General features: G+C 37.0%; 1 pseudogene; it reads right to left on the minus strand.

Moving 5' to 3' along the window:
- Positions 1-13712: 13712 nt before the first annotated feature.
- On the minus strand, positions 13713-36700 carry LOC110206719 (dCTP pyrophosphatase 1-like; annotated as a pseudogene).
- Between the last annotated feature and the right edge of the window lie 35389 nt (positions 36701-72089).

Raw genomic sequence — 72089 nt, forward strand, 5'->3', positions numbered from 1 at the left:
ACTACTCCTATGTATCAAATGGTCAAATTCTTTTCTGGCAAAATATGTCTTAAAATGAAGAAGTTGAAAAATATCACTGTCTCAAAATAATTCATAAGCAATAATATGATAAACCACTGCAACAATCACTTAAGATTTTTGGCCATGGTTAATTCACAAAGACCTAAGTGTCTAAAAATTTGAAGTGTTTGGTATTTATTTCAGTATTTCTCCCTTCACACCAGGGAAATCCTGGATCATTGAAACTTGATGATTAGACTATAAGTTCAAGGAAGGCTTTATCTGTCATACATCTCTAGGTCTCCCACAAAGCCTAGCATGGGGTCCTATATATAGAATATACTTAGCAAATATTTGATGAATGTATGAGTGAATGAATGGGTGCATGAGTGAATGAATGGATGAACATCAAAGCAGTCTGTAGAACACAAGGCCATGTTTCTTTTATGTAAACATGATCAATAATTATTTCCCTACATTATTGATGCATGCTGAACTTGAGATATTTTTTCCCTTTCTCTCTCTACCTTCTATTAGGAAACAGGAAATTACATTCCTTTTATTCCCTGCTTCTCTCCATGAGTTTAATTTTACTTCTCTGTGATTGGATAAGAATTTTTCACTCCAAGTTGTACCTAGACTACCAGCACTCATATTTTCTGATTGTGTTCAACATTTTGAACTGACTAAAGGAAGAGCCAACAGTTCTATGTTTTTTGATTAGTCTGTGTTACATGCATTTTGCTACTGGTGTATGTAATCTCTCTCATCCTATGCTTTGAGCTATTTTTCGTAAGTTCACTATCTATAAGCTGCCCTCAGTTCTTTCCATTCTGCGCTATTCCCTCACAAGGCACAACCATGGAGAGAGATAGAGAGACAAGGGAAGAAGAAAAGAAGTTAAGGGCATTTGTCATTACTTATTTCTCTCTTTCCCTTTGGTGATTCCTTTCCTTCTCCTGCCCCCCTTCCACTACCTGATCCACATTTATTCTGAAATTGTACTTGATTGATGGATAGTAATTGGCCACTCACCAGTCTTTGGAAAAGGACCACAGGCTGTCCTTGATTTGATTCTGTTTTGATATCCCATTGATGTCCTCAGGAGCCCACATAGGTAGAGGAAATAGAATAGTTGCTGAAGAGGGACTGCTCAGAGAATCATTGTCAGGGAGATCAAAAGAGATCAAGGGAAAGTCTAGGTCCCCAGGAAGGAAAGAGATGTGAATTAGACCAAAGGCTGTTGTGCTCTGGCAAAAAAATCAGGAAGCAAATCCACACATGATGGGAAATGTAGATGAAGAACTAAAAAAGATGAAATAGAGTATTTGGAGGTTGGATTTTGGTGAAGTTAGGAAAAATGGAGAGTTGAAAAAAACTCTTAAGAGATCATTACAAATAAATAGGATGTCAAATTGATTCCCTGATTTAAATGGAGATGCAGTAGATAATACATAAGTTAAATTTATACTTATTTTGGCAGTTCAAGGCAGTGGTATCCCCTTACTCAGAAATAACTGGGATGAGACAACTGGAACTTAGCCTAAGGTCACAAATTTAGAAGGCATCAAATTTAGAGACCTGAGCAACTACTTAGCAGTAGCAATTAATTAAAGTTCCTTTGTGGGGTTATCCCTCTTATCACCATACTCTGAAGTGACAGGAGCCTAGTTCTCTGTGATTCTATGCTCTGTCCTCTCAACTGATGTGCCCTAGGCAGGTTTGTGATGGTTGCCCCCAACATAAAAATTTCTACTTACAGATTTGCCCTCCTAAGAAAGTACTTTGCACCTAGCATAAGCAGATAGACATTTGACTCCTATATTTAGAAACTTTCACTGGCTCTTTTGCTATAATTTGAAAAAGAAAATTCCCTAGCCTGCCACTTACAGCTTTCTACAACTTGACTACAAACTACCATTTCAGTCCTATTTAATTCTTGTCCTCTGTTTTCCAGCCAAAAATGGACTAATGTAGTAAGTGTTCCCAAGTCTTGGATCTTGCCCAGTTTTCTTGTTCTTCCATACATTTCCATAGATTATCCTCCCTGATCACTCTCCATGTCTTGTCCTGTTGAAATTTTTCTTTCCTTTTCAAGACCCAGCTCTGGTGCCTTCTCATCCATGAAGCCTTCCCCAAGCCTTTCCCATTTTTTAAAAAGGCAGTGGACGCTCTCTTGTATAGAACACTGCGTTGGATTCAGAAAGACTTGGTTTCAAATCTAGCCTTGTAGTCTTACCAGCTGTAGAACTTGACATCTCTGAGCCTCAGTTTCCTGTTCTATATAATGAAGGGGAGAGGGAGGTTGGAGTTGAAGGCTCTGAGGTCCCACTTCATTTTATATCTGTAATCCTGTGTTCCTCATATTCTGTCCAACCTCATTATTCATATGGCTCATTTGCTCCCATGCCACTCTACTTTGCTGCATGTTTATTTCCATATTTAGCCCCTTCTGAATTGAGACAGGAAAACTCTAATGACAAAGGCCACTGCACCTTCCAAATACCTAGTAAGTAAAAAATGTGAAAACTGAAATAACTCAATATTTAATAAATACTTAAAACTTAAGTGGCAGCTAGGTGATATAGTAGATAGAGCCCTGGTCCTGGAGTCAGGAAGGCCCAAATTTGAAATTTAACTCCAGACATTTGCTAGCTTTGTGACTCTGAGCAAGTCATTTAAATGTTGTCTGCCCCAGTTTCCTCAAATGTAACATGAAGATAGTAATAGCACCTACCTCCCAGGGTCGTTGTGAGGATCAGATGAAATAATTTTTTCTAAAGTGTTTAGCACAAGGCTTGGAATATAGTAAGTAGGCACTTATAAATAAATAAATATTTTTTCCATCCTTTCTTCCTTCCTTAATAAAAGTGATGTGAAGAAAAATTAGCCAAGCTGAACAGAGCTGAGTGTGCGTTATGGTAAGTCAACAATATCTGGCGTGCCCCATGGGGTGCTGTACCTTATGGATAGGGTATAATTGGATCCAGGGTTTGGTATCTGTTCTTCAGGGCTAAAAACTCAGGGTAATCAAATCCCGGAGAAAAAAAATAATTCACACGACCCAGGCCCACAGGGGAATCATTGAAATGAAAATAGCAGTTGAATAATTTTCAAAAAGCAACATAGCAGCCAAAAGGACAGTATTTCCATTTCAGCCACTCAATACATTATCTTTACAGGACTGAAACCCACTTAAGGTACTGAGCTGAGATCAAAAGGTCACTCGGCATATATGGAATTAGAGAAAAGGGAATTGACTTGTATTAAAGAATATTTTAATTAAGCTTTTGTTGCCTTAAAAAAAACCCCTCATTTCCATTGAAGGGATACAGTCTTAAAGAGACAGAATGAATATTTGTAACCAGTCAGGGATCCCTCTTCCTAGATAAAACTGGAGAAATACATTCTGGCCTTCAGAGGCCCAGAAGTAACTTAGAAGAAACTTGAATTTATCTAAGACTTTATCAAGTCTGTGGAGTTTCTTCTAAAATCCAAGGAGAATGAGTTTGATGGAACTGCATCACCTAAGTCCCTGCTATAAGCTAGCATCAGACCACAGGACATTATATTTATTATTCAGTGTTATACTCATTATTCTTCCCTTATTCTTCTCCATATGTCTCTCGATCTCCATGCCCTGCCTTAGTAGTTGTTTATCCTCATTATACAGTAATTAACATGCATCAGCATAGTCCTTACCCCTGTCTCAGACAAAGTTAGCTTCACACAGGTGCTGTTCATCTTTGCCTTCTTATCAAGTTCTGGCTGCCCTTTATCTCTTAGCAATACCTATAATTTTTCTTCATTATCATCTTCTTTCCCCCTCTTCTCCTCTCTAGTTTATCCCATTTCCTAGATAAGCAGCCATTAATCCGTAGATTTTAGCCACATCTCCTACAGAGCAAGGTTTAGGGACAGTTCAAATAACTTCCTTTAGGATGCCAGGTGTGTTATCAGGCTTTGTGTCCCTGGCTCTGAGCCAGTTCTTGGCCAGTCCTTGACCACTGTAGCCCCTAGCTATTTTAACCCTTTGACCATAGTAACTAATGAATAAAATAATACTCTCCTGTTTCATAGGATCAGTACCCTTCTATTTGCATTTGCATAATCATTTTAAAACTGCTATATTTTTTGACATATTACAACACTGAAAATTAAGATTTTCCCCAATTGATAACTTCTTAATCCATCTGTTTCCTAAAGTTATGCAGGAAGTCATCACCTTATCAATAAGCTCTTTCCAAGTCACATTGGATTGTGGCTCTTTTCCAGAAAAAGACCATGTAATACTAGACAAGTTTCATCACAGATTTAGAGATTATTAGATTTCAGAGTTTTAGGGTTCTTGTAAGAAGCTTTAAAGGACATCTTGCCCAACCCCCTAACTTCTCCTGTGTATTTTTCGAGTTTCCTCAAAGAGAAAGTTAGATCCTTATAATCAATGAAGCTTATTCATCTCTTCTAAGAAGAGATCAATGAAAGGAACTGAAGATTTAGCATCAGAGGACATGGATTCAAATCCTGCATTTGCCATTTACCATTTGTGTATCCTGGGACAGCTCACCTATTCTTTTCAGGCCTCAGATTTCTTTCTGTAAGGTGAGGGAGCTGTACTGTGTGACTCTATGATCCCTTCTTCCTCTGAACTTATGATTTTGGGAACCTTTTGTGGGCCCTTGCTAATTTGTCTCCATGATCATCTCTCTCTCTCTCCTTCCAGTTGAATATAACTTTCTTGAGGTCAGCTATTTGTCCCTTTTTGTGTTTGTATCCACTGTATCTTGCATATGGTATTAGGTGCTTCATAAATAAGAGTTGCATTGAATTAGATTTCATACACAGATCTAGAGGTAGAAGGGACCTTAGAGGTTTCTAATCTAACTCCTTAACTTTAAAGATGAGGAAACTGAGGCTCCAGGAATTTAGAAGATTTTCCTAGGGCCATTCAGGGAATAAGTAATAAAGTTGGAATCTGAACCCACTTTTTTGTATTACCTTCAGTACCTAATTTAGACAGCAATATGTTAGAGTGGGAAGAATTGTTATTACCTATCAGAAAACCCAAGTTCAAGTTATAACTCTTCCAATAACCTTTTTTTTTGGCTTATTTGTTTCTCTTTCCCTTTGACTTTGAATAAAGTTATTTGATCTTTTGTTTAACTTCCATTTCCTCCTCAGTAAAATGAGAATGTGATATGATCACCAAAGTTACTTCTACCTGTAAAAAATTTTGATTATAATATGGTACTGGATACATGTACAGCACCCAATAAGTATAGGATGTCCCAAAAGTATTAGTGCAGCTTTATGTTTTTTGTAGTTTCAAACTGCATTAAAATTTATGGAACAGGTGACATTTATTAAATAAATCTGGGAGTAAAGCCAAAATGGTAGACTAGAGAAAGCACTCAGCTAAGCTCTTCAAACATTCCCTTCCAAACAACTTTAAAATAATGCCTCAAATTGGAAATTGGAGTGAAGAGCCAACAAAAGGTCAGAGTTAGACATTCTTCTAGCCTGAGACAATATATCAGGTTGGAAAGATAGATCTGTGATATGGAGGAGGAGGCTGTCCCAGAGCCCACATGGATGGAATGCAATACACAGTTGTAATTGAACATAATAGTCCTGTGTTTCATAAACCCAAAGATCCAAGCTTTGGGGGTAAGAACTCAACATTTGATAAAAACTGCTGGGAAAACTGGAAAGCTGTTTGGCAGAAACTAGGCATAGACAACATCTCACACAGTACACCAAGATATAGTCAAAATAGACAAATTATTTAAAGATAAAAGGCGATATTGTAAGTAATTTAGGGAAATATGGGAAAATATACCTGTTAGATCTGTGGATAAGGAAAGAGTTTATGACCAAACAAGAAATAAAGGAGACTGTAGGAAGAAAAGATCGTTTTGGTTACATGAAATTAAAAAGCTTTTGCCCAAAGCTAATGCAGCCAAAACTAGAAGGAAAACTAGAAAACTTTTTACAATACCTTTCTCTGATAATTGCCTTTAAAGAACTGAGCTAAATTTGTAAAAAATAAGAACCATTCCACAGTTAATAAATGGTCAAAGTATAGGAATGGGCAGTTTTTAAAAGAAGAAATCAAAGCTATCAATAGGCGCATGAAAAAATGTTCTAAATCACTTTTAATTAGAGAAATGCAAATTAAAACAGCTCTGAGATACCACCTCACACCTATCAGATTGGTTAATATGACAAAAACATAAAATGACAAATGTTGGAAGGTATGTACGAAAATTGGGACACTAATGCACTGTTGGTGGAATTCTGAACAACCATTCTGAAGAACAGTTTAGAACTGCTCCCAAAGAGTTATAAAATCATGCATACCCTTTCACCCAGCAATAACACTACTAGTTCTGTATCCCAAAGAAATAATAAAAAAGGGAAAGAACCTACATATGCAAAAAATATTTATAGCAGCCCTCCTTGTGATGGGAAAATATTGGAAACTGAGGGAATCCATCAATTGAAGAATGGCTGAACAAGTTGTGGTATACGATGGTGATAGAATACTATTATGATGGAAATGATGAGTAGGGTAGATTCAAAAAAAAACTGGAAAGAATTATATGAACTCATGCAAAGAAAAGTGAGCAGAACCAGAACATTTGACAACCACATTTTTAATTATTTTATTAGTATTTTATTTTTGCCAATTATATATAAAGACAATTTTTAGTATTCATTTTCATAAGATTTTGAGTTCCACATTTTTCTACCCCCTTCCTTCTTTCCCTCTCCGCTTCCTAAAATGGTAAGCAATTTGATATGGATTATATATTACAATCATGTAAACCATTTCCATATTAGTCATACTTGTGAAAGAAGAAACGGGCCAAAAAGAAAAAAAAATGAAAACAATAAAATAAATGAAAAAGTATGCTTTGATCTGTATTCAGATTTGATTGTTCTTTATTTGGATGTGGTTAGAATTTTCCATCATGAGTCCTTTGTAATTGTCTTGGATCATTGTTTTGTGGAGAAGAACTAAATCTTCCATAGGTGACCATCATACAATGTTGCTGATATCGTGTACCATGTTTTCATGGCTCTGCTCATTTCACTATGCATCAGTTTGTACAAATCTTTCCAGGTTTTTCTGGAATCTGCCCCCTTATCATTTCTTATTGCACAATTGGATTACGTTATATTCATATACCACTACTTGTTCAGCCATTCCCCAATTGATGGGCACCCCTCAGTTTCCAATGTTTTGCCACCATGAAAAGGGGGCTGCTATGAATATTTTTGCACACATAGGTTCTTCCCCCCTTTTTAATGATCTCTTTTGGATACAGACATGGCAATGATATTGCTGGTTCAAAGGATATGCACAGTTTGGTTGCCCTTTAAGCATAGTTCCAAATTGCTCTCCACAATGGTTGGATCAGTTCACAACTCCACCAAAAAAAAATGCATTAGTGTTGGGGGCAACTAGGTGGAACAGTGGACTCCAGCCTTGGAGTCAGGAGGACCTGAGCTCAAATCCAGCCTCAGACACTTGACACTTACTAGCTGTGTGACCTTGGGCAAGTCACTTAACCCCATTGCCTAGCCAAAAACAAAACAAAAACAAACAAAAAACCCCGATGCATTAGTGTCTCTATCTTCCCAATCCTCTCCAACATTTATCATTTTCCTTTTTTGCTATATTAGCCAATCTAATAGGTATGAGGTAGTATCTCAGAGTTGTTTTAATTTGAATTTCTCTGATCAAAAGTGGTTAAAAATAACTTCTTCATGCACCTATAGATAGCTTTGATGTCTTCCTTTAAAAACTGCCTGTTCATATCCTTTGACCATTTATCACTTGGGGAATGGCTTATATTCTTATAAACTTAACTCTGTTCTCTATATGTTTGAGAAATTGGGCTTTTTATAAGAAACACTGACTGTAAAAATTGTTTTCTAACTTTTTGGTTTTTTTTCTAATCTTGGTTGCATTGGTTTTGTTTGTGCAAAAGTGTTTTATTTTTTAATTTAATGTATTCAAAATGATCTTTTTACATTTCATAATGCTTTTTTTCTCTTTTTTGATCATGAATTCTTCCCTTCTCCATAGATCTGACAGGTAGACTCTCCCTTGCTCTTCTTATTTGTTTATGGCATCACCTTTTATGTCTAAATCATGTACCCATTTTAATCTTGTCTTGGTATAGAGTGTGAGATGTTGGTCTATGTCTTGTTTATGCCCTGTGTTTTTCCAGATTAACCAGCAGTATTTTCCAAATCGTGAGTTCTTGTCCCAGAGGCTGGGATCTTTGGGTTTAAGAAACCCTAGGTCACTACTACAATCATTTAATATTATGTTTTGTGTATCAAATCTATTCCACTGATCCACCACTCTATTTCTTAGTCAGTTCTGGCTGTTTTGATAATTACTGTTTTATAATATAGTTTGATATCTGCTATTGCTAAGCCATACTTTTTTGTATTTTTTTCATAAATTGCCTTGATATTCTTGACCTTTTATTATTCCAGATGAATTTTGTTGTTACTTTTTCTAGCCCTATAAGATAATTTTTGGTGGTTTGATTGGTATGGCACTGAATAAGTAAATTAATTTAAGCAGAATTGTCATTTTTATTATGTTGGCTCCATCTATATATGAGCAATTAATATTTTCCCAATTGTTTAGATATGATGGTATTTGTGTGAAAAAGTGTTTTGCAATTATGTTCATATAGTGCCTGCATTTGCCTTGGCAAGTATATCCTCTAATATTTTATATTGTTTACAATTATTTTAAATGGAATTTCTATCTCTTGCTGCTCGGCATTGTTGGTCATATAAAGAAATGCTGATGATTTATGTGGGATTATCTGACATCCTGCAACTTTGCTAAAGTAGTTAATTATTTCAAGTAGTTTCCTTAGTTGATTCTCTAAGTATACCATCATATCATCTGCAAAGAATGATAGTTCTGTTTCCTCATCACCTATGGGTATAGCAATACTGTAATAATGACCAACTGTAAAAGACTTGGTTACTCTGATCAAGACAATGATCCAACACATTTCCAAAGGCCCTATGATTAAGCACACTATCCTCTTCCAGAGACAGAACTGATGAACTCTGAATTCAGATTGAAGCATCTTTTTTTTAAACTTTATTTTTATTTTTTTTATTTTGTGTGTGTTTTCTTTTGTAACATGGCTAATAAGGAAATATGTTTCTCATGACTACACATGTATAGTTGACATCACATTTCTTTCCTACTCAAAGAAGGGATAGGGAGAGGAGGGAAGGGAACAGTTTGGAACTCAAAATTTAAAAGAAAATGTTAATTTTTTAAAATGTGTTTTGGAAATATTTAGTGAAATAAATAAAGATAAATCCAAAGTGTGTGTGTGTATGTGTGTGTGTGTGTGTGTGTGTGTGTGTGTGTGTGTGTGTGTGTTCAGAAATGAAAGAGACCTCTATAGCCACTTCTCTGGCCCATTTCAAAATAGAATCCTCTCTACAACACACATGAAAATTGTCCTTTAGCCTTTTCTTGAAGATTTATAAAAATAAGGAACCCATTATCTCCTGAGATCTCATATTGCTATTTTGTGTAGTTTTAGTTCATGGGTTATGAATCTGAGGTCCATGAAATTCTTCAAGGATTTTCTAGATAGATTTCAAAGGGCCCATGAACTTGGATAGGGGGAAAAATCTTCATTTTCAACATCTAATTGAAATCAAAATTTCTTTCAATTACAATAAAGGTAATTCACATTATTCTGAGATGGGCTCCATAGGCTTTATCAGACTGCCAGAAGAATCTAAGACCCACAAAAAAATTAAGAACCTCTAATCTAATTGTTAAGAAGTTTTTCCTTATATGAGCCCAAATTTGTCTCTTTGAAATTTCCTGTATTGCCCTCTTGGGCCACCAGAATAAATTTAATCCCTCTTCAACATCACAACCTTTGAAGTACCAGAAAATATTTATTTTGGCCCACCTCCTATTACCTGACCTGAGCGTCTTGTCCATTTTGACCATGTCTTCTTCTTGTTCACTGCTTTCAAATGTAGCATGTCATGTTAGAAGGAAACATCCTTCTATTTACATAACACCTTTTCCAAGTTAACTTCAAGTTACTTGTCACCAATGATTCTCCTAGAGTTGTTGGGGCCCTGAAGGGGAAATGATTCAATATCTGTTGCATTTTTTTTTTTTTGCATTTTGCCTTCTGGATAGGCAAGATATGAGTAATGTCATTTTCCTGATGTAGAAACTGGGGTTCAGACATGCATGCTTTTAACTTAGGATTTAGGTTTTAACTTGTAGGAGCAAATACTCATTTTACTTTTCCTATTTAAAGTAGGTGATGAGGTCATTTGGATTGACTACTGAGCTTTTTAAAAAGCCTTGCAAGATTTCACACAACAAACTACATCTACCTTGTAGTTATTATCTCCCTTTGGAAGTTAATAGAAGGTCAATTACCATATCAGGGTAATTGATGGGGTTGGCTCCCTGTTCAATTTTCTTTTGCATGTTGAATTGAAGTTTTTTCCTTTGTGTTGTTTTAAATGATGTTGAAGTGTGTTTTCTTACAATTTCTCTGTCTGGTACAGAGGAAGAGAGGGATTTTCCTACACTAAATGAAGGATATTTTAGGTCAGCTAATTCTTTTGTCTTCTAAGCATTTATATTTCTTATCTCATATTTTCAATTCAAGTAGCCATCATCTCCAGTTTATTACTGTCTTTATTCTTCAACGATAAAACCTGAACTCAGATTTCATTTGTAGATACCTACACAAATGTATACACACACAAACACAAACACATAAACACATCCCTACTATAACTAGTCAGATGAGAGAGAGAGACAGAGAGAGAGAGAGAGAGAGAGAGAGAGAGAGAGAGAGAGAGAGAGAGAGAGAGAGAGAGAGAGATTCTAAGGACAGCCTAGGACTCTATACAAGGGTATTACAGACAACCCAAAAAGGATCTTAGTGAGAATTCCATTTTAACCATTTCACTTTTTAGATGTAGAAACTGTGGCTCAGAAAGAGGTGTGGTTTGATAAAGCATTAAAATACTGCCTAGCCTCTGTCACTGTTTAGGTGACCTTAGGTCCCTTAATCTTTTTGGATCTCAGTTTGTTCATCTGTATAATGAGAGGGTTGGAGTAGAGTAGGTGGTCTCTGAAGTCCTTTTCAGCTCTAAATCTATTGTTCACAGATCCTGTTCTTACATGGGTGGTAAGGGTGAGAAGCAAGAGTCCAACCTAGGTCCTGTGACTACAAAACCAATGTTTTCGAATAAACCATGTTGTTTTGTTCTTATCACCCTCTTTTCTCTGTTCTAGCTTCATTTTATAAGCTGATCAACTCCTGCCATTTCCTTTTAAGTAGATCCTACCCTGAATATTCTTGTAACCCCAAATTAATCTCATGAAACTGAAATGCAATTAGTTTTGTTCACCTGGCAAAGTTGATAAATTCTTATTTGGCTGGATCTTCCTATTTCTTTTTCAGGTCCCCAGGCAGCTCTTTGATGAATAGGAAGTAAATAGCAGAAGGCTCTTTAAGAGGCAACATAAGGCTAGTGGAAAGACTAGGGTGTCCTAAACAGTTCTTTTTTATTAAATTTATTCTATTTTTATTTCCTTTAAATTAAATCACTTTATTTCGTTTAATTAAATCAACTGCCAAGGGGTAGAGTGGCTCTGCACACTTGGTTAAATATACTTGGCTTAGTCCTTAGCTGATGGTCATCCCTAACTCATGAAAGCCACTTTTATGATTTAGGTAGGGAAATAAATAGTCCAGATAAAATTATGGGCACACACCAGGGGCTTATCTCTAGATCTGCTCCTAATGATCTAGAGTAGACTGGTTCTACAGCCACCCATCCCATTTTATCATTTCCTTGCCATAGTTCTCAGATCCTTCAAAAAATCATATTGCTAGAAGAAGAGTATTTTGTTTGCAGATCATCTTGCCTACTCTAATACTCTAAAAATACTGTACATGATTTTATTAATGTGGGTATCCCCTTTATCAATGAATATTACAACCTTTCCTTTTCTTAATAAATTACTGAAGACACATAAAAAAGCTTCTGTGGCCAAAATATTGATCTTACTTTTTGACCAGCCTCCTAGAAATGAACTTCTCCAAACTTTGTTAGATCAGACCACATATAAAAAGCACATAATAGATCACCAGTCCTGTCCTCAAAGTCTTTCCATCTTTGAGCAGTCAATTCTAGCCTGACAGGCTAAAACATTGAACTGAACCTAATAAAATGAAATCAATGTAAACCTTTATACTTAGGTTCAAAAAGTCAAATGTGTTAATAAAGCATGGTGGAGGCATGTATAAGCAGCATTTTATGTGAAATTTTTTTAAAAAAAGGTGAGTCAAGCTCAATATAAGTCAATAGTGTGCTACAGTTATGAAAAAGCTTGATGTGATATTGGGTTTATTAGGATCATAGCTATCATATATATGGCACTTTAAGGCTTTCAAATTTCTTTACAAATATTCCATTTATTCTCATAACAGCCTTTGAAGGTAGGTGCTATTAATAGCCCCATTTTTTCAGATAAGGAAACTGAGGCAGACAACAATTAAGTGACTTATTTTAGTATACAACTAGTAAGTATCTCTGACTGGATCTTCTTGAACTTCAAGTCCAATCCTCTATATCCATCTTCTTTATTTTACCCCTTAATTTTTTTTATGTCATCATATCAAAGTCAACTTATACCCACACTGTGGATGTATACCCCTTCCAAATTTCTTAATAAAGATACAGTGCTCAGTAGTTATAAGTATCATCTTCCTGCATAGGGATATAAATAGTTTAATCTTATTGGATAACTATTTTTTTTTTCTTTCCTATTTACAATTTTTTATTTTTGGTAAGGTCAACTGGTGTTAAGTGACAGGCTCAGAGTCCCACAGCTAGTGAGTGTTATGGAGGCTGGATTTGAACTCAGGTCCTCCTGAGTCCAGGTCCAGTGCTCTATCCACTGCGCCACCTAGTGTCCCCCTATTTACCTTTTTATGCTTTGTTTTGAAGACCAAATTTTCTGTTCAGCTCTGGTCTTTTCATCAGGAATGATTGAAAGTCCCCTATTTCATTAAATATCCATCTTTTCCTCTGAAAGATTATGCCCAATTTTGATGCGTAGTTGATTCTTGGTTGCAATCTAAGCTCCTTTGCCTTCTAGAGTATCATATTCTAAACCCTCAGAATGTAGAATGTAAAATAATGTAGAAGCTGCTGAAAACCTGTGTAATCCTGACTGTGGCTCCATGATATTTGAATTGTTTCTTTCTGGCTGTTAGCACTGTTTTCTCTTTGAACTTCTGGAATTTGGCTGCAATATTCCTTGGAGTTTTCATTTTGAGATCTCTTTCAGGAGGTGAGGTAGATTTTTTTTTAATCCTAAACCATTTTATTAAAGGAAAAAAATGAAAAACTGAGAATGACTCCTCCATTTCTGCATCCCACCCAGTACCTGTTCTACTAGGATTTAGGAGGATGGAGGAACCTTGCATTTCTAAGATCTAGTAACTACTAAAGGAGAATTTGAGAAGGCTTTTGTGTCCCTGCTTTCCCAGTGGGTTCCGTTCTGGGCTGTCCCTCACCAGCATTGCTGGAGTCAGTCCCAGGAATTCCAGCTGTCATCCAAGCCCACACTCCCATCCCTGTTCCACAAGTCCTGTTCTTTAGTTAGTTCCCTCCACTCCCCTAGACACAGGGGCACATTCTGTGCCTCCTGGGGCAGGGCTAAGGCACTCAGCCTTCAGTATATTTTCATGGGGCAACTCTGTGTACTTGCGGAAAGAGTCATGGACAAGGTGGACTGGATAGTAGAGCTGGTTGGTCTCTATCTTGGCCAGCACAGTTTGTAGCAGGTCAATATGGCATTGTGATTCCAGAGCTACCAGATAGATAAGGACATCACTGAGTGTCTCCTCTAACAACCATTATTCTTCCTCTGACGAGGACAGGGGTTCAGGCCCACCATCAAGCATCCACTGAAAGAGCCTTGTCAGCTTTCCCCTTTCCTATGCAAGGGCCAGGAGGAGGTTCTGTGGTTTATGGAACTGGTCCCAGTCTCGTTCTGCTGCAAACTCTATCTGGAGGCAATGGATGTCCTCCAGCATGCACTCTGGGCTGAAGCTAAATGGGGCATTTTGCCCCATTGCTGCTGCTTCCACAACACTTCACCCTCTGGGTACTGCCCCCTGGAATGGTGCTGCATAAAGAAGAGTCAAAGGGAGTGACTTCTTTCAATGACTATTTTACCATCTCATTCTAGGAGATCAGGGCAGTTTCCCTTGATAATTTCTTGAAAGATGCCACCCAGGCTCTTTTTAAAATTATGGCTTTTGGGTAATTCAATAATTATTAAATTATCTCTCCTAGTCCTATTTTCTAGATCAGTTGCTTTTCCAATGAGGTATTTTACATTCTTCTCTTTTTTTTTATTCTTTTCATTTTGTTTGACTTATTCTTGGTGTCTCATAGAGTTATTAGCTTCCATTTGCCCAATTCTAATTTTTAAGGAATTATCTTTTTCAGTTAGCTTTTGTATCACCTTTCCCATTTGGCCAATTCTACTTTTTTTAAGGAATTGTTTCCATCAGTGATTTTTTTTTTCCATTTGGCCAATTGCATTTTTTAAGGAATTATTTTCTTCAGTCAATTTTTATCTTTCCTTTTCCAGGCTGTTGACTCTCTTTTGTATATCTGTAATTTCTTTTCTCAATTTGTCTCTACCTCTCTTATTTGACTTTTAAAATCCCTTTTGAGCTCTTCTAAGAAGACTTTTTTGACTTGAGAGCAATTTGTATTCCCTTTTGAGGTAGGGATTATAACATCATTGTCCTCTTCTGAGTTTGTGTTTTGGTCTTCCCTCTCACCATAGTAGCTCTCTATTGTCAAGGTTCTCTTTTGCTTCTTGCTTTTTTTTTTTTTTTTTTGCTATTTCATGGCTTTTCAAATTGAGCTGCTTCCTGGGGCACAGGGGTCACTGTCACAAACTTCTTGTGCTGGGGGCTAGGGGCCTGGTCACTGGCTATGTGCACTGGAACAACAGGTGCTGAGAAGCTTGCTCACTGCACTGGGATGACCTAGCTTACTCATACCTGTTGTTGCCTGATTTTCAGGGCTGGCAATTTGCCTTCTGTGATGGGGCCAGAGGCCTCGCAGCTGGCCTGCTGTGCCACCAGACTGCTGAACCAGGACTGAGGGGCCTCAGTTGCTGATCTGTTATGCTGCTAAGATCCTTCTCCTGGCTTGCCCAGACACCATCTGCCCTGGGCTGCGCCCTCCTTCTACCCAAGTGAGACGGACTTTTCCTGAAGTCCTTTAAAGTTATCTTAAGCTGTAAAATTGTTTCACTCCTTTTTGTAGGTTCTATCACTGCCGAACCTGTTTAGAGGTTTGATTTAACATTGTTTCTGAGGGAAACTGGGAGAGCTCAGGCAACTTCCTGGCTTCTCTACACTATCTTGGCTCTCCTCCCATTGTACCATCTCCTAGGAATAAAAAGGTGACAGTCCCACAATACACTGACCTGGTCAGACCACACCTGGAGCATTCTATTCTGTTCTATGTACAACCTTTTAAGGAGGATTCCATAAGCTGACAAGTATTCAGAGAAAGGACAGCAACTGAGATAGTGAGGAGATAGTTGTAGGGATAGGCTGAAAGAACTAGAGATGTTTAGTCTAAAAAGAGAAGACAGCAGGGAAGTGATAATCTGTCTTCAAATATTTGAAGGGCATTGAAGTCATTTGGAAGAGAGATTAGACTTATCTGCTTCATTCTAGCCAATAGAACTAGGAATCATTACTAGAAATTTAGGCTTGTGGTAAATCCAAATTCTCTAATGGTTAGAACTATACTAATGGAATGGGCTGCCTCAGGATGTAGAGTTTCCTCCTCACTAGATACCTTCCAATTTTGATATTCACGTAGGGAAGACACTATTTGGTCTCTGAGGGACTTTCCAAGTCCAGCATTGTGTAATTCACCTTGGTGAATCACCTGTCAGAGCTTGTGTTTACAACAACAAGGATTTATTAAGCTCCTACTAGGTGCTGAGAGTACAAAGATAAAAATAGTGTCTGCCCTTAAGGACCTTACATTCTACCAGCAGAACAAAGTGTGCACACAGACAGACAGACACACACACACACACACACACACACACATACACACACATGATAAATAATGATAAATAGGGGAAGGCATTAAACTTGAGTGTCAAGAATAATGTCATGTAGACCAAGGTGGTATTTCTGAGCTTTGAAGGAAACCAGAGATTTGAAGAAGCACAGGTGAGGAGAGAGTGCATTCTAGGAAAAAAGAGTAAGAAGGGCAGTCTGTTTAAACTACAGAATGTGAGGAGAGTATTATGTAACAAAGCTAGAAAGGTAAGTTGGGGCCAGTTTAAGAACTTAAAAAGCCAAATACAGCTTACATTTTATTTTAAAGGCAATAGTGACCCATTGACATTAATAGAATAACATGGTTTTGGGGAAGTCATTTCAGCAACTATGGGAGGATGAACTGGAGTGAAGAGAGATTTGAGTTAGAAAGACCAACTAAGAGACTACTGCAATAGGGTACTTTTGTAATAGACTTTGAAAAGCCAAGCATTAGTAAGGAACCTCAGTGAAACCATTCAATCAAATATTAATTATATAGAACAGGAGACTAACATGGGGCAAGTTAATTCCCTCTCTGGGACCCATTGCGGTCAGTTGAGTCAGGACTCAAACCCAGATTTGTTCATTCCTAGTTGAGTGATCTTTCTAATATGTTGTGCTGGTTCTATGAAGAGCACAGGATGCTAAAGGACACTGATTAAGGAAAAAAATCTGTATGCTGGTGCTACAGCACCTGGTTTACAGAATAGAAAAGAGTGTTAAAAAGAAAAGGAGGAGATATCTATTTTTGTCTATCTCATATTTTTATGTTGATTCTGCCTGTATTTGTAGAACTGATTCATTTACTACTATATTATGACCAAGGGTAAGTCATTTTACTTCTCTGACCCTTGGTTTACTCTACTATAAAATGGATATGATACTATAATATTTTTTTCTCACAAAGTTGTTAGAAGGATTAAATGAAATGATGTGTGCAAAGTGATATGTAACTGAGAAAAAACATATAAATTTACCAGTACATGTAATAAAAATAGTAATGATAACAACAAGAACAATGATTTTTTTAATACTTCCAAAGTCCATGGGACTACTCCTCCCATGTCAAAGATCATATCTTTTGTATGTTAAGCAGCCTCAATGGGGCCCTCACTGCAGCAAGACAATTTTTGCATATCACTCATATTAATTTACTATTCCTCTCACCACAACAGCTTCGAATCCTTTCTCAAACTTTCCATGACTCCACCTTCCCACACTCTCTCCACTGAGAACTTTGGCTCATATTTCTTGAGGCCATTTTACAAGAGCTCCCTCTTATCCCCTCTTCCTCATGTCACATCCCTGGGATGCCTTCTGCCAGCATTCCCTTCTTTGTTGTTGTCTTATATGAAGAGATAACCCTACTTCCTACCAAGGCAAACTTCTTACATGCACAGGTGATCCCATTCTATTCTATTGTTTTCTAGATGATTTATCCATACATCATTCACACTCTCTTACTTATCTTTCATCTTTTCTTATCTGTTGGCTTCTTCTCAACTGCCTGCAAACATGGTTATGCTCCCCCTATATTCAAAAACAACAACAACAACAACAGCAACAACAACAATAACAACCCTTCACTTAATTCATTCATCCCCATTAGCTATTGTCCTACATCTCCTTTCTCTTTTGTGGTTAAATTCTTTTAGAAGGTGATCTATAATCAGTCCCTCCCCTTCCTTTCCTCTCACTTCCTTCTTAACTCTTTATAGTCTGGCTTCTGACCCAGCCATTCACTTGAAACTACTCTTTTGACTATCAGCTCTTCTCCCAAGCTCAGTGGCAGGATTTGCTGCTGTAGCCACATCCGTGAGACAAAATGGTGAAGGTTGGAGTCAACAAATTTGGCTGTATTGGGTATGTAGGTATGTATATATTGGTATTGTAATGACCAGTGCTACATTCAACTCAGGTGCAATAGAGATTGTGGCCATTAATGACCCCTTTATTGACCTCAACTACATGGTTTGTATGTTCCAATATGATTCCAACCATGGCAGGTTCAAGGGCACTGTCTAGGATGAAACTGGAAAGTGGTCAATGGAAAAGCCATTAGCAACTTTCAGGAGTGCGATCCTACCAACACTAAATGGGGAGATGCTGAAGCTGAGTATATTGTAGAATCCACCAGCATCTTTAGTTCTATGAAAAATGCTAGGGCTCACTTGAAGGGTAGAGCCAAATGGGTCATTATCTCTGCCCTTTTTGCTGATATCCCTATGTTAGTGATGAGAGTGAACAACAAAAAAAACTTTAATTTCCTTAAGATTGTCAGTATTGCCGCCTGAAGTACCAACTACTTGCCCCTCCTTGGCCAAGGTCATTTGTGACAACTTTGTCATTCTGGAAGGACTCATGACCCCAGTCCATGCCATTACTGTTACCCAGAAGACAGTGGATGACCCCTCTGGCAAGCTGTGGCATGATGGGCATAGTGCTGCCTGCTTCCACTGACTCTGCTAAGGCAAGGTCATACCTGAGTGGAATGGGAAACTCACAGGAATGGCTTTCCATGTTCCTACTCCCAATGTACCTGTTGTGGATCTGACCTGCCCCCTACAGAAACCTGCCAAATGTGATGCTATCAAATGTGATGATGATGCAAGCACCAAAAGGACCCTTGAAGGGCATCTTGGGATATATAGAGGACCAGGTTGTACTTATGACTTTAACAACTGCATCCACTCTTCTACCTTTGATGCAGTGCTAGTAATAACCTCAACAATCATTTTGTCAAGCTCATTTCCTGATATGACAATGATTATGGTTATAGTAACCTTGTAGTAGATCTCATGGTCTACATGGCTTCCATGGAGTAAAGTGGAAAGCCACAGCTCTTCATCCCTAGCCTAAAAAGGGATCCCACCACTGGGGAGCCCACATCCTTAAAACATGTACCCATACTGGGGGTCTCATGCCCCATTCACATCTTTGCCCCAATATACCCCAGTAGTGGGGGGGGGAGGTGAGAAGCATAGAGTCCTATGCTGTGTCATCAATAAAGTCATCATATTCAGTGCAAAAAAACAAACAAAACTGTTCTTTCCAAAGTTACCAATGACATTTTAGTTGACAAATCTAATAGCCTTTTATCAATAAGCATCCTTTTTGATCACTCTGAAGGTTTTCACACTGATAACCTCCCTCTTCTCTCTAGATTTCTGTGATACTACTCTATTCTGACTCTCCTCCTACCTGATTGACAACTCCTCTTCAGTTTCCTTTGCTAGATCTTCATCAAGGTTATACCTGTTAAAATATAGTGTTTCCAAATCTTCTCACACTTTATACCTCCCCTATCATGTACTTTGTGATCCAGTGCCACAGGCCTCCTTGATGTCCATTGCACAAAACACTCCATCTTCTGGCACCAGGCATTTTCATTGTCTGGCTCCTATGGCTGGAATTATCTCCTTCCCCACCTCTGGGCTTCCCTTATTTCCAAGTCTTATTTAAAACCCCACCTTCTATAAGAAGCTTTTCCTGTTTCATCTTAATGCTAGTGGCTTCCTTCTATTGCTTATTTTAAATTTATTCTGTATGTATGCTCTTTGTACATCATGGTTTTGCGTATTGCTTCCCCCACTGGACTGTGAGCTCTGTATTCAGCCTTTCTCTGTATCCACAGTGCTTAGCATACTGCAAAGCACCTAGTAGTAACTTAATAAATACGTATTGACTGACTTCACGAATTGCTGAGCCCCAAAAAAATATCAACTTGTAGTCGAATTCCTGGTGATAGGCTTCTCTAAACTTGTCAAGGCAGTCTTTTTGATGACAGACATATAGCTCGTCCCTGGGCCTATATGTGAAATTTTTCCAGCTTGTCAAGGTCAACTAGAGTTTGGGCTACATGGGAATGGCCTTAGAAAATCTCCACATATGACAAAGCAAATAAGAAATTTAGTGGACGATTACTCTTCATCTGTAAAACATGGATGGATAATGATAGCAATTACTACTATTTGTAAAAATAATGGTAACAATGACAATGACGATATGATAATAAGCATTATTATTACTAATACAGTTTGTTGGTGTGTGACAGAGCTAAGCATCTTAGGGAGGCTTAAACAATAATTTCTAAAGTCAAAACAGGAATATGTTTTACAGCTCAATTTTTACAGTGCAAATGCAGCCACAGAAAGGAGTCTAGACACAAACAGCCAAACAGACAGCCTAGTGCTGTTTATTGAGAGAAGAAAAGAATGTGTTGGTAATTACTGTATTCTTTTCTTGTCAGTACAGTTTGCTTTAGCAGGAGCATGAAATAGGGTCCAAAATTTAACTGGATAGTTCACTAATGAAATGACAAAGGAGAATCCCATGTGTGCCTGGCCTTCCATGACTTTCCATGCGCTTAACATTTGTTGTGAATGAGCTTCTAAAATTTTACCACTTTCCGTAAGTACCAATCATTTTTCTGGGATACCCAGCTATGAGTAGAAAGTGCTGAGTCTTTCTCATACCCCATGTGAAACAGGTAAGGTTTTAAGGCACCAAGCATACACTAGCACACAGGATATAGGCTTCTGTTCCTAAGAGTCAGAGGATAGTTTGAGAAGAAAATGAAATGAAGTAATGATGCCTATAAATCCATTTTTTCTCCCTGTATTTTGCAATGCAAAGGCTGCCTAACACACTTGCCGTGCTCAGGCTCATCCTGGCTTTGTACATCACATGGTTTAATTTTAATTCCTGCAACACACTTTACTCCCCCTTTTTATTACACAATTCAAAACTTATTACCAGGTCATTGTACTGCAGTTGAGACTTAGATTTTTTATGATCATTTTCTAAAATCCTTGGCAGTGATAAATTTATGATTTTTATGGCCAATCAATAAATTTTATCTACCTATTACTAAGCCAGAGGCACATCACACTGAATAAACTATACTGTTACCTGTGATTTCTCATTTCAGAAGAAAATTTAAATTTAAGAAGGTCCTTGGAAAGAGTAACCCTCTATCTAGAAATTTAGATATTTATATCACAGAAGTAGCAACAGCTATACATGCAGACAAGACTGCTTAACAGTTTTGATTTCTTCTAGTAATTCATTCAATTAGGTGCCTTGGCTGATAAATGGGTCTTGAGTCCTGCATTAGTCATCTGGGGGAACACATTTAAAAGTTTGTAAATTCTTTTTTTTTTTAGGCAATTGTGGTTAAGTGACTTGCCCAGGGTCACACAGCTAGTAAGTGTCAAGTGTTTGGTCTGAGGCCGGATTTGAACTCAGGTCCTCCTGACTTCAGGGCCAGTGCTCTATCCACCACACCACCCAGCTGCCCCAAAAGTTTGTGAATTGTTGCCACTGCTGACAAGGTGGCATTTATGTTTCCTTATGTAGCTATAGGCTTCACCCATTGTTTCAACCTTCTTGGTTTAGGTTATGAGGATTTCTAGTGGTAATTTATTTACTTTGGCTGATTTGTTTCCAATGAGTTTGACAAATAAAAGTGGAAATATTAAAAGTTAATTCATGCCTAAGTGTTGAATAGCTCAGTGGGCCAACAGGCCCTGTACGGAAGCAGCACTGAAACAGTAAAATATTTAATCAGTTCAATTAAATAGTAAAGCAGTAAGAGTAATGTTAAGACATATTTTCAAATGTGTTGTTTTATTCCATTTTATCCCAGAGTAGTTTTGGAAATGGGATCTTCCAACCCACTGATATTCCAATGCAAAGACATGGGTTCAGTCTCTCTCTAAAACTGAATCATACCGTCAGACCATCATCATGGTTTTCCTAGACTGAAGACTTCAAAAAACAAGGGCAAGTTTTTGTCTGGCATAGCCTGCTTCTTCTCTTGTATAACTTGTTTCTCTCCTTGTCTCAGTTGTAGCTAGCTTACTCTTTATCCAAGTCAGGGTGTCTTATTTTATTGCTCCATGTACTCACAATGCCAGCAAGGCTGTCCAGTATTCTAACTCCTTTGGTCAAGGACAAAAACAAAAGAATAAGAGTAACCATCTTCAGGTACTAGAAGTGTGTGTATGTGGGATGGGGCTAATCTTCCTTAAGATGTTTCATGGAGGAGGCTCAGAGTCAGAGTGACCCTCCTCAGCAGTAATTGTAAAAATAAACTGTTTCTCACATACCACTGTCTGCCATGGTCTCCCAGAGCCCAGCCCCTTATCCTAAGGAGATGCTAGCTATAAACTTACTTATTTCTAAATAAATATCTTCTATCAAGTTGCAAAATGTATAAATGTATATTAACATCCTCTTCCTATTTTTGGATATAGCTGATTAGTCAAACTATTTGAAGATCTAGTTTGTATCAAACTGTCATCTTCTGAAGGTACACATGTTCTCACTTAGGTGAAGTTGTAGGTCCATAATTTGTTAGATGTTTTGTACCTTCTATGTATAGGTAACCTGAAAACTTCCATTAAACTCTTCCCCTGGAGCTTTCTCAGGGAGTAAAGAGATCCAAGGTTCATGACAGCTTTGAGAGCAGATCACAAGCTCTGGTGGATTTTACCCCTTTGGAAAGAGCCCAAACCATGCTGCATTCATTCTAGCTTTTATCCACATCTCCTTCCCACTCCCTAGAAACTTGCACTCCTTCTGGGGAAGGAGTTTTGGCTTTGATAGATGAGCTTTGAACTTATCATGCCCTAAACCAATTCTCGACTTCACTTCCTGGCCACCAACTCCAAACTACCCTCCCTACCCTCTACATTTTTCAGCTTCTTTTTATATATTGTATCCCCCCAATGGAATGTAAGCTTCTTGAGTGCAAAGCCTATCTTCTTTGCTTATATTTATTTTCCTAGCACTTAGCTCATAACATGGTGGACTTGACACACAGTAAGTGCTTACTAAATACTTAATTTTCCTCCTACCTTGATGATCTGTGATTCAATTTGTGTAAATAATGCCTCCACTATAACATATTTCATGGCCCCCCCACCACACACACACACATACACACACACACACACACACACACACACACACACACACATATACACATTCCATATATTCTTGAACGGTATTTGAGAGATTTTATGGCCAAAATATATACTATTCTGTAGTCAAACTGACAGCCTCCTCAAACTCAGTGGGGTTCTTCAGTTCCCAAATGACAAACTTGAAGCCATTTCACCTGGGTAGAAATTCCTGGAACTTATACTTTGTTGGGCATGTCATTAGAGTACAAAAGGTCAGGCCATAATATAGTGAAATATAGTACTAGCAGGACCAGACCTCATGCTTCAATCTTTGTGATTCTGGGCTCTAATTGGTGAGCATGCACCTTACCTTGCCTGATCTTAGCCCACCAGGCCATTTCCCAGACTATTATATGCCATTATGCCAGCTCTCTAGGCTCCATCTTTGACCTCTAAGCCCATGCTCGTGTCCCTGGAATCTGAATAATGAGAATAAATCTCAGCTTGTCCTGTTTCAAGGCTACGTTCTACTTCAAAGCCATGTCCCCTATAAGCCTATGCTTTTTCCTCACATTTCCCCTTTCCACTTCCAACTCTAGCTCCAAGAACAACAATCTCATCAACACTGTTATTATTGACAAAGGTATGACTCACCCTATGGCTCCAATTATGATTTCCTCTGCTAGATCTCTCTAAAACTCCCCTTTCTAGCCACCACTACCCTATATGTGTTGTTTCTCCTATTAGAAAGTAAATTTGCTGAGGCAGGGACTCTCTTGCTTGCTTGAATTTGAATCTCCAGTGCTTAGCACAGTGCTTGGTACAGAACCCACACTTAATACATGTTCGTTAAAGGTTGTGGGTTGGTGGAGTTAATGAAGCATTAAACACTTGGAGAATCTTGAAAGACTATACAGAAGTTGACCCCTGAACTTTGTCTTAAAGGAAACTAGAGATTTCAAGAGGTAGGCATTATGAAAGAGAGACAGTATTCCTAAGATGGGGGACAAAGGCATTGTGCAAATATATGGAACTGGGAGGTAGAATGCTAAGTATGAAAAATGTCTAGGATATCAATTTTGATGGAATATTGTTGAATAATGTGAAAACAGAAAAAAAAGATAGACAATACAGATTGATAAAGTTGAATATTTGAATATTTTGACTAATTTCATTGCTGTAAATTTCTTGGTAGCAGGAGCTTTGTGTTATTTATCCTTGTATCACCCTTGTATCACCCCCAACACAGTACAGTGTTCTCTCTGTTCATACTTGCATACTTTCAATGATCTATGGTTAACTAAATATGCATCTGTCTACCAGTGTAGTTCTCATCTCTTCCACATCTTAGTAGATAATCTCCATGAGTTATTATGCATGAATATTTTAATTTCTCATCCAGTGGCCATCAATGTACTGATGTTCAACCTCTCTAAAATGAATTAGGCTGGTTAACAGGCAATAGTCACACACGATATATGGCAGAGATTTTTAATCTTTTTTTTTTTTGTGCTATGGACTCCTTAATAGTCTGATGAAGCATATAGATTCCTTCTCAGAATATTTTTAGTTGCATGAAAAAGTTCTTAGGATTACAAGGGAAACCAAAGGCTAATGAAGGTAAAGGTATAATTTGAATTGAGTTCACAGGCTCCTTGAAGTCTCTTCACAGATTTCTTGGGGGTTAAGAACCAACCTGAGACATAAAACTTTCTAGCATTTCTCAGAACTTGTGTTCCGCTGGCAAAGCTTTCAAGAATCAAAGTTCAGTTCAATGTTATGATAAGGCATCAGAGTGAGACTTTCATGCAGGTCTTGGCACACAGTAGGTATTTAATACCCCAATGCTTCAGCTGCCTTCTCCTTCTGCCAGGGACTGCCTTTCTTTATGCTTTTATTTGTACATCTAGGACATTGCCTGGCAAATAGTAAGCATTTAATAAATGCTTATTGATTTGATGTAATGAATATTTATTTTTAATTGAATTGAAATATGTTTTAGAATAACTCTATTTTGAGACAATTGATGGGATTAATTGGATAGAAATAATATATAAAATGATCATTTGTACTCCTGTGCTTATTATAATCAATATGAACAAGTATGGTTTGAGGCAGCTCATGATATTCCAAATCTACATTAGCATATTCAATCACTCAGCCATTGATCCTGATAAAAGCATGTGACACAGTCTTGTTTGGCCTCTATTGTTTTTTTTTTAACTTTTAACCTCAATTAATATCATTTCCACATGCATCACTGTGCCTATTAAAACAAAATGTGTAATTGTTTCTGCCGATGCTGTGTAATTGAATTGGATGAGGATATGTGTCTGCTACACAGAATAATTAGGTCCTCAACTACCCATCTGTGGGATGAGAGTATTAGGATTCCAAATGGCAGAGATTTATCAATGCCATTAGCTGTCAATTGCTGGAAAGCTGCTGTAAGCCAGGGAGTAATACTGGCTTGTAGCCGTCAGAGTTGACTTGGTACAGCTTGCATGGAATAGGTTGGCCTTTGGCTAGGAGATGATATGATCAGCCCCCATTCAGTAGAGCATGTCTGATGGATTGTGTTTTGTTTGCTTTTTTTTTCCAGTGGTGGGGATGGTTTGGGCTGAGCCATCCAAGGCCTCTTGTCCTTAAGATGCATATCAGTCAGACTTGGGTAGAATAGCTTCTGGCCATGGAACAGAGCCATACTAATTGATCTATCTGAGGAAGCCACAACCCAGAGCTCATTAGTACGTAACTAGTAGTCTTCCAACCAAAGAGCTTATATATGTGGAGGAGAGAAAGAGAGAGGAGAGAGAGGAGAGAGAGAGAGAGAGAGAGAGAGAGAGAGAGAGAGAGAGAGAGAGAGAAGTTATAAAATACAAAATAAGACCAACAGCCACGATTCACAAGATTGTCGCTTTCCTTCTAATTTCTAACTCTTGGGAAATAAAATATTAAATATAACATGAATTCCTTATATAAGATAAAAACTTATTATACCTATGTATATCTTGTAGTATAATATATAGTATATACTATACATATGATATAACTGTTATATGAAAACAGTTAAATTATAGTAGCAGAGCCAAGACTAGGACCTGAGCCTCCTGACTCTCCATTCCATGACTCTTTCCACTACAAGACAATGCCTTTGCATCACAAAAGAAAAAAGCATTCCAAACTATTTGTATCAGCTAGAGATGCATTTTCCCCTAATGAAGGACACATATTTCTTCTGCCACAAACATAATTCTTACTAATTCAGTGAAACCTGACTCATCCCCTATTTTAAAGGATTATTACAGTGTAACTTTGCTTAATTACTTTATAATCTTATCTTTAATTCCCTTGCTAAATTATTGGATCTAGAATCTTATAAAACAAACTCTTCTTTCTCTGTTAGAAAATCAGAAAGGCTCTCCTCATCAGCTTTGAACTTGTCAGTGAAAACAAGAGGACAGAGTCTCAGACTTTGCTCTATACAGTAAAAGTCAAACAGCTATTGAAGGAGCAAAGCTGCCATGTCTCCTTAATAAAATATTCATTCACATCATTTCATTCTTTATTCAGCTGCCAAAAATGAAACAGTTGAGGAACCTTCTACTCATCAGAATGCAAAAGCTGCCCATACAGGCATATGTCAAGGCATTTACAATTAATCTAGGGCATGTTCTATGAGAAGGGCCTTTGAACTTCTGTCAATATTTTTAAAAAATTATTATGGAAAAGGCACATGACAATAACCTTCAAACTATTTCTACTTACACTCAGTCACAGGAGTGACCAGGAAGCAACTTTTATTTAAAGAAACTTTTTTAAGGAGAAAATTCAAATGTGAAGGAACTATAGTAATAAGAATATTTATTTTATTTTCCTAGCTACTTTTGCTCTAATCCATGGTCACACACAACCAGTGCTCTTACTGATGTATACTACCAGTGGTATTCAGGGGGATTGGGTCAGAGAATGGGAATATCAAAGAAATCAAAGAAAGGAGAAAAGGACCCATATAGGCAAAAATATTTTTAGCAGAAATTTTTGTGGTGACAAAGAACAAGAATTGAGTGGATATCTATTAGTTTGGAAATGGTTGAAAAAGTCACACCATACGTCTGTGATAGAATAATATTTTGCTGAGAAGGGAATAAACATTTATTAAGTGCCTACTATGTGCCAGGTATTGTGCAAAGCACTTTACAAACACATAATTTGATACTTAACACAGCCCTGTGAGGTAGATGCTTTCATTTTCCTTGTTTTACAATTAAAGAAAATGAGACAAATAGAGGTTGTGTGATTTGCTAGTAAGTGTCTGAAACTGGATTGCGACCTTCAGTTTTCCTGATTACAAGTTCAGTGCTCTGTGAATGCTCTATTCACTGTACTACCAAATGCTGTAAGAAATTATGAAAGGGGTTGTTTCAGAGAAACCCAAGAAGACTTCAATGAATTGAGGCAACATGAAGTCAACAGAAACAAGAGAACAAAGTATACAATAAGAACAATATTGTAAAGACAAAATACTCTGAAAGGGCTTAGGTTAGGAACTTTGATTAACACAATAACTAGCAATTCTAGAAGACTCATAATGAAATATATTATCAATGTCCTGGTAAGAGAGGTGATAGACTCAGAAAGTAAATTGAGATTTTTTTTTTACATATTCATTCATTCATTCAATAAACATTTGTCAGACACTTGCTATGTACCAGGCACTGTGGTTAAGTACTGAACAAGATAGTCCTTGCCTTCAATCTAATGTGGAAGACAACATTCAAGCAAATGTATACATAGCAACCTATATATAGGGTAAGTAGGAGATAATTAGAAGAAGGAAATCACTGGAATTAAGAGGGATTAAGGAAGGCTTCTTCTAGAAGGTGGGATTTTGTTTGAGACATAAAGGAAGCCATGAAGTTCATTAATCAGGGAAGATGGGAGAAAGCATTCTAGACATGGAGGACAGACAGAGAGAATGCTAGGAACCAGGAGATGGAATGTGTTGTTCATGAAATAGCCAGGAGTGAAGTAGTATAGAGGGAGAAGATGAAAGAGTACAGGACAGAACCCTGGGAGACACCTACATTAAAGGGCATGAGCTAGAGCATGACCCAGCAAAGGAAACATGAAAAAAGAGTGGTCAGAAGGGTAGGAGGAAAACTAAGACATAGAAAACCTAAGGAGAAGAGAATTCAAGGAAGAGAGGCTAGGGACAGCTAAGTGGCACAGGGGGTAGAGCTCCAGCCTTGGGGTCAGGAGGACCTGAGTTCAAATCCGACTTCAGACACTTGACACTTACTAGCTGTGTGACCCTGGACAAGTCACTTAACCCCAATTGCCTCATCAAAAAAAAAATCAGAGGCTGTACAGAGGTCAAGAAGAATGAGAATTGAGAAAAGACAATTGGATTTGTCAATGAGGAGATATTTAGTAACTTTGGAGAGAACAGTTTTGGTAGAATGGTAAGGTCAGAACCTAGATTTTAAAGGGTTAAGAAGAGAATGAGAGGAAAGAAAGTGGAGGCCCCTACTGAAGATGAATTTTTCAAGTTTAGCTACAAAGGGCAGAAGGGAAATAGGATGATAATAATGATAGAAAGATAAGTGAGGTTTTATTTTTTGAGGTGGACAAAAGAAACATATGTATGTATATAGGCATTAGAAAATGAGCTAGTAGAGGGGAGAGATTGAAAATAAGTGAAAGACTTGTGATGACAAAGGCATCAATCTGTTTGAGGAGATGGGATGGAATGGGATAAGTTGAACAGATAGAGGGGTTAGCTTTGGTAAAGAGTAAAGCCACTTCATCATGTGAAAGAGTGGTAAAGGAGAATAAAGTGGCAAAAGACACAGGAGTGGCAGGAGATGATGATGAGGAAATAGGAGATATCATGACAAATGATCTCAATTTTTCATGAGGCAAGGTTCTCAGTTGAGAGACTTGGCCAAGGGGGAACTATGGGAGGCTTGAGGATAGATGAAAAGGTTTGGAAGAGTTGCTGTAGAGAAATAGTGAGTTGATTAGAATGGCATAGTAAAATTTCCTAGCAATAGTGAGGGCCCAGTTAAATGTATGTGACATAAATTTATAGTAGAATTAGAACAGTTGCATTATTTTCTCCACTTTCATTCACCATCATATGTGTAGAAAGAAAGTGATGAATGGTGGGAGTGATTCAAGGCTGAGGCTTGGCAGGTCATAATTGATGATATGGAAAAGGGACTAGAGATTCAAGAGAGGAAGATAGTGTAGACTTGAAATTGCTTTATCATGGGGAAAAAAGTGAAAACAGTTACTACAGAGGAAGTAGCCTGGGAGAGAATCAAGTGGTCAAATCATGAGGAGGAAGAGTAGGGTTATGTCAGAGAAGGTAGAGGGAGAGGTGAAAAGCCAACAGCTTATAATCAGGGGGATTTCAGATTTCTTGGACTTGGAGGTGGTACATTTGTGGGTGATGGCAAGATTGAGGATATGACTTTTTTAATGTGGCTGAGGTTAGATAGAAGGATAGCTCATGGGAAGTAACTCAGTTGATGAACTGAGTGGATAGGGTATTTGAGGAAGAATCAATATGTATATTGAACTCTTGTAATACGAAGGCAGGAGTTGGGGAGGAGAGAAAAATTATAAGCCAGATATCAAGCTTATTTAGGAAGAAAGGGAAGTGATTTGGAGGTCTGAAGACAACACCTACTAAGATTTAGATTGAGTGGAAGATGTAAATAGTAAGTACCTCAAAGGAAGAGAAGTTACTGAGTGATGAAAAAATAGGAAGAACCTGGAAGTGGGAATGGGGTATGAGGAGTATTCCAACTGTCCCATTTTGATTAGTGAGCTGATGAGAGTTAGTAAAGATTCAACAAGTACTAGAAAGGGTGGACAGGGAGGCTGTATCATCAGGGGAAAGCCAGTTTTCAGTAAGATCTGGTAGAAGGAGTGGGAGACAGATAGATTTAAAATAAAGGTAAGCTTGTGGTCTATTGAACAAGCATTCAAGAGGGCGTAGTGGAATGGTTGGGTGGAATTAGGATGAAACTTTGGTCTGGGAAGGTTGAGAGCGGTGGGAATGATGAATCAAGTGGTTCCTGATGAATCAAGGTGGTGTTAAGTTGGGTTTGATGATAATCTACAGAAATTCAGAGTCATTGGGATATAAAGGGTTAGACCAGGTATAAGTCATCATTAAGTGGAGATTGCTTCTCCTCTTTCCTCAAAGAATAGGTACAGCAGGAGATGGGAGGCCTGAAGTCAAAGGGGAGCTTGTTCTTCTTTGCATAGAGGCTCTCCACATACCATTCAGGAGATTGGGCTTGAAGCATGAGGTGAAGGTGTCTTGTGCTGATACAGATAATGTGAGAATTTGTTTTGCTTCACCATAAGTATTTGTAACAGAAATTTTATTTATTTATTTGCTTTTTCAATGGTAGGAGGAGATTGGAGAAAGAAAATAAAACTAAGGATGGTTCTATGAAAACACAGAACTGTTATTAGAAAACACCAAAGCACATATTCTTTTTTTAAATTTAAATTTCATTTATTTTATTTTTTATTTATGAAATAAAACAAGCATTTCCACAATATAGTAGAATAAAAAAAGATGATTGCACATGAAACTGCACATCTATTATGTACAACTTGCTATTCCTTTTAAATATATAATAAAATTATCGTGCAACTTACTTTTTCCCTTTTTTTCTTCCCTCCACTAGAGATGGTTATTATTAGATACAAATGTGTATGTGCATATGTATGTGTGTGTGTGTGTGTGTATGTGTGTGTGTGTGTGTGTGTGTGTGTAAAATCATTCTTTACATACTTCTATTTATCAGTTCTTTCTTCCCTGGTAAGTCCTTTGTAGTAAATGTAAATACTTATAGTAGTCAAAATTACTTTGTTGCTCAAAATTGTTCTTAAAACAATATTGCTGTTGCTATATTCACATTTTCTTGCTTCTGCTTATTTTGCAAAGTGCATATTCTATTGACTGTTTAACATCTTCACATGAAGACAATGGTAATATTGTGAAAGTTGTAAGAACTACGATGAATACAATGATCATTCATTATTTCGGAGGAATGGTGATGAGAAATTATCCATTACAGAGAGATGATGAATGTGTGTGTGTGTGTATGTGTGTGTGTGTGTACACACATATATATGTATTTGTATATAGGCTTCATAATGATATATAATTCTTCACCATTTCTATGATGTATGTGTTATAGATAAAGAGATAGACAGATTATTCTCCCCTCATTCCTCCCATATCTGCACCCTCAGCTCATGGGGAGAAGGGAAGAAAATTAATTTATTATAATAAGGATTCATACTTAAACAAAATAAATTCTGTCATTAACTGTATAAATATATGTATATATAATGCATATATGTATATTTACATATATGAAATATAAATGTACAGCTCTTACCTATGCATATTTGTTAGAAGTTAATTTTCTTGTCTTGTCTTGTGTTTTTAAACACAACTAATTCTTCAACAGCTGTGTGTATGTGTATGTGTGTTTACATACATAAAAACACAAACACAAACATATATATGTATATACAAATATGCACACACAAGCACATATGCATATGTGTGTATATATACTATGCTATATATATGTGTGTGTGTGTGTATATATATATATATATGTGTGTGTGTGTGTATATATATATATATATATATATACACACACAAATATATGTCTGTATGTGTTGGGGGGGTGTGTGCTTTGTTTAACTATGCATATTTGTTATCAGAAATTAATTTTCTCCACAAACATACAATGGGATGGAAGGGGTTATGACTGAGAGAAAATAGATTTCTGGTAAATTGGGAAAAATAGAGAAGTGGGGAGAGTTCTATAGATGTGAAATCCTGCATGAACTTTAAGATAAGGTCACTGTTATTAGTTTTGTTTAACTATTTTATTTTGTTACAAAAGACTTTTCATGAGGTAGTAGTAATATACAAAGAAAAAACAAAACATATTAATAGAACTTAAAAGTGACCACAAAGGAATTGTTAAAGAAACATTCTCTTCCTTCAGATTTTTGGATTATATATTTGCAAACAGAGTTGGTGACAATACATACAGTGAATTTCCACACAGTGAAGTCTTGAGATTTTCTAGTAGGGTATGATTAGCCAGACATGTGTGAAATGCCTCAGAGCATACTAAAACTCCTAGATGCACTATAATATATGAAAGGCTCTGAAACAAGAGTTACAATGAAAGGAATCAAAGAGTCAAAGGATATGTAACTAAATGACTTACTGACTGACTGAATAAATAAATGATGAATTCAACTCATATCCCACTCCAAATGCAGCCCATTCAATATGTGGCTTAAATCGTTTTATATGTTCTTTTTTTCTTACATTGAACCAAATTCTGTCAAACATCCAGATGTGTTCCCTACCTTCTTCAAGTCACTCCCCTTACATGTCATCACAATTCTTCTGGAAACAACTCTCTAGCATCTTCATGTTGATGTTCTGTCAGCCAAACTGGTTGATAGTGTGCACATGTGCCTGAACCCTATTACAACTTGTATTCTCAATGTTTGTTTGTTGGTTTTTGGGTCAGTTGTTCAATAGTAAAAATAGATGCTACTGTAGAATATCATTTCATGAAACCCATTCATTTCTCTTTCTTTTAATGTCTTTGATGTATGGATAGTGTATTCTCATGATTTTTTTCATAAGGTAATTTCTGTAAATGATAAAATGTACATGCCATTTTGTTGTTATTAATGCTTTCTGGGTCATCTTTTTAATGGTAATCAATCTTTTTTCATTTAAGACAGCAAGGATAATGGATAGAGAGCAGTCCAAAAAAGACTTGGGTTCAACCCTTGCCCTTGACTTCAATTGATTCTGTGACCCTAAGCAATTCATTTTCCCTCTTGGCATACCAAGCAACTCTCTAAGACTATAAACATCAGAACATATAACCATCTGCATTAGATATTAGAAAGAGTTGGTTAGAAAGTTAGATTCTCAGAAACAGATTTCTCACTAGGAGTTCCCTATGACAATGAAATCACAATTTGGAAAAAAGAAAAAACCTTTTTAAAAAAAATATGAACCAATTTTTAGTGCTATCTCCCCCCACTCCAAATTGCATGTTTGTGTAGTTGATTGCTTCAACTGAGCTGCAGGATCACTTCTTGGCCTTTTATAGAGAAGATCAAGGGAAACACAAGTATGGGGCTTTATATTCATAATGATTTAAATCATTCTACATATTTATTAGGCAGCTAATTGGCACAGTGGATAGAGTGCCAGGCCTAGAGTCAGGAAAGCTCATCTTCCTGAGTTCAAATCTGGCCTCAGATACTTACTAGCTCTGTGACCCTGGGCAAATCACTTAACCCTGTTTGCCTCCATTTCTTCATCTGTGAAATGAGCTGGAGAAAGAATGACCAAAAAATGGGGTTACAAACAGTTAGACACAACTGAACAACAACAAGCCCTTTTATCATTCCAGATCATTGTGGATCTGATCTTTCTCATCCAGCACATTGGCTATGATTCTCAGTTTTCTTGTTGCCTGCGAACTTGATAAACATGTCACCTATGCATTAACTGAAGTCACTGACAGTAGAGGCTTTTATCCTGGGGGTTTATGAAATTATGCATGTATTTGATTGTTTTTTAATATTGATGGCAATGTCAATGTAATTGACTTTCCCTATAATCCTATATATTTTATCATATACATTAAAACACATTGTTCTTAGATTGAATCTATAAGCATTATCAGACTGGCAAGGAGGTCCCTGACACATACAAAAAAAGGTTAAGTACTACTGCTCAAAGCTCACATCAATTCATTAATTAGCATTTCTTGAGTCTGAATAATCAGTTCAGAATTCACACGGCATCTAGCCCACATTTCTCTGTCTTAAAATATAGTGAGAGATTTTGTTGTATCCCTTTCTGAAATCTAGTTACATTAAACTAGAAGCATTGTCAAAATAAAAAATAAAATAAAATGAGGTTGGTTTGACATGACTTGTTCTAATAAAAACATGCTGGTTCATAGTAGTCACCTCTTCCTTTTCTAAGTGCTCACAAACTATCTCTTTAATAAATCATTCAAAAAGTGTGCTAGGAATGAAGGTTAAGCTCACCAACCTACAGTTTAAAATAGCCCCCTCTTCTCCCCTTTAGAAAGTCGTGACAACATTTCCCCATCATCAGTCCCATGGTAACTTTCCTACTTGCTGAAATTCCTCAATGATCACCTACTGAAGTACAACAATCTCATCCTCACATTCTTTTAGTGCCTTTTGTTATTATTTCTCCAGGACCAGCAATTTGAACTAAATGAGGGCAGTTGCTTAATTTGATCCAAGCAGTTAAGTACCCACTATATACTAGGTACAATGCTAAGTCTAAGAGGACACAAAGACAAAACAAAATAGTCCCTGCCCTTAACAAGCTTAAATTTTTTTAAGGGAAGCAGTACTTCACACAGATAAGAAGATCCAAAGTACAGGGTTTTCATAAAAGATGAGAAAATACTAATAAATGAAAGAATCAAGAAAAGCGTCTTATAGGTTGACAACTGAATTGAATCATGAAATAGAGTTTCCAAGAAGCAGGGATGATGACAAAAAGCACTACAGAAATAAGGGGTGGGGTAGAGGTGAAGGGATGATGACCAGAGATAAGCTGAAGCTAGGGGCACTCTTACCTATTCCTCTGTTGTTATTCAGTCATTTACTCATGCCCAACTCTTCATGACCCAGTGGGTCATAGCATGCCAATTCTATCCATGGGGTTTCCTTTGCAAAGATACTGGAGTGGTTTGCCATTTCCTTCTTCAGTGGATTAAAGTAAAGAGAGATAAATCATCTTTCCCTGGGTCACACAGCTAGTAAAAGTCTGAGATCAGACTTGAACTCCTCTTCCTGTTTCCAGGCCCAGGTCTCTATCCACTGAACCACCTAGCTGCTCCCTACCTATTACTTACTAAGATTAATACTAACACCTGTACCTTTGTTGCTATATCTTCATAATTTCTGTAGGGCCTTGCTCATCCTTGCTGTCATCTCCTCTCTCATAATTCTCCAAACTCTTCCTCGGCCTTGGCTCTTTTTTCTCTACCTACAAACATGATTAGTTTTTCCTCAATCCTTAAAGGTCTTTCCTTCACCTTTATACTTCAATTTTTTTCTATTCCTCTTCATTGCTAAGCTTCTGCAAAGAAAGATGTCTACACCAAATGCCTCTACTTCTTCATCACCAGCTATTTCATCGACCCTTTGCAATCTGATTTTTATCCGAACCATAGTACTTAGCTACTCTTTCAAAAGTTATTAATTTTATTATAATCTCCAAATCTAATTTCCTTTTTTTTTGGTTCTCATTCCACTTGACAACTCCATCAAATTTGACAATGGTGACCATCCCCTTCATCTGAATACTCTTCTATTTAAAAATGGCATTTTCTTCTTCTCTTTCTCTAAGCTCTCCTTTGTGCTTTTTTCCCCCCTGGATCCTTATTCTCTTAATGGTACCCTCAGGTGGTTATTACCTAAGCTTTATCCGTTGAAAACATAGATGCCATAGAGCCCATCCTCCTCATTTTATAGAAGAAGAAACTGAGACTCAGAGAAATTGTAACTTTTCTAGGGTCATAGAGGTAAGTACATTTCTGAGATAGGGGCTTTCATTTACGTCTTCCTGACTTGAAGTCTAGTGCTCCATCCACTATATCATGTTCATTCCTCATCAGAAATCAACAAGTTCCAAATCTATATCTCTACCCCGATCTCATATTTCCAGCTTTCTACGGGACATTTCTATCTGGCTATCTATTTCACTGGTATCTCAGACAATCTGTGCATTATTTTTCCCTGCCTATCTCCTCCTTTTGACTTGACAATTTCTGCTTGTTTAAGCACCTTTTGTCTTATCTTTCATGTTTGAAGACATGTTATCTGGACATATGAGAGGTAAAAAAGAAGAAAAAGTCAATCAGTTACTGAGACCTGGTATTTGGAAGCAAGTTATATCTTTTACATCTGTAGTCTCCTTCTATTCTCACTGCCAGAATCTTGCCACATGGACTTTACCAGACTCCTAATGTCATTTTCTGATTCTATGCTCTTCCTTTCTCCAATCCATCCTTCTTTCCACTGTCAAACTAATTTTTCTTATACTTAGATATGATCATGTCACTCTACTCAAACCATTCCATGGCCACCTCTTTATCATTGACTAAAATTCCAGCTCAGAATACCACCCAAGACCCACCAAAATCTGAGGCCACCTTATTTTGTAAAATTTCCCTCTACATGCTCTATACACCCAAGCTTCTTGACAATGAGGAGAAAGGCATGACTGCTTCATGATCTATCGTATGCCTAGAAAAACATATGAACTAGTCCATTTTATTTTGGTTTCTGTTTTTACCAAGTAGAATTAATTTAATTCTGAGACCTATATAACAAAAAGAAGTAATAGAAACTCCAGAAAGTCTCTTCCTTGTTGCAGCTTAGCTATTCACTACTGACTTACAGCCTTAGAGAACTGTACAAGGCAGGAGGCTTTACTGATTTGCCCATGGTTGCATCTGGTATGTTTCAGAGGCAGGGCTAGACCCAGGTCCTAAAGGATAATCAAAAGTGCATAATAAATGTTTGATAACTGTGAGGAATGGTGTTTTGTTTTGTTTTTTGTTTTGTTTTTGTTTGTATTTGATGTCACCAGTGCTTGTCACAGTTCTTGGCACACAGGAAATTGCATTATAAATGCTTGTTGGTTGATTAATAATCTTAGGATTTATTCCCCATTAGACTTTTTTTGTTATATCCTTTCCAGTTTAAAGTTAGTTCCCTTTGGTTGATAACTGAAGCAAAACTGGAATCCAGTAGTTCTGCCTTCTCCTATGCATACCACAGCATGAGAAGGAGGCATGTAAGGGAAACAAGGGATGGGATGAAAATGGGGAGGGGGGAGCAGAGTGATTTACTCTTTGCTCCTTTCTTTCAACAAAGCCTGCTGCTCCTTTTTGTACTGTCTTCTCCTTAGTTCCAAATTGACTTCCCAAGCTTTAGACTAATGTTCTAAATCATTTCCTCACTTCCTGCCAAGCCCTAGGAATGTTGCTTAACTTGGTGAAACTTTACTTTATATCCTTTGATGAGAAATTGGATCATATTCTCTATTTCATCAGTTTTCAGAAGGCTCCCTCACGTACTGATAACTGACGTAGGTCAGTGATTCTTAACTCGGAGTTTGTGAACTCATTTTCATTTTTATTATTTTGATAACTTTATTTTGATATAATTGTCTTTCTTTGCAACTCTGTGTGTTTTATATTTTAATCAAAAAAATGTTCTGAGAAAAGATCCACTGGCTTCAGCCAACTGCCAAAACGATACATGACAAAGAAACAAAAAATCGGTAACAACTCCTGACGAGAAGTTGTGATTTAATGTAAAGGAGGAGAGCAAATTTCTTTCTTTGACCTTGTTTTGCCCCAGAGCACCATATAAAGAGTTCTGTAAGTTTTCTTCAGTGAAAAAAATATAGGATCTGAAGATACAATATGTTTCAGTTAAGATCTGAACCATCAGAGGAAATATACCTGACCATGAAATCATAGATACATTGAAAGTATATAGTATGTGAAGTTTTTATAAACTTCAAATTCCCCTGGGCTTTAGCCTTCTAGATACTTATTATACAGAAATTTGACAGTCTTGAATTTGTTTCCTATTACTTGCCTTACTTCCTGCTCTTGTACATATGAATGATATAACATTTATTAAATGCTTGCCATTTTCCAGATATTGTGCTGTGCTAATCACTGGAAATATAAACATGAGCAAAGTTAATCTTGGCCCTTAAGAAGCTTGGGGGAAGAAGACAATTCATAGATCTAAATTAGAAAGAAAGGGGAGGGGAGAACATAGTTTGGTTTGGAAATGTTCAGGTGATGACACAGAGGCCTGGTTCTAGGCAAGTTATGGCAATTTAATGTTAAATAATATACATACATGCATATATATGTATATATATATATATATATATACATATATATATAATTTTATAAGAATTACAAGATATACACATGCACACATATATGAAAGTCTACATCTCCATACAAGAGATATTCAAATCTATATCTGTTGATGAGCAGACTGCTTATCCATGTTGGTCCCTTTAGACACCACTGATCTCCCTATTTTTCACATCAAAATAAATTGTGACTTCATCCCCAGAATTTTGTTCTTAAGAGTCTGCCATTCCCTTAAATTCCCTTAAGTTCCCTTCTGTAGTTCTAAAACATGGAAAACTACCTATTCCATTTCTGATCTCTTTGAAATCTCTTTGAAATTCCACTTTTGATGTTTTGTAGTGTACCTGTACAGTGGAAGAATAAATTTCAGATGATTCCAAAAATTCTCCTCCTATACATAAAAAAAAAAAAATCTAACATTTCATGTGAAGCCACTGGTATCCAAGGCTCTCATCATTTCTTGCTTCATCAATAAGCCTTCCTCATTGTACAGAATCAGGTCTAGAAAAACAATACCTCTCATGACTTCCTCTGCTTTCTAAAGATGAAAATTATCAATAAGTCAAGAATTAATGAACTGCTCTTCTTTCCATAGAAACTTCTAGTAAATGCCCAGATAGTTTAAGTGATCTATCACATCTGTACCCTGCCTCAGTGTCAGCTTTGCAATACTGAAGTTTTCCTGGGTTCAATTCATCTGAGTCTCCCAATAGACAAACATTAAATACCGTGCGCACTGTACCAACTTTTGGAGACATATGTGTTAGACACTATCTTCTTTCCTCTTGTTTAATATCTATATCAACAAATGTCAACAACTGAACAATTGTTCATTAAGCACCTACTGTGTGGCAGAGACTGTGGGAAAGACTAAGGATACAAAGGCAAAAATGAAAATATACATGACCTTACATTTCCTTTTTGTTATTGTTATTGTTCTAAGGTCCTTTAAAATAGTTAGTATTATCCAACTGAAGCTTATTTCTTATCCCATGGAGCTCAGCCCAATAATAATAATAATTTGTATTTGCATACCACTGAAAAATTTACATAACATTTTACTTAGAGTTGCCCTATAAGGTAGATAATATAAATATGTCAGAACCCGTTATCTGGAAACTGATATTAAGAGACTTTAAATGACTGGCCTATAATCACATACCTGGAACTCAATCCAGGTTTTAACAGATAACTGTTACTGCAAATAATACATAATAGGTACAATAAAGAGATAAAAAGCAAAGCATTATGTGAAGCCCAAAGGGAAAGTTTGCTACCAACTAGGCATAACAGAGGATAAACATGGCAACTAGGTATGACAGAATGCTTCATGGGCTTTTAGTGGATGGGTAAGAATGCAGTCTTGGCAAGAAGTATTTCAATGTGGTAAAATGACAAGATCATAAAATTTGGGGTCAGGGGACCTGTGTTCAAATCAAGTCTCTGCCATTTACTATGAATGTGACCTTGAACAGATCAATTGATTCCTCTGGTCCTCAATTTTGTCCTCTATAAAATCAATGGGTTGAATTAGACAACCTCCATAGTCCATTATTAATCTTAATATATGATTCTAAAGGCACAAGGTAACATGTTTTGGGGGCAAAATCTAACTTCTCCAATTTATATATAATGAATTATGTATAGAAAAGAATAATATGGAACAAGAGTTAAAAAAAAGCAGAGTGTCTCCAGAATTTGGAGGATCTTATATGTCAGACTAAGTTAGGATTTTCATAAAATCATAGATATTTAGAGCAGTAAGGGAACTTAGATATTGTATTCTTACCTGATCTTACAGATGAGAAGACTTACACCCAGGGAGGACAATTATCCAAGGTCACAAATTAGTAAGTAGTAAAGGCACAGTTTGAACCCAAATCTAATGATTTTAAAATCAGTGCCCTCACCACTTTACTAACACTGAACCTCAAACTTTATTCAACTGATGATAGAAAAGACTGATGCTTTTTAAGAAATCATTTAATCAGGTAAAATGCATTTAAGTAACTTCTGTGTTTCATGATCTGTGCTACATGCCAGGGATAAGAAGACAAAAATGAAATATTCCCTCCCTTCAGGGACCTTACATTCTATAAAGGAAGGAAACAGGTACACATAGGAGGGATCATGTTTTGGTGGGAAGAAAATTAACTCTCTAATGGGAGTTGCTGAGTTCAATCTCCATCTCTAATGCTTATCTGTATATTCTTGAACACATGTACTTAACTTCCCTGGGCTTCAGTTTTATCATTTCTTAAATAAAAGAGTTGGATTAGATGGTTTCTAATCTACAATAGTTCTAAATCTACAATAGTAAGTGATTGAAAAATAAATATGTATGTAACATATTTACAAAATAGTTGCTACTCTCCAATTATTTTTCTTTCCAAAGAATACGAAGTAAGATCACCCCCAGCTGAAGAGCACTGAAGTTACAAGGACAGCCAGCCTTAAGACATCAGGGATTGGAAGAACAAATTTTTAAATTACCACTGAGACTGGTAAGATGGATGCAGAAGTCCATTTGCAACTCATTTCCCAACATTGAGTGGGGATCCTGTTGAGGCTCTTAAAACAATACAAATAAATTCTCCCAATTGCACCCGGAGTGGTATGTGTGTATAGAATTTGCTGGTTTTGCAGAAGGATTTAAATTAATAGGTGTGACCTTTCAGTGACTTGCCTTCCATCCTCATAAATTTGGCCTATTTGCAAATGAGGCTCAAGGAGATAAGTCACAGGCAGATTCTAATATCTAGACACACAAAATCTCATGGCCATTGTGCCATCCACTTGGTCCATTTAAAACTGAACATTATAAGTTACTATGATCCTTTTGTGTCTTGGTGGTATTGGAAGGTTATTAGTGAAATATATTTTGAGGTTATAAACCTCTTTAAAAAAAAACAGCAACTCATTTCTTTGAAGAATTATTAAGCACTAAATGACTTTGTGACAAATGGCTAATCTTTATATCCTAAGGGCTTTGCTGTGTGAATGACAGAGCCTCTGCTTCCAAAGAGACACATTCAGAGGCCCTCTGCAGACTTAGCTACAAGAGGGAGACTCTTGTGTTCATGGTTCCCTCCTCTCCTATGTCAGACAGAATATATCAAAAGCATATTGCCAGCAATTTGACAGGAAGGGAATTTTTTAATAACGCAAACAAAATGGTACTCTCCTTTTTGGCATGTCAGATCATTTGTAAGAATCTGTCAGCTGCCATCATCCAGCTCACTATTCTTTTCACTCACTTCCAAACAAAGCTAATATACTTTGTAGAGAGAATATTTCTTCAGCCCCAAGTACTCAATTCTAAAGGTGCTATTTGCTTCTAACACCATCCCACCTCATGCACACTGGCTTATGTTACACAAAATCCACTTATGTCTTTCCCAGTCTATTGGCACATAGAAAAAAAAAATTAAGTAGCATGAGTAAGATACAATCAATATGAGAAGATCTTAGAAACATGGTAAGACTGACATGAATAGATATGGAATGAAAAATGCAGAACCAGGACAATGACATACTCCCCCTCAATCCCAGCGGTCATATATCATGCATATCTTTATTTAAGTTATTTTTGTTGTAAGCGCAATTTCTTTTCTCTTTTTCTTCTTAATTTTTTTCTAATTCCATGTAAAAACGTTTTTAACATTCATGTTATTTATTTTAAGTTCCAAATTATCTTCCTCCTTCCCTTCCCCTTCCCCTTCCCTGGGAGAGTAAGCAATTGGATATAGGTTTACATTTGAAGTCCTGTAAAGCATATTTCTATATTAGTTATGTTGTTTAAGAAAACACAGACTGGGGAGCAGAGCACAATGGCACAAAAAGCCAGGAACTTGCCTGAGATCTCCCCAGTTTCCCTCAGAAACAACATTAAATCCAGCTAAAAAGTGGATTCAGAAATGATAGAACCTACAAAAAAATGGAATTTTAAAGGACTTCAGGAAAGGTCTGTCTCACTTGAGTAGAAGAGAAGTGCAGTCCAGTGAAGACAGTGACCAGGTAAGTCAGCGGAAAGCTCCTAGCCACAGAACAGATCAGCAACCAAGGTCCTGCGGTTCTGGATAAGCAGGCAGTGGCACAGCAGGCCAGATGTGAGGCCTCCAGCTTAGCACAGAAGGCAAATTGCCAGCCCAGAACCCTGGGCAAAAAAGGTGTGAGTAGGCTGGGCCATCCCAGCACAGTGAGCAAGTTGACAGCACCTGAGGCCCCAGAAAGGAAAATCAGTATGCAGAACATTAGCCTCCAGCACAAGATGCTTAGGACAGTGACTTCTGTGCCCCACGAGCAGAGCTCAACTTTAACAGCCACAAAATAGGCTCCAAAATGAGCAAGAAACAGAAAAGAGCCCTGACCATAGAAAGCAACTGTGGCTACAGAGAAGATGAAAATAAAAACTCAGAAGAAAAAGACAACAAAGTCAAAATAGATACATGTAAAAACTGTAAGAGGAATAGAAATTATCTGAAGCCCAACAAGCCTTCTTAGAAGAAGTCGAAAAGGATTTTAAAAGCCAAATAAGAGAGGTAGAAGAAAAATTGGGGAAAGAAATGAGAGGTATACAAGAGAGAGACAACAGATTGGAAAAGGAAGGACAAAAATTGACTGGAAAACAAAGAAACAATTCCTTAAAAAATACAATGACCAAATGGAAAAAAAATTCAATGAAGACAACTCCTTAAAAAGTAGAACTGACCAAATGGAAAAGGAGGTACAAATGCTAGTTGAAGAAAACATGAGACATCAAGAATCAGTCCAATAAAACCAAAAGAAGAAAAAAAATTAGAAAACTGTAAAATACCTCACTGGAAAAACAACTGACCTGGAAAGTAGGTTGAGGAGAGATAATTTAAGAATTACTGGGGGCCACAGCCAAGATGGCGGAGTAAAAGCAGTGACTAACTTGAGCTCTCCCCAAACCCTTCCAAATACATGTAAAAAATGGCTCTAAACAAATTCTAAAGCAGCAGACCCCACAAAAAGACAGAGTAAAACAAATTTACAACCCAAGACAGCCTGGATGGTTGATCAGAAAGGTATATCATGCCAGGTGGGGAGAGGAACACACTCTGACTTGGGCACACAGGTAAAACAGTCCTCAGTGAACCTGGAGCAGGCCTCTGAGGACTGAATAATGGGCAGCTGTGGCAATTTCCAGATTTCTCAACCCACAAACACCAAAGACAACTTAGAAGGTGAGTGGCAAAAGTCTGTGACTGTGGTGAGAGAGAAGCGTGGAGCAGCCCCAGTCTCCAGGCTTGGCCCTGGGGCAGCGGCTGCTTCCTGAGCTTCCAGGCCACAGACTGAGGGGGAATTTAGTGGATGATGAGAGGAGGATTGCAGGGATCTCTCTGCTGGTGCGGGATTCTCTTGCTTTGCCTGTGCTTAGATCTGCATCACAGTTCTAGGTGGTGGTCCTGGGGTGAGGAGTGATGGCATGGCAGAGCTTGTAGTGGTGATGCAGAAAAATCCTCCTCACAGTTTCAAGGCAGGAAAGAGTATTTGTGGTCATTCATAGACCAGAGCACAGACCAGGAAAGGAGTAAACATCTCGCCCCTTAACATACCACCTTGAATGAACTGAAAATTTACAAGTCCCTAGAAGTATCTCTGAAAACAGCTGCACAAAACCCCCAAAGCTTGGACAGTACATTCTCCACATTGGAAGCAGACCCCTACCCTAACAAAGAGCTTAAAACTCAAGTAATTGTCTGGGATCATGAACAAACAAAGGCACAAAAATAGTCAGACCATAGAATCTTACTTTGGTGACAAAAGAAGATCAAAACATACAACCAGAAGAAGACAACAAAGTCAAAGCTCCTACATCCAAAGCCTCCAAGAAAAATATGAATCAGTCCCAGGCCTTGGAAGAGCTCAAAAGGATTTTGAGAAGCAAGTAAGAGAAGTAGAGGAAAAACTGGGAAGAGAAATGAGAGTGATGCAAGAAAATCATGAAAAACAAGTCAACAGCTTGCTAAAGGAGACCCAAAAAAATACTGAAGAAAATAACACCTTAAAAATAGCCTAACCCAAATGGCAAAAGAGGTCCAAAAAGCCAATGAGGAGAAGAATGCCCTAAAAAGCAAAATTGGCCAAATGGAAAAGGAAGTCCAAAAGCTTACTGAAGAAAATACTTCCTTAAAAATTAGAATGGAGCAATTGGAAGCTAGTGACTTTATGAGAAATCAAGACACTGTAAAACAAATCCAAAAGAATGAAAAAATAGAAAACAATGTGAAATATCTCATTGGAAAAACAACTGACCTGGAAAATAGATCCAGGAGAGAGAATTTAAAAATTATTGGACTGCCTGAAAGCCATGATCAAAAAAAGAGCCTAGACATCATCTTTCAAGAAATTATCAAGGAAAACTGCCCTGATATTTTAGAACCAGAGGGCAAAATAGAAATTGAAAGAATCCACAGATCACCTCCTGAAAGAGATCCCCAAAGGAAAACTCCTAGGAATATTATAGCCAAATTCCAGAGTTCCCAGGTCAAGGAGAAAATATTGCAAGCAGCCAGGAAGAAACAATTCAAGTATTGTGGAAACACAATCAGGATAACACAAGATTTAGCAGCTTATAAATTAAGGGACCACAGGGCATAGAGTATAATATTCCAGAGGACAAAGGAGATAGGATTACAACCAAGAATCACCTACCCAGCAAAACTGAGTATAATCCTTTAGGGGAAAAAATAGTCATTCAGTGAAATAAGGGTCTTTCAAGCATTCTTGATGAAAAGACCAGAGCTGAATAGAAAATTTGACTTTCAAATACAAGATCCAAGTGAAACATGAAGAGGTAAACAGGAAAGAGAAATCACAAGAGACTTATTAAGGTTGAACTGTTTACATTCCTGAATGGAAAGATGATATTTATAACTCATGAGACCTTTGTTAGTATTAGGGTAGTTGGAGGGAAATTTGTATGTATGTAGATAGATAGATAGATAGATAGATAGATAGATAGATAGATAGAGGGAACAGGGTGAGCTGAAGATGAAGGGGTGATATCTGGAGAATAAAATTAAGGGTGAGAGAGATTATACGGAGAAGGAGAAAGGGAGGTAGAATGGGGCAAATTATGTCACAAAAAACAGACAAGAAAAGGCTTTTACAATGGAGGGGAAGTTGGGGAAGGTGAGAGGAATGAGTGAATCTTATTCTCATAGGATTTGGCTTAAGGAGGAAATAATATACACACTCAATTGAGTATGGAAATCTATCTTACCCTCCAGGAAAATAAGGGGTGAGGAAGGGGACAAGAAAGTGGATGACAGAGGGTAGGGCAGATTCGGGGAGGGAATAATCAGAAGCAAACACTTCTGAGGAGGGACAGGGTCAAAAGAGAGAATAGAATAAATGGGGGATGGGATAGCATGAAGGGAAATATACTTAGTTTTTCACAACATGACTACTATGGAAGTGTTTTGCATAACTACACATGTATAACCTGTATAGAGTTTCTTGCCTTTTCAATGAGGGTGGGTGGGGAGGGACGAAGGGAGAAAATTTGGAACCCAAAGTTTTAAAACACATGTTAAAAAAATTGTTTTCACTTGCAACTCGGAAATAAGATATACAGGCAAGGGGTATAGAAATCTACCCTGCCCTACAGGAAACCAAGAGGAAGGGGGAAAGAGAAGGGGGGGAGAGATAGAAGGGAGCCAGATTAAGGGGAAGAATATTCAGAATGCATGCTGTCTTGGGGTGGGGGGGAGGGGCAAGATGGGGAGAAAATTTGGAACTTAAAATCTTGTGGAAGTAATGTTGAAAACTAAAAATAAATTAATTAAAATAGATTGCTAAAAAAATTTGAAAAGGAAAATAAAGAAATGATGAAGGGGATTGTTTCAAAAAAACCTACAAAGACTAGTATGAACTGACAGAAAGGAAAGTGAGCAGAACTAAGAGAAAAATTTTCATGGAAAAATCAATATTGTGAAGATAATCAACTGTGAAAGACTCAGTAATAACTCTTAACAACACCATAACCAATCACACTTCCAAAGGCCTCCCTGAAGCATATTTTCTTATATTTCTTTGGGGGTTTTTTCCCTACTTTTTTCTGGAACATGGCTAATACAGAAATATGTTTTGCAACACTATGTATATTTATAACGGATTCTATTTTTCTTGCTTTCTTAAAAGGTGGGGAAGGAGGGAAGGGAAGATAATTTGGAAAATAAAATAAAATTGAAAGAAAAAGAAAAGAAAGCAACTAAAAAAAAGAATTATTGGACCTCTTGAAAACCATGAGTACTTTCCAAATAGGATCCTGTATACCTAGTAGTGTATACAATTGCCATAGTCAGCAACCTCCTGGGAAGAAGAAAGGTTAATAGAACCTGGCATTTATCCAAATTCACAATACCCTAAGTGATCAGATTGGTAAATGCTTCTAGCAGACATTTTGTTACTGGGCTATTGTTCAATGCCATTGTTGACTCTAGTTTGGTCCCTTCCTCTTTCTGGGCCTCAATTTCCTTCTCTGTTAAATGAGGGGTTTAGGTTATATGGTATCTAAGATCCTTTCCAGCCTTAACATTCTAGGAATTCATGTCTCTCTGATCACCTTTTGTCTTGTTATATCTGGGAAGCAGAAATCCTTATGTTACCTCTCATAGATAGAAGTATCATTGTGCCTTTGAAGAGTCCTTAGTTTCAAAGGAAAAAAAATGGTTTCCATGGGTATAACTCCTTGACATGATCATTTCAAAGAAATAAAGATGAGTGGTTCATACTCTGGGAGGTTTTCCATTAGCCTATCTGCCAATAGGCTCAGTTCAGACATACTGGGATTTTCTATGCCTGTTTTAATCATATACAAAGAAAATTTCAGAGTTCAAGAGTTCTGAATTTAGAGCCAAAAGACATGAAGCCAGCTCCAAGCTCTCTTTTTGCCCCCTATGTGATCTTGGGAAAGACACTTCACTCTTCAAGGCCTCAGCTTCTTCATCTATAAAATGATTGGTGCTATACTGGGGCACCTCTAAATTCCCTTCCAACCTTACACCTTATAATCTTGCAAATGCAATTGAAATGGTCCTTATTTTTTACTCCCTGCACTGGTAGCTTCAACTTCAGGGCCTCTTAGAAAGGAGAGAGCCATCATCTTCTTGAGCTTCTGGCCTCTTCATTGAGATAGTCACATGATGCTTTTATCAACTATAGCTCAGCTTTGGCTGACAGTCATATTCCCCTACAGAGAACTGGATGTTGCCTAAGGCATAAAGTCTTGTAATGAAAATACCGCTATGTCCCTGAGCCAAACTGAAATAGACTTCTGCCAGGGATCTGCCAACTCTGGATACCTTTTAGAATGAGTGCTGCTGATTTTATATTGCTTCAGGTAATGATCTGATGGCATCACTATGATATACCTCTCTCTTTTTTTTTTTTGTTTTGTGACCAAAGCAAAGTCAATCCACCATAAAGATATTAACTGCATTAACTTAACTGTGTTAAGGCCAGAACCTAACACATCTCCATAATATGAATGAATTCACAGGCACCATTCATTAGAGTTCTATAACAATACTGGCAGAATGCAAATTTAGAATTGACATTTTCATCCTAATAAGCCAGTCATGGACACTAATGGGAAAGTGACTTGAATGTCAGAGTTTCCAGAGACCTTCTTAGAATATTGAATCTACCCCCTTCATTTTCTGAAGAAGGAAACTGAGGCCCAGGGAACTAAAGAAATTTGCTTGCAATAGTATAGCTAGGTATTTCTAAAGGTAAAAATAAGACATAGCTCAATAAGAAAGAGACCATCATTATCAGATTTAAAGCTAGAAGGGACATCAGAGTTCTTCTGGTCTAATCATCCAATTTTATAGGTGAGGAAATTGAGGTTTAGAGAGATAAAGTGATTTGTCAACCTGTAGTCATAAAGTAAGTGTCAGAGCAAGTACTCAAATCTAGGCTAAATCATGCATGGAATCACCTGACACAGCAGGACTTATATTTCAGATACCTTAGACATGCTAAGGTAGTATGGTATAGTAGAATGAGCATGACACTTGTAGTGAGAAAGTCTGGATTTCAATACTATGTGTGTGTGTGTGTGTGTGTGTGTGTGTCACACACACATACATACATATACACATATACATATACCACTATATATGCATGTGTATATATATGTACATATATACAACACCTTATAGATAAAGATATTTATATACTGATATAGATATAGATACAGATATAGATACAGATGTATCTCCTTTTGAGAAGATAAAATGTTTCCAGAGGATGGCAACCAGATTGAAGAAGCGAATGGAGCTTATACCATTATAAGAATTTGTTGAAGGAATTGGGAATGTTCAGCCTGGAGAAAAGAAGACTTGGGAGGATTCAACAGCTGTCTTCCAAGTATGTGAAGGGTTGTCAGGTAGAAGAAGTATTAGAGTTCTTTTGGTCACTCTAGAGAATAGAATTAGTAGCAATAAGTGGAAGCTTCAATGTGATTGATTTCAGTTTAGTAAAAGACAATACTTCCTAACACTTAGAGCTGTCCAAAAGTGAATTGGGAAGCCTCAAGAGGTGGTGGGATGAACTTTCTGGACATCCTCAAATGTAGACTGGATGACTATTTGCCAGAAATGTTGTGGATAAGCTTCTATTCAAGTTTGAATTAGACTAGATAGTCTATGAAATCCATTTAAGATCTGAAGTTCTGTGATTCTGTCTCTTTCCTTCTCCTAACATTGAAACTAAATCCAGATAAATCTCTAAACTAGGGGCCTTTATCATTGGACAAAATGTTCTCACCCCTGAAATTAATCTTCCTGTCATACAGTCCTTCCTTCATCTATGGAACAAAATTTTATTATGTACTATTTATACAGCACTATGGTTGGGAATGCAAAAAATGAAGAATGATAAAATTCTTGACCTCAGTAGTCTTACGTTCTACTACAGTGGATATAGCATGCACGCAAATAAATACGGTACAATATAATATCTGATAGCAGTAAAGGAGAAATCTAGAGTTAGCAGTCTGTGAAAATTGAAGGACAAGCAAAACACTTTGGACTATGCAGATCAGGGAAGGCTTTATGGAGGAGAAAACACCTGGATCTCAAAAAAGTGATTAATTTAACTCAATTATGATGAGGAGAGAGCACATTATTGGCATGGGGAATAGAAAGTGCCAATATACAAGCAAAGAGTGAAAGATGTGATCAGAAAGAGTAGACAGTCCAGTTTGATTGGCTTATAGAATTCTTGAAGGGGAGTTTTATAAATAGATGGAGGATGGAAATAAAAAATTTATTAAGTGCTTTCTGTGTGCAAAGTACTAGACTAACATAAGATAGTCCTTGGTCTCAAAGAGCTCACATGTTAAGGAGAGAAAACATATATAGAAAGTTTCAAGAGACCATCATATGAAAGGTGCAGCAGAAAAAAATAGATGATTTTATGCCCTCTGACAGTGCCAAGGATTTTAGTGGAGTGGATTTTTTCTGGGTCTTTTTTGGTTGTATTTGCAGCACCTGCAAGATCAATTGCCAGGCATATCTCCTGGGAGGTTGCTTTCCAGGAGGAGGGTTGTGCCTGTGGGCTCAAAACCAGACCAGTGGTCTGGGAATGCTGTGACTCCCAGGAGCCTTGGGCTTAACTTCTCACTGGTGGCAGTTGCTCAGCTATGGAGCCCAAGCTGGAAGCATGACCAATGCTGTGAGGAGCATGGCTCTTGTCAAGGTTCTGGGGTTCAGGATTATCTCTACTGAGTGTTCAGATGAAGGAGTGGTTGAAGTGGTGGGGATGATTTGACTTACCTGGCATATGCCATCTCTTTCCCTCAGGGTACTTTACTACTTCAGCTAAACTGGCCTGCCTACCATCTAGGTGCTGTTGGTCAGCAGATAGGGGGACAGCTGCCACTTCTCTCCAGGAATTGTGTCCCTAGATGTATGAAGAAAAAAGTCTGGAAAAAGCAGAGCAGACTCAGCTTGAGATGGGCATTATAAGTCAGCCTAAAAATTTTGTATTGTATCCAATGGGCAATGGGGAACAATAGAGAAAAAAAATCCTCATCAAAAAACTACTACTGATGAGGACTTCGGCTGAAAGGGAAAGACTCTCTAATTTCAATTAAGAGTGAAAGCAGCCCCCAGGGAATATGTATATCAATAGCTACCCTGGAAAGTTATTGGGGAATTTTAGACAGTTACATATCTATTAAAAGTAACCATTTCTCAATGACATTATTACAATCAGGTTATGATTTGGAAAATAAGCCACCTGCCTGGCATATTGTAAAACTTTTTGTGTGACTTTGGATAAGTCACTTCACTTAACTAGGGATCAATTTATTTCATCTGTAAAGTGAGAGGGTTGGATTTGCTGGTCTTTGAGGTCCCCCTTCAAGATCTAGATCTATGATCAAGAGTCAAGAAGGGCCTCCAATACTTCCTCCCCTCTCCAATTCCATTTTCATAACACTGTTAGAATGCTTTTTTTCTTATGCATAAAACCCTATCACTCCCTTGCTCTAAAATCTTCAATAACTTTTTATTACTGCTTAATGATATTTCACACTCCTGTGCTTGGCATTCAAGGACCTCCCAAAACAGCCTTGTTAAGTGTTTAATGTGTTAAGTGCTAGAAACACAAAGAGAAAAGTAAGGCAGCCCTTGATCTCAAGGGTATGTTACTTATTCTGTTCCAGTAAAATTGTACTATTCTACCATGTTCAGATGCCCAATACCCAACCACCACTATATTTATTCATGCAATACCTCATGTCTAGTCACCAATCTTTCAATGTTAACTCAACTGGCTGTTGGTCCATTAATTCTTCCTTTATTTTCCCTGAAGATAACAATCTCCTTGCTTCACTCAAGAGCTCATGTGGCACTTAGTTTTATACCTCACTAACACAGGGACTTGGTGTGCAATAGTGTATTCCATTGTGCTCTACGTTTGCTTCTTATCCTCTACTAGACTGAAAGTTCTGGGGGGGCTGAATTTTATTCAAACTTTGTATCTCCTCCCATCTGACTCACTGTCTTACTTAAAGTCAGCTCTTAATATTGTATGAATTAATAAATGGTAAATATAAAGTACCACATTATACCTTCTCTGTCTGGCAAGCACTGACAAGTCAACAATTCAGTTCAATTCAAGAAGCATTAATAAAGCACCTTCTATATGCCAGGTTTTGTACTAGATTGTAAGGACACAAAGCCATAGCCAGTTTCTGCCCCAAGGACCTTATATTCTACTCCATGAAGCAGCAATATAGATGTATGTAACCCAGGATTCAAGACTGTTTGTATAGGTTTTTTCCTCATTAGTGGAGACTGATTATTCAATATTTCTTTTCTGCTTTAGTGGTAGACCTAGAGAGAGCTTGGGAAAAGATAAAACCTAGTGTTCTTATTTCCACCTTTGAGAGAGAAGACATGTAGTAACATTTTCTCTTTAGGGGGAGGTCCCTGAAGGGAGAGAAAGACTCTTGGAAGAAGCTAACATGTAGAACATCTGAGGCAGATCAATCATACCCATATCCGTAACTTATTGCACTAGAGACTTTGTGGAATTTCCACTTAGGTGGGATCTAGGTATCTGTCTCACTCTCTGTTTCTCTCTGTCTCTCTCTGTCTCTGACTCTGTTTCTCTTTGTTGTCTCTCTCTGTCTCTGTGTCTCTGTGTCACTCTCTCTCTGTCTCTCTCTCAATCTAACTCTCCCTCTTCGTCACTCCCAGAAGTGGAAAGTACATTCACTCTGAGTATAGCTTGATATATTCTCATCTGCATAACTTCTCTGATTTCTATTTGCTATCAATTTGAATAAATGAGTTTATTTGCTATTTTCTCTTATCTATGTATGGTCTTTGTGTAACTGGCTTTTGGTAGGTTTCAAGCCTTGGATAGACCTTGGGGCATTCCATTCCCATTAAGGAACAGCAATCAAGAACAGAGATTGAAGGTAAAAAATATCTTTCCAAGATTAACAGTATTTAGGAGGCAGATAGAGAGTCTCATAGTCTTTCTTTGAAGAGAGCACAGTGGCCAGCTTCTGGTTCCATTCTTCTGCTTTCCCTCTTGGTAGGAATCAAAGTTGCCCTTGAAGAAGGGTGGATGGAGGAGACACTAGAGATATTGACTTATATCTCTCTTACTGCCACATCTAGGCAACTTCCTATGGACACACATAATCTATGTGGACAACACAAATACACACATACATACCTTATGCACTATAAGTAACATATACACACATACATGCATATGCATATACATATACACACATATCTATTCCAATTGACTGCAAATTACATGCCCCACCTTTTTTAAATGAAGAATTAAATGAATAGAAATCCTATTTAAAAAAGCTTTATGTTGATTCATCACACTATAATATCAACCTCAGTAATGATTCATACAACTTTTTTTAATTTCACATAGATATCACATTTCTAAAAATGTGATAGAATCTAATTAATTACTCATCAATGACTAAGACAGCTTTTCTTATTCTTTCTTCTGAACTACAATGTTTGACATTTATTTTAGCATAGTACCAGTCTAGGCTTGGATTCTCAGTTTCCTAATTGCATTTGTAAATAAAACTTATGTTCTCTGCAATTAATTACTGGCAATGGGAAACATTGGTATGTCTGAGATTAAAACAGAAATAGTCCTATTTGACTGATAACTGCAGACGCATATGGTCACACTTGGCTACTGCATGTGGTTAAAATTCAATTAAGACACTCACCAGACTTTACCACCTCTCTTTAGCTGCCTCCTCCCTCTGCTCCTATAGCTCCCTTCTTGAATTGTCAAATTCCTTCCAGAATCTTCATTTTGATATAGCTTCCAGATCATCCATATATTACTCTCTAGACCTTTCCATCATGTCCACATTTGGGTACCTCCCCACTCTCTTTTCAGCTCCCTTTTATATGTTTGTCTTCCTGCATGAGAAAGTAGGTCCTTTGTCAGCAAAACCTGTCTTTATTTTTGCTTTTATTTTTGTCTCAAACACTTAGCAAAATGCCTGGCACATAGTAAGCACTTAATAAATGTTTGTTGAATTGATTTGTTGACTTGACCTCAATTAATCAGGATATGTGGTGGGAGAGAGAGGGGGGAGAGAGAGAGAATTAGAGAATGGTATGACTCTGAGAATTTCCCTATTTGCCTAGAAAATCTGGTTATTGAAGAAGGATGAATAGATTTTTTCTTTGTTAATGTAATATAAATTGAAAACAAATTAATATTTATTTGCCAGTTGAAGATCTTGAAGGACCTAATAGTCATCACTCAGAACTAATTTCTTGTGGTCCAATACTATGAGTGAAGGTGTAGATTGACCTGAACCTTCACTTCTCTTATAACATGTCTTCAAATTTGTTGGTAGGGGATTTTTTTATGTTTAATTCTTAAAACATTGATTCCTAATGTAAGCCTTTTTTCATAATTTGTCTTTTTTTTGTCATTTATGTTTTTCTTAGGAAGTAGTCTCATTAAAATGTTTAAAAAATACTATTCTAACATGGTAGAGAGAACCTTAGGCTTGGAAATCAAATGATCTGTGCATGTTCAATCCTATGTGATGTAACAGCTGCAGGACCTTGAGCAAGACATTTAAAATTTCAAGTTTCAGTTTCCTTATCCTCAAATGGAGGTAATAATACTTGTCCTAACTGACTCATGGGGCTGTTAGAATAATAATAGGACCTCATGACACTTTTAGGTTTGCAGAGTAAAGTTAGTCACAGCAGCCTTTTGCAGTAAGTGATATTAAGTATTGTTATCCCACCCCCTTACTTTTTTACAGATGACTTTATTGAAGTTCTGAAATGTTAACCATCACATGAATAATTGATTACATAACTAATAAATGTTGAAGGGGAATTCAAACCCAGCACTTCTGATTCCAAATCCAGCACTATAACAAAATGAGTTTACAGTTATTTCTTCATAACAGTCTTCTGAGGTAGATAGTAAAAACATTATTACTTCCATTTTGTTGAGAGCAAATTGAGATCCAACAAGATTAATGGTTTATTCAAGGTCACATAGCGATTTATTTATTTAGAAGAAGTTCTTAAACTGGGGTCAATGAACTTCTAAGAGTTCTGTAGAAAGATTTCAGGGAGGGGAGCATGAATTTGGCTGGGAAAAAATACATTTTTATTTGAATATAACTGGTTTCTTTGAAATCCCATATATTTGAAAAATGCTTTATGTTATGTGTTTAAAAATATTATTCAGAGGAGGGCTCTCTAAAACTGACAAATGGGTCCATCTCTCTCTCTTTCTGTCTTTCTCTGCCTCTGTCTCTTTGTTTTTTTCTGTCTCTATGTGTCTCTTTCTTTGTCTCTCTGTCTCTGTGTGAGTGTGTGGGTGTGTGTGTCTCTCTCTCACATATACCAGTCAGGAACTCTTGTTACATATCACAGTGAATCAAGAGTTAGCTACAGGGCTTGTTTAACTATTTTCACTCATGACCCCTTTAGCACTTCCTAAAGGGTGGGTTGAAATTCAAATGGGGTTGGAACCCAAATGGGATAACAATCCGCAGTTTAGTAAGCGTTGAAGGATATGGGTTCAAATCCTTACTCTGCTATTTACTACATATAAGGGTGGTAAGAGACCTAACCTCTGGGCCTTACTTTCCTAATCTGTAAAATAAGGAATTTTAGCAGAAGCCCTCTAAGGTCTTGCCTTTACCCTATGGCCCTAGGTGTTAGAGCTTAGAGTAAAGTCTTCTCGCTCCAAATTCAATTTTCTTTTCCTTTTCCTATGTTGTGTGTTGTTGGTATTTTGTTATTTCTTCTGACTGGTGAGCATTCATCACATCTCTCCTGGAACTAGGCCCACCACACTTCTACTAGACATTTTCATTCTGTGCCATATCCATGCTTCTCCACTTTCAATGCTATATATGAAAACAGTAATCAATCAGCACTAATGATAATTATGGGCAACTGGATTAAAATTATAGTAATAGCTAGCATTTATATATCATTTTACTATTTGCAAAATGTTTTACATATTGATGTCATCTCCTTTGATCCTCACAACAATGCTGTGAATTAGGAATTATTATTTACAATTAGAGAAAAAGAGGTAAGGAAAGATTTGGTGACTTGAGCAAGGTGACATAGCTAATAAGTGTCTAAAGCTAATCAGGCACAAGTAGGTGATGCAGTGAAGAGAATGCCCGGCCTGGAGTCAGAAAAGCTCTTCCTGAGTTCAAGTCTGGCCTTGGACACTTACTAGCTTTGTGATCCCAGGCAAGTCACTTACCCTTGTTTGCTTCGGTTCCTCATTTGTAAAATAAGTTGGAGAAGGAAATGACAAACCACTCCAGTATCTCCACCAAGAAAACCCCAAATGGAGTCATGGAGAGTTGGATATAACTGAAACAACTCAACAGCAACAAGGCTGGATTAGAGCTAAGAGATTTCTGACTCCAAGTCTACCTGCTTCATTACTTAACTGCCTATGCCAGCAAGATACTCCTCTCTAACTACCACTTCCCTAAATGTGTTATCTTCCCCTAGTACAGTATGATCCTTTTGAGGGCAGGGATTGTTTAGGTTGTCTATACTTGTAGCCCAAGGGCTCAGCATAATGCCTGGTAGAAAGAATTTAATAAATGGGTTTTTTTTTCATTCATTCTGAAATGATGGCATAATATTCAGTTAAAAAACAAGTTTTACGTTTGTGTTAGTTGGATTCCAGCTAATCAAGGTTTCTCTATATCCCCCCTCCCAAAAAAACAGCCTTTATTGAAGAGGTATAGACTTCTGTATTAGTTTCAACATTCTCCCTCTATTCTGGTTAAGTCTTACCACCCTTAATCCTCCTGGGCCCAAAGGAAAGGAAAAACTCCAATGTTCTTCCTTCCGTCTTAAGCACATTGACCTGAATAGAGTTTGAAATTGAAGCATTTGCTGGCTGGAGTGAGCAAATGCCTGTACTGGGACCAAACGAGGGATCATGAGTATAGTTCTCTTAGCTCTGTGTGGTATTTTCAGAAAATTACTTTTTTTGCAAATAAACTTTGTAGTGAGCAAGAAAAGGAATGCAACCCCTACTCAAAGCATCAAAAAGGTAAAAGAAAAAAAAATTCAAGCACTCAAGATAAACACCCACTGAGTGGTGTTCTGTACTTAGACATGGCTTGCACCAACTCTATTCCCTAGGGTAATCATAAACAGACTGAAATACAAGCGATGCTCAGTCCTCTGCTTTTTATTCCCACTTCTTTTGACTGTAATGATTATCTCCACTGGCTCTATTTGTAATAAACTGTTTAAGAGATAGTACAGAAATAATTACTCCATGTTACTGTTGTGACCCCCTAACCTCACCTGTATTTGGAAGTGTGCTGAACTATTGCCATTGGAAGATATGTTAACTAAACGTCATGAAGCTGGAAAGCAAGTATGGTTCATTCACTCCTTTTACTCCAAAGCAATCATATATAAGGCTGACCTGAGAACCATAATATTCATGTGATCTACTCCCCCAAATACTCACACAGGGCAAATAATAACATTAAAAATACTCCCACGTCTAAATCATATATTCCCAGAAATGAGTGGTATACAGGTTACAGATATGTGAAAATCAATCAATCAATAATAATTAAGTAATTATTATATGATAAATACTGTGCTAAGTACTGAGGGTAAAACATAAGTTTAGGCAGTCAATTAACTAAAGCTTCCCACCCAACTTAAAATACCACCACAATACTCTAGCTCTAATACTTTTATCAGATAACATCTCTGCTGAATCAGTCAAGCTATCTATCAGTAATTCTTTCTTTCTATCATCTATCTGTCTATCTATCTACCTATCTCTATCTATCTATCTATCTATCTATCTATCTATCTATCTCTATGTCATTAAACTCATAACCTCATTCTTCCTCACCTTCTGGTTACTCAACTTATCAGTCTGGGTGAGAAAGCACCCCCCAGAAACTCTTATAGAAAGGCAAGGATAGCTCCATGTCTTTGAGGACCTTATGGTCTAAGTAAGTACATAACATGTACATAAGGTTTATGAAAAATATGGTCAAGGTAAATCCAAGGTAACCTCAGGGTGCCAAAGGTACTAGAAGCAATGGAACAAAGGAAAGATATATGTAATATGGCATTTGAGATAAGTTTTTAGAAAAATGTTGTTACAATTAATACAGAAAACATCAATACTTCAATTCATGTGAGCCCTCATCAATATAAATACTTCCTCCAGTGGAACAGATTACAATCCATATACACCTTCCCCCTTTCCGTAACTTCTTTCCATTTCCCTTCAGAAATTATCCCTAGGGAGCACACCCACCATACTAATGGACTTCATCTACTAATGTTAACAAAAAGAAACCCATTCTTAATAACATGAATTCACTCATATTTGGATATGCCTTTACACTTTATGAGTCCTTTAAAAATTTTACTATTTCATTTGATACTGTAAGATAAGCCTGCTTATATCATTACTCCACCATTTTCCAATGAGGAATTTGAGATTCAGAAAGAAGCTCGAGTTATTTGCCTAGAATTATATTGCTAATAAATGCATGAGGTAGAATTTGAACTTAGGCCTTCTAAATTTTATGTCCAGAATTCCATCTATAGCACTGAATATGTGGGTATCTTTATTTTTATTGTTGCCATGAAGACTTCCTGAGAAGCTAGGTGGGTAATGGTTAGATGCTGGGCCTAGATTCAGGAAAATTTATCTTCTTGAGTTTGAGTCTGGACTCAGCTACTTACTAGCTGTGCGACCATGGGGAAGTCACTTAATCCTGTTTGCCTTAATTCCTCATCCATAAAATGAGCTGGAGAAGGAAATGGCAAACCACTCCAGCACCTTTGCCAAGAAAATCCCAAAGAGGGTCATGAAGAGTTGGTCATGATGGAAAAACAATGAAAAAGAACATAAAGACATATATCTTCAATTTTTAGCATTTGCATATTTGTGCTAAGCAATAAATTTCCTGCAAATTTGTATGTTTATAATCAAAGAAGCCTCTTCTTCTCACCAAAAAGCCACTTTTTTTATACATTTTTTAATTTTATTTTTATTTTCATTTATTAACAATCATTTCCATATGCTTTTCAGTTGAAAATTTTTCTCCCCCTTTGTGCCCCCCCCACCATCCCCAAGACGGCACACAATCTTATATAGGTTTTACATTTACATACCCATTAAACATATTTTCACATTAGTGAAGTTGTAAGTAAAAATCAAAACCAATAGAAGGAACCATCAGAAAGATGAAACAAAACTCAACTGAAAGTAAAAATAACAATTTGACTTCCATAGTTCTTTCTTTGGATTTGGACAGCATTTTCCATCATGAGGCCTCTGGAAGTATCTTAGATCCTTGTAATGCTGAGAAGGGTTCAGTTTATCAATATTAGTCATTCTACAATGTGGCTGTTATTGTGTACAAAGTCCTCTTGGTTCTGCTCACTTCACTCAGCATCAGACCATATAAGTCTTTCCAGGCTTTTCTGAAGTCAGCCTGTTCATTATTTCTTATAGCACAATAGTATTCCATTACATTCATATACCACAACTTGCTCAGCCATTCCCCAATTGATGGGCATCTTCTCAATTTCCATTTCTTTGCCACCACAAAAAGAGCTGCTATGAATATTTTTGGACATGTGGGTCCTTTTTCCATTTGTTTGATCTCTTTGGGATATAGCCCTAGAAGTGCTATTGCTGGATCAAAGGGTATGCACATTTTTGTAGCCCTTTGGGCATAGTTCCAAATTGTTCTCCAAAATGGTTGGATCATTTCACAACTCCACCAACAATGTATTAGCGTTCCAATTTTCCCACATCTTCTCCAACATTTATCATTTTCCTGTTTTGTCATGTTGGCCAATCTGATAGGTGTGATGTGGTACCTCAGAGTTGTTTTGATTTGCATTTCTCTAATCAATATGATTTAGAGCATTTTTTCATATGACTATAGATGGCTTTAATTTCTTCATCTGAGAACTGTCTGTTCATATCCTTTGACCATTTATCAATTGGGGAATGGCTTGTGTTCTTATAAATTTGTCTTAATTCTCTATATATTTTAGAAATGAGGCCTTTATCAGAGAGACTGGTTGTAAAAATTCTTTCCCAATTTTCTACCTTCCTTCTAATCTTAGTTGCATTGGCTTTGTTTGTGCAAAAACTTTTCAATTTAATGTAATCAAAATTATCCATTTTGCTTTTCATAATGTTCTCTATCTCCTGTTTGGTCATGAATTCTTCTGTTCTCCATAGATCTGATAGGTAAACTATTCCTTGTTCTCCCAGTTTACTTATGGTATCAGCCTTTATATCTAAGTCATGAACCCATTTTGACTTTACTTTTTTGGTATATGGTGTGAGATTTGGGTCTATGCCTAGTTTCTGCCATACTCTTTTCCAGTTTTCCCAGCAGTTTTTTTCAAAGAGTGGGTTCTTATCCCAGAAGCTGGGGTCTTTGGGTTTATCAAATAATATATTATATAGTCATTGACTACTGTGTCTTGCATATTTAACCTATTCCACTGATCCACCTCCCTATTTCTTAGCCAGTACCAAGCAGTTTTGATGATTGCTGCTTTATAATACAATTTAAGATCTGGAATTGCTAGGCCACCTTCCCTGCATTTCTTTTCATTAGTTCCTTTGATATTCTGGACCTTTTGTTTTTCCAAATGAATCTTGTTATTATTTTTTCTAACTCTATAAAATAATTTCTTGGTAGTTTGATTGGTATGGCACTGAATAAGTAAATTAGCTTAGGTAGGATTGTCATTTTTATTATATTAGCTCGGTCTACCCATGAGCAACTGATGTTTTTCCAATTATTTAGATCTGATTTTATTTGTGTGAAAAGTGTTTTGTAATTGTGTTCATATAGTTCCTGGGTTTGTTTCAGGAGGTAGACTCCTAAATATTTTATAATGTCTACAGTAAGTTTAAATGGGATTTCTCTTTCTATCTCTTGCTGTTGGGCTTTGTTGGTAATATATAGAAATGCTGATGATTCATGTGGGTTATTTTATAGCCTGCAAATTTGCTAAAGTTGTTTATTATTTCAAAGTTTTTTACTTGATTCTCTAGGATTCTCTAAGTATATCATCATGTCATCTGCAAAGAGTGATAGCTTTGTTTCTTCTTTGCCTATTCTAATGCCTTCAATTTCTTTTTCTTCTCTTATTGCTAAAGCTAAGGTTTCCAGTACAATATTGAATAACAGTGGTGATAATGGACATCCTTGTTTCACCCCCGATCTTATTGGAAATGCTTCTAGCCTGTCCCCATTACATATAATGCTTGCTGAAGGTTTTAGATATATGCTATTTATTATTTTAAGGAAGACTCCATTTATACCTATGCTTTCTAGTGTTTTTAATAGGAATGGGTGTTGTATTTTATCAAAAGCTTTTTCTGCATCTATTGAGATGATCATGTGGTTTCTGTTGGTTTTGTTTTGATATGCTCAATGATGCTGATAGTTTTCCTAATATTGAACCAACCCTGCATTCCTGGTATAAATCCTACCTGGTCATAGTGTATTATTCTTGTGATAAGTTGCTGCAATCTATTTGCTAGTATTTTGTTTAAAATTTTTGCATCTATATTCATTAGAGAAATTGGTCTATAATTTTCTTTCTCTATTTTGACTCTTCCTGGTTTAGGTATCAACACCATATTTGTATCATAAAAAGAATTTGGTAAGACTCCTTCTTCACCTATTTTCCCAAATAGTCTATATAGTATTGGAATTAATTGTTCTTTAAATGTTTGATAGAATTCGCATGTAAATCCATCTGGCCCTGGAGATTTTTTCCTAGGGAGTTCATCAATGGCTTGTTCAATTTCTTTTTCTGAGATGGGGTTATTTAAGTATTTTACTTCCTCTTCGGTTAATCTGGGCAATTTATATTTTTGTAAATATGTATCCATTTCACTAAGATTGTCAAATTTGTTGGCATATAGTTGGGCAAAATAATTCCTAATTATTGTTTTAATTTCCTCTTCCTTGGTGGTAGCTTCACCCTTTTCATTCTTGATACTAGTAATTTGGTTTTCTTCTTTCTTTTTTTTAAGTAAATTAAAACTTATCTATTTTATTGTTTTTTTCATAAAACCAGCTCTTAGTTTTATTTATTAGTTCAATAGTTTTCTTAATTTCAATTTTATTAATTTTTCCTTTGGTTTTCAATATTTCTAATTTGGTGTTTAGTTGAGGATTTTTAATTTGTTCTTTTTCTAGTTTTTTTAGTTGTATGCCCAATTCATTAATCTCCTCTTTTTCTATTTTATTTATGTAAGCATTTAGAGATATAAAACTTCCCCTAAGAACTGCTTTACTGAATCCCATAGGTTTTGGTATGTTGTCTCATTATTGTCATTCTCTTGAATGAAATTATTGATTGTTTCTATGATTTGTTGTTTGACCCAATCATTTTTTAGGATTAGATTATTTAGTTTCCAATTATTTTTTAGTCTATCTTTCCATGGCCCTTTATTACATATAATTTTTATTGTCATGATCTGAAAAGGATGCATTTAATATTTCTGCCTTTCTGCATTGGATTGTGAGGTTTTTATGCCCTAGTACATGGTCAATTTTTGTGTATGTGCCATGTACTGAGAAAAAAGTATATTCCTTTCTATCCCCATTCAGTTTTCTCCAGAGGTCTATCATACCTAACTTTTCTAATGTTCTATTCACCTCCTTAACTTCTTTCTTGTTTATTTTGTGGTTAGACTTATCTAGTGCTGAGAGGGGGAGGTTCAGGTCCCCCACTAGTATAGTTTTGCTGTCTATTTCTTCCTGTAACTCCCTGAACTTCTCCTGTAAGAATGTGGATGCTATGCCATTTGGTGCATATATGTTTAGTTATGATATTACTTCATTGTGTATGGTGCCTTTTAGCAGGATGTAGTTTCCTTCTTTATCTCTTTTGATTAGATCTATTTTTGCTTTTGCTTTGTCTGAGATCAGGATTGCTACCCCTGCTTTTTTACTTCAGCTGAGCATAATATATTCTGCTCCAGCCTTTTACCTTTACCCTGTATGTGTCACTCTTTTTCAAATGTGTTTCCTGTAAACAACATATTGTAGGATTATGGTTTCCATTCTGCAATCCGTTTCCATATTATTGGGAGAGTTCATCCCATTCACATTCACAGTTATGATTACTATCTGTGTCTTTTTCTCCATCCTTTCCCCCCATTTATGCTTTTCTTTCTCCTTTTTCCTTTCCCCCTTCAGTACTGTTTTGCTTTTGACCACTGCCTCCTTTTACTATCCCTTTCCGTTTTCTTCCCCTTTACTCTTACTGCTTCTTCCCTCCCTTCTTCTCCCCCCTTTTCTTTCCCCTTTTCCCTCCTACTGCCTATAGGGCAAGTTAGATTTCTATACCTAACTGATTATGTTATGCCCTTCTTGAGCCAAATCTGATGAGAGTAAGGTTCAAACAATGCCCCCCCTTCTTTCCCTCTGCTGTAATAGGATTTTGTGTCTTTTCCTGTAATGTAATTTACCCTTGTCTGCCTCCTCCTTTCTCAGTACATTTTCTAAGATCAGATTGATCCACTTATTTGGATCCATTTAACCCACTTGATTAGATTTTTTTTTATCATTACATCAAAGTCAACTAATATCCACCCTCTTTATGTATACTCCTTTAACATGGTGTAATAACAATACAGTTCTCAAGGGTTGCAAGTGTCATATTCCCTTGTAGGGTTTAAACAGCCCCCCCATTAACAACATATTGTATCTTTCTGTCCCATTTACCTTTTTAAGTCCTTCTTGAGTCCTGTACTTGAAGATCAAATTTTTTGTTGAGCTCTGGTCTTTTTATCAGGAAAGTTTGGAAGTCTCCTATTTCATTGAATATCCACCTCCTCCCTTGAAAAATGATGCTCATTTTTGCTGGGTAATTGATCCTTGGCTGCATTCCAAGCTCCTTTGCCTTATGGAATATCATGTTCCACACCCTGCGGTCTTTTAATGTAGAAGCTGCAAGGTCCTGTGTAATCCTGACTGTGGTTCCATGATATTTAAATTGTTTCTTTCTGGCTGCTTGCAGCACCTTCTCTTTCATCTGATAATTTTGGAATTTTGCTATTATATTCCTTGGGTTGTCAATTTGGGATCTCTTTCAGGTGGTGATCGGTGGATTCTTTCTATGGTTATTTTCCCTTCTGGTTCTAGGACTTCGGCAGTTTTCCTTTATGATTTCCTGAAAGATACTGTCCAGGCTTTTTTTTCATCATGATTTTCAGGTAGTCCAATAATTTTTAAATTGTCTCTCCTGATCGATTTTCCAGGTCGGTTGTTTTACTGATGAGGTATTTTTTTTTCATCTATTTTTTCATTTTTTTGTTTCTGTTTGACTGATTCTTGCTCTCTCATAGAGACATTAGTTTCCATTTGTCCAATTCTAGTTTTTAACAGATTGTTTTCTTCTGTTAGTTTTTGTACTTCCTTCTTCAATTGGCCAATTGTGTTTTTTAGGGACTTGTTTTCTTCAGTGTATTTTTTTTCCAATTGGCCAATTGTATTTTTGAAGGACTCTTCTACCTCTCTCATTTGACTATTAAAATCCTTCTTGAGCTCTTCTAAGAAGGCTTTTTGGGCTTCAGACCAGTTCATATTCCCTTTTGTTGTTGCAGATGTGGGTTTGTTGACAATGTTGTCCTCTTCAGAATTTCTGTCTTGATCTTCACTCTTCTCATAATATGAATCTATGGTACATTTCTTTTTACTCATGGTGTTTCTTTATTCCCTGGCCTTTAAAGAGATTGAGCTCTCCTGCTGGGGAACAGAGGGTACTGACCCAAGCTTCTTGTGTTGGGAGCCTAGGTCTTGGTCACTGGCTTTGTGTGCTGGGGCCTCTTATGCTGGCAATTGGAGGCTGTAGGTTTCTGGCAGCTTACCTCGTGTTGGGCTGGAATCAGCAAGGCTGGAACTTTCAGGCAATTCTAGGTTGCCTGCTTTTCCTTTCCTTTAGCTTTCTTCAGCTCCTTTTAGATGGGTGCTGCAGGGTGTTTATCTGCCTGGGGCCCCCTGCAGTGTTGTCTCCCTCTTTCTGCTAATGCACTGGGAGATTCCTTTGTGGTAGAGTGCAGAGGTACCTGGTGGTTTTCTGAGCTGGTTTCCATTCCCTCCCCCACCTCACTGAGGCACTGGAGGTCCGTGTGTGTTTGCCTTCTACCACCTGGGCTTCAGGATTCCTTCACAGTTGGAGGCTGCAGGGATCCAACAGCTCACCTGGTGTTGGGTTGGAATCAGCAAGGCCGGGCTTCAGGAAGCCTTTAGCTTGTTTTCTTCACCTCCTTTCAGGTGAATACTGCAGGGTACTTATCTGCCTGGGGCCCCTTGTAGTTTTGCCTCCCTTATTTTTGGTGAGGCACTGGGAGATCCAGTGTTTCAGGGTTTTTTTCTGGGGTGATATTTTCTAGGTTTTCAGAGGTTGATAGGGGAGAGTGAGAGCAACTACCTTTTCACTCTGCCATCTTGGCTCTGTCTCTATTTTTTAAAAGGGCTTTAGTCATCCCAGAATCCTCTTCTTTAAAGATCTTAAATGTTTCTGGCTGGGAAGGGACAATCAGTGGTACACAGAAGTCCCTTCCTGGAGCATGTTGTTAAGTTACTTAATCTCAGCTTGAAATGGCAAGAAAGAAATATTCAAATAACCCCATAGACTTGTACATAGACTTCTGGGTTATTGGCCAAAAAGAGATCCTGAATAACCTCATAAAAGCTTTCTGACACAATGACAAGTTAAATTCTTCATAAAACAGTTTGGCCTCTAAGAAAATTAGTAGCAAAATGACAGAAGTAATCAACCCTGGGAAGATGATTCATGATCTTCCACACCTGTTACCGTGGGGAAATTGTGGGCGACCATTACACTCTGGCAGTCATTTGGAGTCTCCCTTCTTATACATCAATTAGCTCTAAAGCAGGCTTTTGGATTTGTGGAAAGCAGAGCTCAGAGTCTTCCACATTAAGTCATTGGTTGTCATACATGTACATGTGGTACAATAATTAGATGATTAGGCAGAAATAACTATTTAGAATGAGTCAGTGTTGCTGCTCTAGGTCAGTTTCTCAAAGGACTAGTCTCAATATCACTGCTATATTCATGTTACATAATAAAAAAAAAAAGACAACAATTACATGGAGTGGATAAGATTTTGTCTACCTGTTCAAAGAGAAGTAGAAAATGAAGGCATTTTCCCAAGAATTTATAGGAAAGAACAGAGTGATTTTGGTGGAAAGGGAGAAATTTTTGGCCTCTTCTGATGATTTCTCCAGTTCTCTATTTCTCTTTGCATACATAGACAAAGTTTTTCTTGTAATGACAGGCAAAGTTACCAGCAAGGGCAATGCCATATGTGTTTCTGCTATACAAGCAGCGTAGATAATTAAGTCAATGACCTGGATTATTCAGGTCCTATTTGGTTGAATTATGAAGGTTTGAATTATGTGTTCTTTTGAATCTGAATTAATTTCTGGCTTTAATCCTCCACTTTTAATGTAAATAATCTACCAGATATTGTTTTTATATAAACAATATAATGTTGTTTTGTTTATGGCATAGAATTAGTAGTCAACAAATCAGGACATGATTTGCCTCATTTTGTAACACATTAGGTAGACTTGGTTGGACTCTCTACGTTTTCACATTTTAGTCAAATGGTAATGATCCTTTGAGCGGTCCTTTTATGCCTTTTGTTTTGGTCCAGACTTGTGGTTACATATATGTGTGGAGCTCCCACTGAGGAGATTCCCTCTATCAGAACCATCCATCTATGCAAAAGGTGGGGGGGGGGGACTCAGAAGGGAAATAAATATTCTCTACAGGTTATTTAATTAGAAATAACCTTTATACTGACTAGGAACAATATGATAGTGTTTTTTTCCTTCACCAAATCCATTCTCATTAGTGATGTTTACAATTTTTTCTCTGTCATAAAAATATAAAATAGCTGCTTCTCTTTCTTAATTAAAACTGAAATGCATTTTTCAAATCACTGAATTAAAATAGGAAAAAATAGATCTACAGTATATAATATACATATGTTTTATATTATATATAATGTGTGCATGTTTATGCTTGTATGTTTATATATTCATACATATGTGTGTACACACACATATGTATATCTACGTATGCATGTATATATGCATATATACGCACATATGTATATCTATGTATGTGTATATATGCATATATACACACATGTGTATATCTATGTATGTGTGTGTATATATAGATGCATATGCATCTATATATACACACACATACATACATATGTGCATAACACACTCCTCTCACAATATCTCCCTAGAGTTAATAGAAGGTTAAGCCTGCAGTTATGTCTCTCCTTCTATTCATAAACATGTCAGTAATCCCTGAATGAGTTACAAACCTATTTACCAAAGGCCTTTGGTGAACTTCTCTGTGATGGTTTCTGACAGTGCTTGCTCATGAAACTTAGGCAAATAGAATTGGATAACTCATGTTCTACCTCCAAAATTTAAGTGACTTGCCAGCTCATTGATAACTCCCTTGGTCTGAGTGCTCTTTTGTAGGAGTATATTGGTGTGCCATAAAATCATTACTTACGATATCTGATAACCCAGCCCTCTGGGCTTTTAGGAAGGTTCTTCTTTATAGTCAGACAACTGTTAGAGTGAGGATTGTTATCAGCTAAATAAACCTCATATGCCTTAATGTCCTCTGTAGGGCATAAAACTGTTGTTGTTTTAAACAGGAATGGAAATATTTCCCTTTTTTTTCCTTTCTCCAATAAAATGCAATGAGACTTTATAAGATACCATGCAGATCCTAGGGGGCAGATCTGTGGTAGCATGATAACCTGGGGAGAAGGACACTGGAAAAGGGATTGAAAAAGATATGTGAGATCAATAAACCAAACAGTATCTACAGAGAGCCTCCTTTGTGTCAGGCACTGTGCTGGGTGCTAAGCTACACAAAGAAAAAAAATAGTCCCTGTCCTCAAAGAGCTTATGTTCTATTATAGAAATTGCAAATATACATTTTAATGAATAATGATAATGATATCAACAACAACAATAACAAAATATCATTTGTGTTATACTTTTGGTTTTATAAATTGCCTTACATGGGTTAACTCACTTGATCCTCACAACTCTGAGAAAAAGATGATATCTTTATTTCCATTGTATAGATGAAAAAATGAAGGCAAATAGAATTTAAGCAATTTATGTAGAGTCATGCAGTTTGCAAGTGTCTAAGGGAAACTTCAAATTCAAATCTTCTGGATTTCAAGTCCTGCCCCTTATCTACTGTGCCACCTAACTGTTCAAATGCATGTATATGTGTGATAATAATAATAATAATAATATAATAATAATAATAATAATAATAATAATAATAATGACTAACATTTATAACCGTTTTCAAAGTGCTTTACTTACATCATTGCATTTGATCCTCACAACAACCTTATGATTAATTGCAAATAATAACAGCAAAAAAGCATTTTATGGGAATGGCAGTGTTTTTACTTTTTAAGGTAGATAATATTATTATTTCCATTTTGCAGATGAGCAAACTAAGGCTGAGAGAGATTAAGTGACTTATCCAGGGTTACACAGCAAGTAAGTATCAGACTGAATTTAAATTTATGTCTTCTTGACTCCAAATCCAACATTTGATATCTTAGTAGAAAATAAATCAATTTAATGCAAGGGGGAAAGGCCCAATGTATTTTTAGCTAGGAGGTAGTTTATCTTATGTAGGAAATTCCTAGCATCTCAGCAGAACTCTAAAGATGGTACAAGTATGTCCTATCTCAGCATCTAAATGTTCTAAACTTCTTGAGGTCAGGGATGATGTCTTGTGTCTCTTTGGTGATGATGATAATGATGAAGATGATGATAGTAAGTGCCAAGAGGTCCAAACAGGTCTAGTACCTACTTTGTTTAAGTTTATTGTTGTCCTTACCTTACTTTATAATCGATTTCAGTTATTCAACAAGCATTTATTAACTACCTACTATGAAAAGAAAGGGGGAAAAAGTCCCTGCTGTCAAAGAGTTTACGGTCTAATGGGTTAGGGGGGACATCATGCAGACAGTAAACAAATTCCAGCTATGTGTAAACAAGCCATCTACAGGATAAGTTGGAGATAATCAACAAAAGGAATGTACTAGAATCAAGAAGGATTGAGGGAAAGGAGTTCTTGTAGAAAATGGAATTTAAGCTGGAACTTGAAGGAAGCCAGAGAGGGCAGGAGGCAAAGATGAGAAAGAGGAGAATTCTATGCACTAATTAGCCCTTGTATTTTCATAAATGCTTTTGTAGACTTGTAAATTAGAAGGGGACTTTGGGGATCATTGAGTACCACCCTTCCTTTCACAGAGGTTATGTATAAAAGGAGAGGATTCACTTGATGGTTTCTAAAGTCCTTCCCTTCCAGTTCTAAATCTATGATACAATGGTACTATGAAATTGAGCTCTAGGAAGGGAACATGAGTTACCCAAAATCACACAAGTACTAAGTAGTAGAACTAAGATTTGAGCCATGATGCTCTAACTCCAAATCCAGTGTCCTGACCCCTCCACATTAATGTTACTTCAGGAGAGAGTATGGAACAATGGAAAGAATACTGGTTCTAGAGTCATAAAGCCTAGGTTCAAATCTTACCTTGTATGGTCTTAGGTGAGCATCAACCTCTCTGGGCTTCAGTTTACTCATCTACAAAATAAGAAAGTTGGATTGGTTGACATGTGAGGCCTTTTTCAGCCATATATCTATGTTCCTTGTTCCCTGCCTGTGCTAATCTGTCCATATCATTGATGCCCTCTTCCTAGCACTCCTCCCTAAATGTATCACTCAGCCACTCATTCCTTAGTCCTAACAACCCACCCCTTAATGAAGCATCCATTCCTTTGGTTTATTTCCAATGGATCTCCTTTGTTAGCTTTCGATGCTGTTCTAAGCCTTGGAGGAGGAAAATACATACAACGGTTAGAGATGCCATAGAAGAGATCAAATCTCATGGCCTACCCATGAAGCCTAGACCAATTCTCAACTCCCTCCTATGTTTCCACAGTTGTTACACACACACACACACACACACACACACACACACACTCACACCATTTAGCTATTGTTTTACCATTGAATCAGCAGAAAAATTATAATTAGGTTAGACTTAACCTGGAAATGATAGAATAAGGGCAGTGACAGAGATTCCCCTAAAATTTCTGGACCAGGACCAGTGTTGATACTCAAACCCTCAACCAGTGGCAGTGACATCCTTATGACTTCTCTGAGTTTGCCCTTTGTTTCAAGACCCTTTTTGGCTTGAGAATTGTAATACATGTGACTCCCATTTTCTCATTGGAGAGGAATCTGAGAAGTGTACGTTGTGAAAAGAACCTTGGGCTGTAGGTTATGCATAAAGCTTCTCTGAAACTAGAATTAAAAAGACTCGGGGTTGTATTTATTCTGATAAGTTGGTGTTTAAACATTCAGTGTGATTTTCTTTCCTGCCTGTTAGCAACAGCTGCTATACACCACACACACACACACACACACACACACACACACACATACACACACCAATTATCTCTTTGCAAAACCTTCATCAAGGAGCCAATTAAAAACACTCCATTTTGTATTTTTTGATATTCCTTATTAATTATAAATAAATGTAGCATACATGTATAAGTATAATGAAGTGGCCACCTATTCCTACAAGCCCAGTCAGGCCCTTTGTTTCATCGAATGGATTGTTCATTTCAGCCAGTCAGACATTCCATTAAGTCAACTTTTTTAAATTATATTTTGTTTGTTTGCATAACCTGTGTTTCTAGCCAAGTCTTGAGCATTTTGCATTAAGACACTCCTAAGCAATAGAAACAGGACTAAACCTACATTTGTGGGGTTATTTTGTTGTTGTTGTTATTTTAATACTAATGCAATCACACTACTAAAATTCTTTTCCCATGTCTATTGATTGTCTGGAAGTGGCTCTGGGATTTTAAAGGTCATGGAAGGAGAGATAAGCCTTGGAAAGTCCTATAAAGCCAGATGGACCCAGTAAAGAACTAGATATCTTGTTTTAGGACCAGCCTGGATAAGTACAGAGAAAGTTCCTTGCCACAGAGGCAACAAGGTGATAACATTTTCAAAAACTCTTTCCTGGGTTACAGAAGGCCTACAATCTAAAGACAAGGAATGCATGCCTTGATGAAATTACAAGTCCTTGAATTGTAAGATCATAGAGCTAGGGCTAGAAGGGAATGCAGAGATTATTGGATCTAATTCCATCATTTTGCAGATGAAAAAATTAAGGTCCAGGAGAGTTAAACTGCTTTTCTCCCAAAATGTACACAGGATACACTTTTAAATTTAATTCGCATTAGTAACATTTTCTCCATCACAGGCAATTAACAAAACATAAATAAATCCCTGACTGGTAGCATTTGTCAATTTCTAAGATGTAAATGCTCACACTGAAAATTTAACGATTGGCTCTCCTGAGACACTCTAGGATGCCACTAGTTAAGGGACAAGTCCACATAAGTAGTAAGTGGCAGTGGCAGTATTACAACCCAGATGTTCAGACTCCAAAGTCAGTACTCTTTATAGTATATATCAGTATTGAAGAAACACTGAATGGGCCAATCATTTTGGTGCTGGGTAGACAACCATAGACAAGAGATTTGGATGTTTAGTGAGTTTAAATGCTTCCTCTCTGCTGATCAGCAACAAAATTCTTGTTTGGCAATTAACTTTAGCTTAGCTGGAAAGAATTTCCTTTGCAGTAAAAAGGAACAATTTAGGGTATAAAAATTATGAAATTGGCAAGTCACTTAACCCCAATTGCCTGAAAAAAAATTATGAAATCATGATTATGCTTAAGGAAAGAGAAATAAATCACTAGCATGAAACATAGGCCTGTTAAAGGACATTAAATATGTTAACCGGGCCCCATCATAGCACCTTGCACCTAGGAGTAACTTAATCAATGATCATTTAGTTGAATCAAAGTTCTATTAAAAGGCAGGTATTATAGTGGAAAGAGGGCTGAATTAGGAGTCTAAAGATTTGGTCCAAGTTCTGGCCTTAGTACCGCAGCCTCTCTGCACCTTAATTTCCCCATTTGTAGAAGGAAGATATAAGATTTGAGACTTGAAAGGGACCTCCCATGTACCATCTTAGTCCAAACCTTCTTTTCACAGTTGAGGAAACTGAGGCCAGTGGAACCTAAGTGGTTTGCCCAAGATAACTTGAACAATCATACAAATTCCTAATCTAAGGCTTTTTGGTTAAGAAGGAACCACCTTCAGTCAAAAGAAATGCCATTCATCTTTTCAACTAATGTGCTCTTTATGGAGCTGGTTCAGTGGCAGGAGAGAGAGCTGGGCTAGCTAATAGGGAAGATTGTATTAGCTGTGCCCTGGATCTCTATTAGGTCAATGTCAGGTTCTACAAGGTGTTTTCACACACTCATGATCTCACAAAAGCCCCACAAGGTAGGTAATGCTGATAACTATAGGTCACATTTAAATAAATGTACACAGTTCTTATTATTGGTCTCAAAGATTGGCCCACTAAATTGACAAGACAATTAGTTCTGTGGAAATAGCTTATATATTTGACCCTCTCACTATACACAAGGCTTCCCAAAGGTCTTAGAGCACTTTTAAGCCATTGAAGCATAAATATTTATTTAAGTGCCTATTGTGTGCTACAGCAATGTATTAAGCTATTAAAGCTTAAAAAAAGGCATTAAGACTTTGGGGACACTTTTTTTTTTTAAGTCAATGTCCATAGAGGCCACATTGGGGTCATGTTTTTACAGACACACAAATGCAGATACATACACATATG

Source organism: Phascolarctos cinereus, unplaced genomic scaffold (genome assembly GCF_003287225.1).
Source record: "Phascolarctos cinereus isolate Bilbo 61053 unplaced genomic scaffold, phaCin_HiC Scaffold_2;HRSCAF=192, whole genome shotgun sequence".
Taxonomy (NCBI): Eukaryota; Metazoa; Chordata; class Mammalia; order Diprotodontia; family Phascolarctidae; genus Phascolarctos; species Phascolarctos cinereus.